Source organism: Micromys minutus (assembly GCF_963924665.1).
Source record: "Micromys minutus genome assembly, chromosome: 17".
Lineage (NCBI taxonomy): Eukaryota > Metazoa > Chordata > Mammalia > Rodentia > Muridae > Micromys > Micromys minutus.
Genome location: NC_137952.1, coordinates 13833727 through 13905815, shown reverse-complemented (window position 1 = coordinate 13905815; position 72089 = coordinate 13833727). Strand labels below are relative to the sequence as shown.

Here is a 72089-nt window from a genome sequence, read left to right as displayed (position 1 = left end):
TAGCCTGAGCTGCCTGTGTGGCCTAGGCAGGAACACCGTGAGTACTGTCCAAGCCGGGTTACACAGTTTCTCAAAATAGGAATGAGCACAAAAAGGAACTCAAATCACATGGTAGCCTCAATTAACTGAACACCACAGAAAAACTTCTCCAGTAGAGGATGACCTACTGAACACAGAACATCTTAGGCACAGCAGAACTGCTCTGTGAGGTTGGCACAACACAGCGGATCCCGCAGCAGCTTTGGAATCTGGCAAATTATTTAATCTCCTGGAGCTTCAACATTTCCCACAGCACTAAGCAAAGGAAAGACAGAGGATGGACCCCTGAAAAGGCTAAATTTGAGATAAAGTAGGCACTGTAGCAGGTGCTTCAGGGAGCATGCCCCCTAAACCAGAGCTATTAACCATTTGTCTTTTTACTCGGGAATCATTTTCTAGAGAAGAATTAGAGATCAGCATAGCATCAGGACTGAGTCCTTCTTGGACAGAAATGAAAGATTTATCTGTGCCCTTTCTGGCTTCTCACACTTACTGGCAGTCTTGGCATTTCTTGGCTTGTAGGTGTATCCTTTCTTTCTTTCTCCCTCTCCTTCCCTATCCTCCCCTCCTTCACACTTTTTTTCTTCTTATAAAATTACCAGTTGCAATGAGTTAAGTACACATCTCTTTGTATTATGGCATAATTTTAATTAACAGCATCTGAAATGGCCTATTCCCAAATAAAGATGCAATCCAACATCTCGGAAGACCGTGAATGGGAAATACTACCCAAACCAGTACAACAGTCCCCACTCCTCTTCAGAAACTAATTCCACTTATAATACTTGTCTCATTTGATCCATGAATAAAATCTTGTGTATTGTCACCATATAAAATGCACCTGAGATAAAGACTTTAGTACGTATTTTGAGAATTGTGGATTGATAAGCCCCAGAAGTCAAGAGGATAGATTCCATAGCCTTGAATATTATTGGTCATTATGCTAAAGATTCTACATATTCCCTCAAAGATTTTATGAAGCCATGGGCCAGTGAGTTAATTCACTGACTCTCATCTCTGAGTTCTTTCAGAACCTGTTTTGAATTATGAGACTGGACACTTCCAGCATTTCTTTACAGCTTGCAATGTTGTACTTTGTCAATAGAGGGAGCTAGAGAGAGCCCATGAGCTTTTGGTTAACTTCTGTCACTTTAGAGTCCTCCCTTTGTTTAAGTAGGGGTATCCAATTTCATAAGTAGGGGTGTCCACTGACCTTCTGTCCCATCCAACCTCCCAGACAGTAGAGGCACTGAGCATCCTCTCACAGCTGGCTGAAACCCAGAGCCCACATTGTCATGGCCTTACTGGTACACCAATACATTTTCAGGTGTGCAAGCGCACACAGGCACACACACATGCACACACACATGCACACACACATACACACACACACACACAAACACACACACAGACACACACACACACACACACACCAGCCTGACCTATCTGTGTTCTGGGACAGTGATTCCCACGATCCTATTTTTAATGTGTATATGTGCCTTCTCCCCCAACCTCTCTCCCTCCCCCTCTCCCTCTCCTTTATTGGCTTGAATCTTTCGAATTACACCAGAGGCCTAGACCTTTCCTGTGTCCTCAGTGCTGGGATTACAAGTGTATGTCATGACGCCCGATTTCTTCGAACACGGGGTCTGAACACAAACTCAAGTGGCCCTCATGCTTTCAAGCCAAGTACTTTATCAACTAACCTGTCTTCCCAGCTTTCCACAATGACCTTCACACCAGCACTGTGTGAATCTAGTCAGGGAGGAGATTCTCAGCATCCCCAACTTCTTGAACCCCCTCATTTCTGGCTGGCAGGACTGCTTCCTGTGCCCAGGAACTATGGGCTCTGGCCCAGACAACCCAGGAAGCCTCTCCATCAGGTGAGCTGTGACCATGCCTTTTCCAGTCCTTCCTGAACTCTAGCCTAAAGGGAGGCCTCCACATTCCAAGTTGTCCTTCTTGGGGCAAGTTATCTTCACATCCTATGGTTAATCGCTGGTGAAATTTTAATGTAGCTTAGGATCAAACCATCTCTGTTCCATCTCTGTGTGGCTTCTGTCTCCTGATTGGATCCAGATGGATCTATACAGATATTATTATTTCCTATTATTTCCGTTTTGGATGAGAATTCAAGAGGCTAAGTGACTTACAGAGAATCATGTGGGCGTGGCTGCGCTGGACACAAGGCAGGACTGCTGGGCTCTGAGCAATTTTCCCTTCATTCTTCTGTTACACAGTAACTGGGGAGTGAGTGTAAAGATGTCTCTGAAGACAGAGGAGTGAGCAACATGCCCCCATCACGCTTCCTTCCCCACACTTGAATGTGAGGAATGTTTTAGATTAAAATAAAGGCACACACGTACACGCGCGCGCACGCACACACACACACACACACACACACACACACACACACGAAGCCAGCCAGTACCTATAGGAAGACTTTTCAATGGTCAAGAATGTCAGAAGTCCTTAAGGCAATGGCCAAGATAAATACCTGGGAAAAGACAAAGAGAGAAAAATCACCCCATAAATTTTTTTCTGGTGTTTTTATATACTTTACATATGGTCAACACTGTGCTCCAAACACATTCATTTTGAGGCTATTTGATTTTTGCCAACTTCCCGGGTTTTGTCTTATCTGCTACAATGCTTCATTTCACTTTGGAGAGGCCTGAAATCCCAGCTCCGAGTCGAGTCTTGTCTATGTATTTGGCTCAAGACAAGGCTAGTTTTGAGCATGATGTATATCCCGCAGGCTCTGGGGGCTCTGGTCCCCTCGAGGCTGTGATGAAGGCAGCCTGCAGCAGCTTCCATGTTCCCAGAAACAAGCCCTGCCTCTCTCACAGCCACGCCCCTGGGACAACACAGCCTTGTGAACCCTGGTGTGAACCCTGGTTAGCTCCAAATGACCTCCTATTGCTAATGGCCTTTCCCAGGACTGGCTCCCCAGCTTTCCTAGGATGGAAAGGAGTCCAAAACAAAGAGTCCCCACTTCCTGCTGATCAGAACTTGAATTCTGCACTGAGCTCAGAATGTCAGGCTTGAGTCCTGGCTTTGCTACTAAAGAGCCTTAGTCTCTCTGCACTAGGAGACAGGGCTACAGGTTTTCTTACTCCCCAATCCTTTAACCCTCAGAATCTTTCCAGTTCTGCTTAGTTCTAGCTACTTTAAACAGTAGTGGTTACCCATTGCCAAGAGCTCACAACACCTTAAAGGCATCCCCCACAGAGATATAATGTCACCTCTCTTCCTGTCCACTGTTTTAAAATGCTCGGCACTCATAGAATCAGACAGTACAAGCCACTGTGTGAGTGCTCTCCTGGCATGGGTCACAAATGTTCTTGACATGGGATTCCACAAGGAAATGTAGGTGGTTGGTACAGTTTGAAGGTCCACACCATTCACACCCCACTAGAAGGATTTAGGAGGGTAGAAATTACTCTGGCTATAATATTTGTGTGGGGTTTGAGGGTTAAACGTGGGCGTAAGAACGAGGTCCTAATCAATGAAACTGTTACTGTGATGGTTAGTTTCTAATGTCAGCTTGTCACAACTTGGAATCATCTAAGTAGAGAGTCTCAAGTGAGAAAACGTGTACGTCAGACTGAACTGTGGGAAATTGTCTTAATTGCCTTAGTTGATAGGGATCACACCCTAAACGTGATGCTACCTTCTCATAGCAGCCCAGATTAAAAAAGACATGGAAGAAGATGATATGCCTTTTGCTTGGTTGCTCTTTTTTCTCCCTACTGAGTTAATCTGTCCTATTGCTGCTGCTGATGGTGATAGTGATGGCGGTGGTCATTCTTTTGCTGGTATCTTTTCTGGGCTTCCAACATGGGCTAAGGACGAATGGTCCTCTAAGAGCCCTCCAGGCCTTAAGCACTCAATTGGGCCTGTGGAGGTTCCCTTGCCTCTTAGACTGGAAGTAACTGCCTTGTTCTCTGCCTTTCAGATGTAAGGCAGCTGTCGTTGGACTAGTCTAACCTCATGGCATATATAACCAATCCTTTTTGTATATTTTCATTATTCTAGGCAACCCTGACTGGTATATCAGCTTTATGACGAGAGAGAATTATGTGGAAGGCTCTCAGTCCTGCAGTGTGAAACCCTATACCAGACAGGGATTCAGTCAAGTCCCAGCCAGCCAGCCAGTCCTCCCTAGGTCAACCTCAGAAGACCTTTATCTGTTATAAACTGCCCAGTCTGTGGCGTTTAGCTATGGCAACAGAAAACAGTCTGAAACACTAGGTCTGTGACTTTCTATTCAAGTCAACATCAGTCTCTGCAAGTACTGAGTGAGAATGTGGTCGGGTGTAGTTAGAGTAGAAAGAAAGGGGAAGTGAGCTTGACAAGAAAAGCCATACACCTCGCAAAAGGCCTCCTTAAGTCATAACAGGAATCACTCTCACCTCAACGGGTTTGCTAGTCCCATGGTATAGGATAAAAAATAAATAAACCTTTCTGGAGACAGTTAAGAGATGTGTCCCCTGACCACCACTGATCATCAACAGGACCAGAATTAAGCATCTTTGACTCCTGTCATACTGGATTGGCAAAACCGATTGCTTGTGGCCAGAGATTCCAAGACCTGGGACCCCCTCACATTGGCTAAGGACAAGGTTATATCGGGTTTCAGAGAAACAAGTGGTATCTCCAAATAGGTGAAAAACATTTCTTTGCCAAACTTTTTCTGTGTAGTAGTGGACCTGTCAAAGGAAACGTCTCATGGGTTGAACACCTAGGAGGGGTCAGGACGGCACATTAGAGGAAGCATAGGGGCACATGCTGTTAAGCTGAAGCACGGGCCCTGCTGAACACATCTTCAGAGACAGAAGGAATCGAACTTCCTCACCAACCACAGACACATGTCTCATTGGCTCTCTCTGTGAAGACTGTGCTTAAAAAAATACCCTTCCTGTCAGAGGGAACCGTTGACTCTGCTGAAATAGACTTGTTGGCCAGACGCTCAGGAATTGTCCACAGTACAGAAAGCATCCCCAAGATCAGGCTGCCCTGGTTCTGGGGTGTGGGTGGCTGTCAAACAAACAATCCCATTTTTAAGCACTGTATCAATAATTGTGTAAACATTCCTGATTTGAGTTGGCTAAATGGCCTTTCTTGGGCCAGTTGTTCCTGCTGAGTCATTTCCTGAGGCAGCTGTCAGCATAGGTAGCTTGCCTATTAGCAAGTGTATGGAAGGTGGTTTGGAAGACCCCTAGGGTGCTAGCCCTGAAAAAAACAAAACAAAAACTGGTGTCTTATAGGAACCATGGTTCTTGATCTAAGCAGATCAAGAAATCGCCTGTCCTTTTAATTTTTGTACTTCTCTCTTTCTTCCCTTTCTAAACAGTTCCTGTGCAGGAAACAAACAGAGTCAACTAACCTAGACCCTTGGGGGCTCTCAGAGCCTGAACCACCAATCATAGAGCGAGCATGGGTTGGACCTAGGCCCCTCCTCACATATGTAGTAGATGTGCAGCTGAGTCTTCGTGTGGGTCCCCCAACAATCGGAGGGAGGGCTATCCCAAAAGCACTTGCCTGTCTGGAATACGTATTACAGACAGGTAGGAATGGATGAGCCTAGCCCTGCAAAGACTTGGGATACCTGTTACCGTAAATATTAAAAAGGATCTGGTTTATCTCTTTATTGGCCCCCCGCTGTCTCACATCTCGGATGCCGCTCTAGTGTGGAGCCGTGCACGTGGACTCTGTCACTTGGTCCACGAGCTACACTCTCCACAAGATTCCCTTTCCAGGCCGTTCACTCCACCTGCCCTCCTGCCTCCATCCCGGGTGGAGTTACCTCCCCGGGCGTCCTGTTTCCTCCACCGCCCGTCAACAACATCACTTCAAACTTTTCAAACGGGTTTATGTAATAGATTCTCAATTCACAAACCCTCTACACAATAAGATTACATCCAATAGACAAAGATACAAACTGCCCTTCCATATGAGATAAAGACCTATAGAATCCCTTTAAATATTTATATCTACCTATGTCCGATTACAGCCACCAGGATCTAAGTCTCCTTCCCCCCCACCCCCACCCCCACTCCTTCTACAGACACCTTGGGTGGGAGGACCCAGGGGGTCCTCCACCCTTTCAGGGGAGAGGGGAGGAAAATGTGGGAGGGGCTGTCTAAGTGGGGGACCAGAAGGAGGCATCGATCAGAATGCAAAGTGAATAAATATTTTTTTAAAAGCTCCTGTGCATTTTTGAGATGCAAAAACTACCTGTTTAATGGATGAGATTGGAGCCCTCCCTGGTTTAAAGTTATGCAGTAAATATATCGCTCCCTGGCCTAGTTCAAATATCTATGTAAATATCAGTAAAGACTGTCTAATGATAAAATTGAGCGGAGCAGGCATAAGGTTATGTTTCTTCTCCAACTGTAGACTGCAGCTGATCCTTTCAGGGGTCAGAGCCCCCTCGGCCACTCTCAGTTCTGAAATCATGAAAAGGGAACGTCTGGGCACTGCCCTGGGTGTTGGCTTTATGACCACCCAACCATGTGGGAGAGGTGGATTTTATCACTAATACTTGGTCCACCGTTCCCCCGAAGCCTGAATCCTGTAGCCCTTGCTATGTAGGGCTGCAGGCAGAGAAAGGATCCTGAAGGGTGTCCCCTCAGGATCTGTGAAGAGAACTTGAGCATCAAAAGGACAGGAGGCAGAGCTGAGGACACAGTTTAGGGGTGGTACCTGCTTAGCAAGTACACAGCTCTGCTTTCAAGAACGTACTCTGATAGCTCCAACCTGCATGCACTCCAAAAGTAACCATGAATGTGGCCCAAGGTGGGGGGGAGATCATAAACTTATTTAAAACATTATGGGGGTGGGGGAACATGTTGCAAGGATTTTCTGTTTTGGTTTATTTTGGTTTGTTTGGGATTTTTTGGGGGTTTTTTTTGTTTGTTTTATTTTTTTGTTTTTGTTTTTGTTTGTTTGTTTGTTTTTGCAACTAGATTGTAAGGTTCTTCACCATGAACTTTATAGATAGTAATATAAGACTCTAGACCATCTGCCTCAACTGATGATTTCCAACCTGCAAGAGACTTAGCCCTGGAAGGGGTTCATGTTCCTCTCCTGATGTCTGCATTCCTTGCTGACCCTCTGGGGCAGAAGACAGCCACCCCACGCCATCCTGCATGCTCGGTACCATACCCCAAAGCCCCAGAGGTACTCCCAGTAGTCGACGAGGGGAAGGAGAATAGTGTGGGTGAGAGAGGCAGAGAACAAGGCGGCTGGACAGAGTGGTAATGGGCTCTGCATAAACAGGTGATAAAAGCTGATAACAGCAATGGCAAAATTCAGAAAATAAAAACACTGCTCAGAAGATTTATAGACGAGCTAACGTGGAGCTTCGTCGGCAATAACTCGAACTGATAAAAAGCAACAGGGTATCAGCCACATAAACACCCAGCCGCTTCTATGCTTCCATGTGTAGTATGACGACCCCAGTTGGTTGACACCATCCAGCCCCCGCCCCCGACCAGGCACCAGGAGCATCGCCCTATGCGTCAGGAAGAGGTTGTGTCGGGTCGAGGCTGCCGGGTAGTTTTTTTAGAAAGACAAGTTATGCTTGACTGGATGCAGATGGCCCAGTGAAAAATGGATTCTGCCAGCAGACCCTGCCTTTATCAGCTGCAGAAGTTCAGCAGGGATGAGACTTGCCCACCCCTGGCCCGACAGAGCGAGCCTCTGGTTTCAACGCCATATCACACAAGGCCTTAAAGAATTCCTCCAAGTGCTTGGAGCGGACACATATCTGCCTCTGGGAGTGCGTCCAGGGCTTGGGGGCACCGTACTGAGCATGCGGGGTGGGGCGGGGCGGTTGTCTTCTGCTCCATGGGGTCAGCAAGTAATGCAGACAGCAGGAAAGGGGAACATGAACCCCTCCCAGGGTTAAGTACCTGTCCCTCCCGAGCCATCGTGCCTTGGTCCCTTTTGCCTTCCAGCTATGGTGGAAGGTGCCCAAGAGAGGTCAAGAGGCTCCCACACGGCACCATAACGGATGACCCACATATGTGGAGTAATAGGAAAGTGCTGATGACTGCCTAACTTTTCCTTTATTGTCAAACACTATGAGAGGCACTTTGCCTCGTCTAAGCAGACACCTCAGACTCCAGCACTGTGCCTTTCGGGTGCTGCTGACCTGTAACCTCTCCAACTGTAAGCCAGAAGTCCTTCTTTTCTTAAATGGCTTTTGTGGGGGTATTTTATTATATCAATAAGAAAAAAAGAGCTAAGACAGTGAGGGAACTGGGCATGAGAGAGGTGGGGTTTGATACCCAGCTAACCAGGCTGGGGAGGACTATTCACTGGATGGTTAAGAAGGAAGTTAATTCATCAGGGACCTTGGAACTGACTTTGGTGGCTTTGTCAAGCTCCATGCAGGGCTGTGATCTTTGTGAAGTAGGAGAAGCTCCGGAACGACTTAAGCCAGAATGTCAATCAGGGCTCTAACACGCTAATGCCATGAAGAAGAAATGAGTCACACAAGGGGACCTGCCCAGGCCATGAAAAGGCACTTTTGGGTGTAGCTAGAGTTCTGAGGGAAAACACATGACGAGAAGCCAAAGTCAGTGCTTGGGAGATGCTTAAAGGTAGTGAAAGCTGACCAGCAAATCACCCGAAGTGTGCAAGCAGTGCTGGTAATGTCCACTGTACCTCTTTTACGGAGGGAGACACTCTCCTCAGTGAAAGCCACCTGAGCCACTTTCTTCCTAACTGGGTAATAATGGTTGCTTGCACGCAAGGGCTGTGCAGGATGCGGAAGCCCTACCAATTTATTTATCCCATGCTAACGTACAGGATATTTGATTCTAGTGTGTGTATGTGCTGGGTCCTGGCAGCCCCAGCAGCTTCAGAGACAAAGAGCATCAGCAGAGATGAGGATAGGATAGGGCAAGGGCTTGTCCCAGGATAGAGATAATCCTCCCAGAAAGTACACTCTACATCTGTCCCTGCTAGAAGTGCTGTGGAGGTTTGAATATGCTTAGCCCAGGGAGTAACACTATTAAGAGGTGTGGCCTTGCTAGAGGAAGAGTGTCTCTGTTGGGGTGGGCTTTGAGACCGTCCTCCTAGCTGCCTGAGGACAGTCTGTTCCTGGCTTCCTTTGGATGAAGATGTAGAACTCTCAGTTCCTCCAGCACCATGCCTACCTGGATGCCGCCACGCTTCCTGCCATGATGATAATGGACTGAACTTCAGAACCTTGGTCATGATGTCTCTTCATAGTCATGGAAACCCTAACTAAGACTGAGTGTAGAGATGGTTCACTCAGCCCAGGGCATCTTCAGCAGCCAGATGTACCCAATTGAGAGATGGTGGCTGCAGAGGAGTTTGAGAGCCTGTCAGATCCAGAGATTCAACTTGACCTAAGCATCATGTACACGAGAAAGCAAGGCCCTGTTTCCACTGGCCCTGGACTGGGCAAAGCAATGCAAGCCAGCCCGACCTAGCCATGAGGTGGGGAGATAGATGGTAGCCCCCAAAAAATCATTCCAGGATAGAAATCTAGATGGTTTGTGATTACTGATTATGGATCATAGAGCGCTGAATGAGTAGCTGGCATTACTGTTTAAAGAAATAATTGATACAAGTGGTGGGATCTTTTCATTTTGTTGACCTTTTTAACTTTTTAAAAAATTTGATGGTCTTGTTTTTATGGTTTTTGGTTTTTGTTATTTGTTTTTTTGTTTTTTGTTTTTTTGTTTTTTTTTTTTTACTTATTCACTTTACATACTTCTAGCTCATTGCTCTTCTCATGGTCACCCCTCCCACAATCCTTCCCCATCCCCCCCCTTCCCTTCTCCTGTGAGTGGGTTTTAAAAAGTATCTTTCTGGCTGCTAAAACCCCAAACCAATTGATATAGGCCTCCAGAGATCCTACCTACCTGCAAAGAGTTTCACTAACAATGCTACCCTCTGCTTGTCCAACAAATACAGAGACACACGCAGACAATGTGTGAGCGCACCTAAGGGAGCAGAGGGGAGGTCAGGGTGCACAGAGTGAAGAGCCAGGCACAATTGCAAAATCTTTGGGGATTTTATGGTTGGGCGAGGCATAGTATGATACTTAACAAAGTTATTGAGAAAAAAACAAAAAACAAAACGTACAACAGCCCACATCTTACATGTCACAACAGTGCTTAAGAGTTTAAGTAGACACAGCCTGCACAGAAGGAAAAAGATACCCCCAGAAGTCATAAGGTTATTGAATGAGAACTCTGTATCAAGAGTACGTTACCTCCCTATGATTGTGGGCCAGGAATGTCTCTAAAACCCCTGACACAATCAAAGCCAGCGCTGCAGCTGCTGGTTGCATGCCCGAACAAAATGCTAAGATCCTCTTACTTATCTCTGTTACTGAAGTCACCACATACTCTGGGTGGAGTGCATAAAGAAATACGGAACAGGATTCTCCCTTCCTGTCAAAGGGGTGACTTGGGCCACTGAAGAATATTCATTGAATGATAAAGACCATTAGCATAGTTTATTCTATCCTGTCCATCTGTAAAGATAACCTGTTAGTATCAACAGCATGCCAAGTAAGACATGTTCTCTGATGCAATAGTGCTGTGACTCTTATGGATACAGTTGTTTCCTAATTGCATTTAAGGCCCATGTCACAGAAAGGAACTCACATTTAGTGTTGTAAGACAAACAAAACTTTGTGGTCGGGAAGATCATGGGCACTAGTGGGGAAAATACTGCTTTCATTTTGTTAATTAGATATGATATGACTGTCAAGTGGCCTTCTAAATGCCTGTGTTTATGCCTATAGGTTGTTATGATATTGGCCTTTGCTTTAAAAAAAAAAAAGCTTCCTTTTGCAGTGGGTGGAGGTTACTTCAGACTCATATCTAGTCAAAGTACAAAAATAGCAATCCAATAACTGAAATGATAAGAACTTAAGTATAATCAATCATGTATCTTAGCACCCCTCCAAGCCTCAGGAAGCATCTTGAAAGAAGCAGCTAGAAGAATGTAAGAACCAGAGGAAGGGGCTAGGTGCCGTGAGACTCTGCCTAGGAAGCATAACTGTTTCTGTCACAGAAACAAAGCAGTTGTGAGTACCCACACCAGAGCTTCCTTCAGAAGGCCGGGGTCACTAATATTCACTGTGGAAGGAAGGACAGCTCACAGGGCCATCGAGGAAGATGATGAGGTGGCTCATGAGGCATGTGAGGCTTCTCCCCGAGGATATAGGAGTGGCTAACTATTGCAGGATGTAGGTAGCATTGGCTTAGTTGTCCAAGGTTCCAAGGCTTCTGTAAATAACCCTTCATTTGTGTTCCTATAACCCATTTAAAATTATTGATTCACTAGCTAGACTGGGTGAGATCAGTTTTTTGTTGTTGTTGTTGTTGTTTTTTTTTTTTTTTTTTTTTTTTTTTTTAATCTATCATCACTGCCTTACCCAGGGCAAACACATACCTGCTCCTATTTCCCCATACAAAGTTATTTCCCCAGTCACTAGAAAATACTGACAGCTCAAGAGAGAGAGAGGCAGAGCCTACTCTTTGGCAGGGCCAGCTTGTCAATGACTAACCCTGGCCTTTCCTATAAGACCACCACAGCCTGCTCACCACCCAGTGAACCCAGGGCATGTTTATCAGATGAGCATCCACAAAAAGCGGTCAGATCCTCCTCACAGCTGTCTCTGGGGTGGAGGCAAATGCTGATTCTTCTAGATCTGCTTGTTGTCATCTCTCTTGCTACGGCATTGTCGTGACATTTCACCAGATGAATCTCTGCTTCTCTCCCTTGCTAAGACAGAAGTTTGTTAGAGTCTGAGATAGAAGGAAGACTAGGCCCTCATTGAATGACAAAGGTCACTATAGGGTATTACATCTAGAGAGCTCAGAAGTTAGGGCAAGAGATTCCAGACCTTCATTATTTATGTGCATGTATTTATGTTCATGCATATATGCATGTGCATGGGGATGTGCATCTGTGCAGTTGTGTGTGAAGGCCAGAGGCCCACTTCAAATGTCTTCATAAGTCGTTCTCCAAACCTAACCTTCCTAATATGAATGGCAAGAAGTCAGATATAGGTTACAAAACTGAAGGATGCCTGCTCCTGCTAAAAGGGGGGGCGGCAATTCTATACTTGGGGACACGTCCAGATGATTCTACTACCAGCCCCATCATCGCTAGAAACCAGCAGCTTCCTCCCAGTCATCTCCTTCTGATGTAGAGCTCTTTGGGAAAACAAGATGCTGTTCTCTAAAAGTAATCACTGAGCCTGAACTTTTTAAATGTGTTTTTTAGCTTTCCTCTTTTCTCAGCACCTGGCTAAGAATACTCTCGTTAGTTTTTGAGGTCTGGTATGTGATATAAAATACTGAATGAGCCTGTTAAGCAAACAGGCCCCTACACCTGAATGTGCTAGTCACTCCTGTTGTCTCTGGGAACGTGCTAGTTGTCTCCAGTGTCCTAGATCGGGAGTGAGTAGGGCGGCTGTGCCATTCTCTGCAGAGGCCTACTGCTGTGGTAGGGGGTCCAGCAAGCCCTGAGATCAGGAAAAGGAAGATACAGAGCAATGTAAGAGTTAAGAGCCTGCCATGAGCCATTTAGGCTAATGTCCCACTGTGCCACATGCACAAGTCTAAAGACCCTGGGTGAGGATGAGGGGCTTCTTAAACCTCAGTCATTCATCTGCAAAATGGAAATCGCTCTCAGAGGAAGCGCACACATGTAGTGGTGCTGATGTGCAGAGGATGGACAGTAGATGTGCAGAATTGCTCTCCTTGTGTCCCTCGAGCACCCTGTATACAAGTCCCAGGGGTGGTGCTAACAGAGCAGGTTCAGGTTCACACAGGGGTCAGCCTTGTCAGGCCTCCCTGAAATCCACACTTCATTTCTCATCTGTCTCATCTCTCTTCCTGGTTGTGTCTTCCTCTTTCTTCCCCTCCATCTTTCCCCAGGAGTCTGCCTGTCCTCTCAGTGGACCTTGGAGTCCCTCTTGTCAGACGATCTTTCTCCACCACTGTCAGCATCAGTGACACTCCAGGGATGATACAAGAGAGGAAGCCCTCATGTCCCAGCCATCGCCCCCTGACATTAATCTCATCCCGGTCCCCTTGGGCCACCCTTCAACCCTCCCCTGCTCCATGAAAATCACTCAGTGTCTCTTCAACACATATTCGGAGTCTGGTCTGCTCTCCGTGCTTCTGTCTACAAGCTGTGCCCAAGGCTTCCGGATAATGGCCTGATTTTCAGCCTGTGCTTACTGGCCCTGCCTTGCAGAGCCCTAACTTCAGGGCGTCATTGTTTCCCACTCCCTAGCCCCTGCAACCCACCCCAACTATGGAAAGTCTGTGGAGAATCTGAGCACCAGAGCTGTGTGAGGAAGGCCTCCTGTGGGCTCTCCCGGGATCTCCAGCCTTCTGAGACTCCACCCTGCTTTCTTTTCTGCCTCACTTTCATGGAAATCCAAGAACTAACAGAATCAGGATTTTGATCTGAAACACAGAAAATCCCAGAGCCTTCCCACCAGGTTTGAGATCATCACCATAGAGATGTATTTTTGTTATGTGTGTTTGTGTGTGTCTTTTGTCATGCATGTGAGTATAGATGCATGTGCAGGCCACGGGTCAATGTTGAGTGTCTGTCTCCATGACTCTCCACCTTACTTTTTGAGAGATGGTCTCTTAATTAAACCCAGTGCTCACCAACTGGCCAGCCTAACCAGCCAGAGAGCTTTCTCTGAAAATCTGCTTGACTCTGCCCCTAGTACTCAGAGTTAAGAAGTGGGCTGCCTCTCCCGTCTTTTTATGTGAATGCAACAGACATTTTACTGACTGAGACATCTCCTCCTTAATTTGTTTTTATTCATTAACTTCTGCATGATTCTATCAAATACATATGTATCTAGATTTTAATCACTTGATAAGTGGTCACTAGAAGATAAGACATTATAGGAAAGAGCAAGAGGCCTTTAGATTGTTCTCGGGATTTGTTTTTTCTATAGTTTGTTTAGATTCATCTCAGCTTCTTCTACAAGCTACTCTGCCTGCTCAAACACTTCAAAGAAACATGTTTCCTCAGAGTGGCTAAGTCAGGTGGATTTAGATACCAATTCTAAAGTGCCCGTTCTCCTTTCTTAGATGGTGACAACTGTTTCTGGTAAAAGTGACTTTCTTCTTCTATACCAGGATCTCTCAGACCTGGGACCACTGACATTCAGGGATGGATAATGCTTTGTCAGGAAGGATGGGTATCCTGGGCTGTTTAGCTGTATCTCTGTGTAAGTCTACCATGCATCTCTGTCATGATTACTCAAGGCCTGACTAATGAGTTCCTAAAGAAGCAAAGCCACTCCTAGATTAAAAACCCTTGTGCTGGCTGGTCTTATGTCCATTTGGCACAAGCTAGAGTTATCGGAAAGGAGGGAATCTCGACTGAGAAGAGGCCTCTATAAGTCAATTTCTTTGTTAGTGATTGATGGGGTGGGGCAGTCCATTTTGGATGGTACCATTCCTGGGCAGGTGGTCCTAGGTTATATAAGTAAGTAAGATGAGAAAGCCATGTGAAAAAAGCCAGTAAGCAGCACCCCTCCAGGTTCTTGCCCTGTTTGAGTTCCTACTCAGACTTTCTTTGATGATAAACAGCAATGTAGAAGTGTAAGTCAATTAAACCCTTTCCTCCCTGACTTGCTTTTTGGTCAGGTTATTTTATTGCAATAGAAAAAAATACTAATTAAAACAGCTCTGGTTCTACACATGTGTGCACATGCATACATCCCCAAAGACACACTGGCCAGTCTGAGTTTGGTGACGGTGCCACTATGGTCACTTGAATGAGAACAGCCCCCATTCTTGAAGAGTTAGTCCTCAATTGGTTGAACTGTTAGGGAAGAATTAGGAGATATAGTCTCATTGGAGGAAGTGTGTCATGGGAAACACTTTGAAGTTTAAAGGCTTCCTACCATTCCTAGTGTATGTACTCTTTGCCTTCCATTTGCAGACTTTAATGTGAGCTTTTCGCTATCTCTGCCACTGTGGACTCTAACCCTCTGAAAACATAAACTATACTAAACACTTTTTTAATAAGTTGGCCTTGGTCATAATGTTTTATCACAGCAATAGAAAAGTGACTAACACAGAGGTTGGTACCAAGGAGCTGACTCCTGATGTGACGGACCTGACGTGTGAGTTTGGGTTGAGTGTGGGATATGCTGGGACTGTTGACTGGATAAAATGGAGTGACAGGGTCTGAAAGGTAAGTTCCCCATGGAGCATATTTCCTGGGCTAGTGCGCACAGTTCCTCCAGTACCTTCTGCATGATCCCCCTGACACTCGGTACCACAGTCTACCAAAGCACAATCCCAGGCCACCACCATGGCCATTATCCATAGTCAACTTGATTCGGTGCCATCTTATGATTGTCAAATGTCACCAATCACCTTTGAGTCTCTTTCAGCAAATACTTGTTGAGCCCACCCTATAGGTCCCTGTTACATGTCTGTTGTCCACAGCCTACCATGGAAGGAGTCATCTGGGAGCCAGTCACAATGCAGATGTTCAGGCTTTCTGCTGGGAGTTCTTCAACAGAGCCTGGACCTCAGCAAGCTCAATGGACATGAAAACTGGGTTTGAATCCTGGCATGAGTAACTCAGAGGTGGGAAAAGAGCACCCATTTAGTTCACATCATGGTTGGGAAGATATGACTAGGCATGAGTGTGGGCTTTCATCACCAAGTATGTTTTGGTGAGAAATAGATATTAATTGCTAAGTCATTCCTCACCTAAGCATGGTCACTGAGACTCAGTGTCTTCATTTATAAAACGGTGACATGTTTGCTGTCTACCTTATAGGATTATCCTACAGACTGAAACAGAATATGGAAAAGTACCACAATGGCAGAAGACACTGTTCAAGGATACATACTCTCGGTGCTAAAGAAATGCGTGAGAGAGCTCAGGAGACTAGGAATAGTGTGGAAAGATCCAGCCAAGGGGCGGGGAGGAGGGAGGCTGGACCTGTAGTAAAACACTGGAGAACTGCACACTTTGCCAGCCTCCAGTCCTGACCACAGAGATCACCTACTTACCACCACCCACCAGCTGCCTGTTGACAGCCTGCAGTGTCAGCACCACTGGTCTCAGAAACACAGTGTCAACCGGTGCTTTGTGAAAAACACAAGACACACAGATGTGGTCTTTGTGGTGAGGCTGGCAAGAAGCCCAGCTGTTGCAAATAATCACTGTGGTTCAAGGTACAGGGAAAAGGACGTTTTGTTATGTTGCAGGGCTGACTTGTGAGCAAGCCCAGACACTGCAGGCCAAGAATGGAAGATGTAGGAAAATCAACAGGTGAGTTTATGGACAAGAGTTCTAGAAGATTCCCATAAGTCTTTTGGTGCACTAGACTTTGCTTTCATTTAATTGCCCTGTGCTCATGTCAGGGAGGGACTATTCTCTCCTCATAGACGGAAAAAAAAAAAAAAAAAAAACGAAACAGAAGGCCACAGACACAGGATTTGAACCCAGACTGTTCTTTCTGAAGTCCATGTTCTTCCCTGTGAGCTACACTGCTGCCGTCTTTGAATCTCTGGCCCACCCTGAGCAGTGGGAACATTGTGGTTGGACTTTTGTTGTGCAACATGCTTCTCTGACTCATTGATGTCTGCCATGCTTGTCCTGAGCTTCTCCAGAGAAATGCTGTCTTTTGGCAGGAAAAGATAAAAAAAAAAAAAAAAAAAAAGTCCGATACCCATGAGTCACTCACTATAATTAACAGTGATACAAGAGCCAGAAGCAGCAGAAGAGCCTCCAGACCCCTTTTAGGCTGTTCGAACTTTGAGCTGCAAAGAGAGTCCCCTTCGGCTAAGCTCCTTTGTGCCCAAGAGACTTTTAAAAGAAGAAACAAAACCTGGAATGCATGCAAGCTCTAAGATAATGGAGCTGAGAGAGGCTGAACAAATTTCATGTCCTTATCAAAAACCTACAGGAGAACCAGGTCTACAGGTTGCCAAGAGTGTAGATCTTTGCTTTCAGACTCAGCTGCACTGGGAAGTCTAAGTACTTTTCCCACCTACTGAGAGGAATCACAGCAGCAACAGTCACAATACAGTTGAGCTAGGTGTTCAGCTTCTGCCCTTCTGATCCCCGGAAGACGTCAGTGAATTTTTCAAAAAGGCCAGACATCAGCAGAGCCTCTCTATTCTCCTCCGTTGCTCTAGACCTGAGGCGTGATCATTTGATTAAAATAAGCCTTGAACCACAATACTCACCACACCATGAGCAAACCACCCAAACGTCACACAAGGCAGCTGCTTCATGGTGAAGGGTGAAGGTGGCCCCTGCAACTCTGAAGACAAATCGTTCCCAGTCCAGCAAAAAGAAGTCAGCTATGGTTAGGGGACTGGATGGGCCATTTTTGGTAGCTATCAGTGTTAATGACATGATTACCTGCTTAAAAGAGGTCCAGCTGACCTTGAGATATGAACACAATACAACCAAAAGACTCCTGCATTTTCTTTTTGAATAGACTTTAATTGACAGCCAAGTGAAAAAAAAAATGCAGGTTACATTTTTAGTATTATCATCAATACACTGTAAGCCTGACATTCACAGTGATGTAGCTAATACCATACACCTCCTAATTTTAGTTGACAAAGAGCACATCATATATATACATATATATTTACACAGTATTTCAAGCTACAGTAAATAATTAACTCCCTCCCTTAAAAAAAAAAAAGAAACAACAACACACGCACACCTTTAAACAATGAATTTCCTCACAATAATATATCTTTTCCCCCCACATACTTGCAGATTCAGATACTTAAGTTACTTAAGAACAGTCTTACCAGTCAAGATCCTGGACCAGCCCCTAGTTTCTTTTAAAGTCATTTTAATTTTTACACCTTGAAGCCACATAGCCAGTGTGGTCTGTACACGCTAAAGACACCCCAGATGATAAAAATGAATCTTTCACTTCCTTCACAGGAGGATAAAAGCACATCTCTGAAGATGTACCTCATTACAACTAAAAAACAAATCAAAAAACATTAAAAAAAAAATCTCTGCCCTTAAAACACCATTTCTTAAGAGCACAGTGCTAATGTTAACAACAGTGAATAGCTGAGCAGGAAGCCCCTTCCTGATCTCACTAAACAGGGGTTCTAGTTAATTCTAATCCACTATGCGGTTAATCCGAAATCTATGTGCTTTAAAAATCGGCTGGTAGAATTACATCCGGCCTTCCAGGCTTCCGGGTTTGCAGCCTGACCTCTGGAATTCTGCACGATACTTGCCCCTGGTGCCTTTCTCTCTGATTTATTTCTTTCTAGGGCTGTTAGTAAATGGGAACCATGACAGGGTTTACATTAGCAGACACATACACATGCCCTGGCCTATAAATATCCCATGGAAGAAAATGGAACAATCTCTCTAATCCTAGCGAAATGATCACAAGGAGAAGAGGAAAGTCAGGGGACATTATCAGCAATGGTTCTTCTAACGGTAGAAAATTCATTCAACGGCAATGGGTTTTCTAAACACAGTGAGCCACTTTTTTCAGGCTGGTGAGTTAATCAAGAGTGGGCGGGGCACCGACTCTTTCGGGCAAACCTGATAGGACGCAGTCAAACAGGTGTGCTCATTTGAAAGTCGGACGAAGATCCACCGTTGCGTCCTTTTGTAGGTGAATGGGAGGAATTTCAAAATCAGATGTGGAATCGGATGCTGGACTGTCTCCGGGTCGGACCCCTCAAAGCGCCAGCTGGAGTTTGGTCATGTTTCTCTGGTGCATGTTGTGATGGCGGACCAATTCGTCTGACCGCGCAAACTTTTTCTGACAACTGTGCCACCGACAGCTGAAGGGCTTTTCACCTGTTGACACAATTGTCAGTCAGAGACACTTGCAAAAGAGTGACTGGGCACAGGTTCAACTATCAAAGGCCCGCCTTAAATCACCACAGCCCGCCCCGGACTTCCATGGGTCGTTCCCTAAGCTGGCTCTTCACTGGCAGCCTGCGATTAGCAATGCCTTTTGAGGGCTTGATAACCAGAAGCACTGTAAATAGAAAAAAACGGAAAACTTGGGAAATGAGAGAGAAGTCTAGTTTGTGGAAATCTCTAAGCAACTCATAAATTAAGGGGGTTGGGGAAACCTCTGTTTTATCTCTAAGGATGCTCTGTGCAAATGTTTCTCTGTTGCTGTCTAAGTAGGACCTGATCTGCAAGGGCCACTGAACCGTCACCCTGGATACTGTTGATTGATGGCCGGCCAGCATTAGATCTGGGACCAAAGCTTTATTCTTTTCATATAGATGTTTTAAAATAAATCGTGGATACCAATTTGTATCCCATTTCCTTCTTTTTAGTGCAGAGTCTGACTCAGAAACAAACTGTTAGAGCGGAGGTTCTGGTTGCTAACGATTAAGACTGTTCTGTCTTGGGAGCTCTCATTCTCAGTAAAAACAATGAATAGCTTGCATGTGATGCCTAACATACAGGCATCACTTAGAGGGGTGCCTTCCTTGCCTTTAAAGCAGCCTCACAAGAAGAAATGTTCACTCTGCAGGTGCAGGCAGGGTTTGATGTAGACATGCCTAATTCTGACGCCCACACACACATCGCATCCCCAGGGCTTGCTGAAGAAAAGGCAATGGGAAACAAGCCCTGAGCCATCTGGAGGATCTTCCCAGGGTTTGTTGGTGGCACGGGTCACAGAGAGAGGTGTGCAGGGACCAACTAAAAGACAATATGTCAAAACTACCCAAAGAAGGAGACTAAGACCTGTATGTCCCCATCACTGAGACACAGGCACTCTGACATATCTAAGATTTAATCTGTCTGTCCTGAAGAACAGGGACTTTTCTGGACACAAAGTGATGGCTTCCCCACCTCCTGCTCACTGGCCATCCACGTTTCCTAAACTGGCTCCTGCCTGGCACTCCCACCTCCTCAAGGGTTCTTCTCAGCTCCTTTTCATATTGGTCCTCTCAGCGGCACCCAGCTTGGCTGAGTCTGGCTCTTCCATTCCCTGCTTCTCGGGATGGCTGTCTGAACTCAAGCTCTTTCTCCAAGAACGACAGGGATGAGGGGAGGCAGCCACCACTGAGGTTGCCATCCAGTGGCTCTGTGGCTCTGGGCAAGCCATTTAATCACTCCTCACTACAGACCCATCTGTTCACTGAGGACTAAAACTGCCTACCCCACTCTTCTTCCGAGGATTCTGTAAAGAAGAAGAGCTTACCCAAGAGATGGCCCTGCTTCCTAAGAGAGCAAATGCACAAAATGGCTGGTGCTGTTTTCACGGTGAATCTCATCAGCCTTGTGGACAAGCACAGTGCTTCAGCAGCTAGTGGCTGTGAAAGTTCCCCATTGCCCTCCCTGTGCTAGTGCAGAGGAAATATATCTGTGCGTTTGTGTTAGTCTGGCAGAAACCAGACTAACTGGAGCTTTAAGTAAGGGGTTTATGCTCTCTGGGTAGGAAACTTAGGCTCTCGGCAGAATAGAATATCTTGAACCTCTTATCATGCTGTGAGGTTGATTGTTCAATAATTTATACAACAGACTGGGGACAGGGGAGCTGAGCTCATCTTTGCACCTTTGCTCTGAGTCCCCTAGACACTCTCTGCCCACCTCTTGCCTACTCAATGCTCTTTGACCCTTTCTCTCTGAAAAACATGATCATTTATCATATAAAGAATAGCCAGGCATAGCCACTCTCTAAATGGATTCTCAACTCTAGAACTTTTACAGGAGTCTCTCTCATTACAAACAGTTTCATTCAACGGTAGCTTAGAAAATAATGAAAAATAAATGTGAAGAAAAGTTTACGCACTTGTTTTACCTGTATGAGTCCTGGTGTGGGTCTTCAGGTGGTCGGACCGGGAAAACTTTCGCTGACAAGTTTTACACTGGAATGGTTTCACACCTAAACGGACAGAGAAGGTCTAGCCTCGGCCCTAGCAATGTGGGGCACAGTGAAACACATAAGGCCGTCTTTCTGGAAGCTGGAGAAGCTCCACATATCCTTTACATCAGCCAGGTCTGCGTCTACCTGGACCTCATATGTCCTTGATCCCCAGACCCAGCAGAAGCCACCTGATTCTGTACAGCAACCTCCAGGAGCTGCATCCGACTTGGGAAAAAAAAACCATTTCCTAATTACAAACATAAGGTTCTCACCAATAGACAAGTGCTAGAGACTGAGAAAGTAAACCAATGCAAACAGGATTTTCACCATTGCCACGTTTCCTGACAGACCATCGGTTTACCAGCTGGGGGCTCTGACAACTGCCATGGTTCTCAGGAAAAACGTGAGATGTTTCTTTTCTCTTTCTCCTTTGTAAAGAAAGACTTTATGGTATGTGTGTGTGTGTGTGAGAGAGAGAGAGAGAGAGAGAGAGAGAGAGAGAGAGAGAGAGAGAGAGAGAGCAAGTGTACGTCACGTGTGTGCATTGTCCTCAGAGAGTGTCCTGTGGCAGCAGGCAGTTGTGGGCCACCTGATGTGGATGCTGGAAACCGAACCTGAGTGCCCTGCAAGTACAAGTCCTTTTAATGGCTGAACCATCGTCTCTACAGCCTTTCGTTTTAAGAATAGTCTCCAGGCGAGGGAAAGAAAGTTGGAAAAATTAAACAGATAGATCACCATCACCCTCTGGTCTGTGTTCAACGGAGAAGATAGTCACATCAGCTCTAACCCAAGGGCCTGTGACTGCTGGCAATGAGAAGTGAACCTACAAACCTGTGTGTCTCCTTTGGTGTCTTTTGAGCTGGTCTGAGCGAGAAAACCTTCTCTCGCAGTCCTTGAAGTCGCACTGGTATGGTTTCTCACCTTGGGGAAAACACATGTCATTCTGAGTACAGTGCTGGAAGGAAAACTTGTCACAGGGAAACCCTCCTAAATGCAGATGAAGAAATCTCAAAATGCCCAAAGCACTAAGGGGAACTTCTTAGGGTAGTGCTGTAGATTCCTGGGAAAATAAAATCCCACTTACACGCATGCCCATGGACACAGGAAGGAGTGAAGGCAGATACCCTGGCACAGTTCCCTCACTATGAAATGGAGCCAGTAATCTGACAACATCAAAGGGTCCATGAGCAGATTAGACCAGACTGTCCAAGTAAAAGGAGCAGACTAGTGCCTAGCACTGAGGCAATGCTCAGGAAAAAATTATATATATATATATATATACACATATATATGTATATGTATATATATATGCATATAATATGTATATACATATGCATGATTTTCTAATATATATTTGGAGAAGCCAAAAAGCCACAAAGGTTTGTTTCAAAGTCCATGTGTGATTCAGAGATAGAATGTCGGATAGATGCGCCCTGAGGTTGGCCTTGTGAATGAACTGTTCTGTGTTTTATGACCTGAAGATTTGGTGTTCTCTGCTACTGACTTCTTGTTCCTGGGTCCAACATAAATGACTCCATGGTTGTGAGATTCCCCAATTAAACCAGAAGCCGAAGCATTTAGCAAGATTGTCGTCCTTTAATTCGAACCAAGTCAGCAATAGGATTGCGCAACCCTGGACTCGGAAAGAAGCCCCACCCGTGTCCACAGGAAATGTTCAGCCAGACACTGGGAGAAGAGCCCCCAAGAGTGCACTGAGCTTCTGCAAGTGTTCCCACCTCCTGGAATTCTGGGATGGAGAGCTAGCTACTTCGTGGTCAGTAGGGTCTTACCATTGATGGACAGCTCCAAGTTTCCTTTCCTGTCTCAAGACCTCTGGTGCTTTCCTGGTCTTCTGTGTGTCTCCTGTAGCTGACCTCACTACTCTGAGCCCTTCTCACCCTTCATCTTTCTGTCCCCATTCCTACCCATCAAAATGTTAAGCACACACCCTTCACAAATGCTGCTTGCTCTGCAATCCTATCTTATGGTTTGAGTATGGAACGTCTCCCACAGACTCGTGCATCTGACCCCTTGGTCTCAGGCTCCTAGTGCTTGAGACATTGTAGAACATTTTAGGAGGTGAAAGCCAACAGGAAACAGTGGGCTGCTGTAGGCGTGACCCTGGAGGCTTATAACCTGGTGCTCTTCTGGCTCACATCTCCTGTCTTCTGTCTCTGCTTCTTCATCCAGAGATGCGATCAGCCTCCTGCTCCCATTGACACAGCTTTAAGGGTGTTCCCACCATTGCCCTTCCCAGCCATGATAACAGTGAGCCAAAATGAGTCCATTTGTCAGGTGTTCGGAGACCGTGGGGCAGCCAGCTTGGAAGCATGATCTTCTTTATCAAAGACCTGACTCCAGAACACCTGTGTGTGTCTTTTAACCTACCCTTCAAAGTTCATGGTGACCTTGCCTGTCAATCTCTGAATCATCTGATTGTCCTATGCCAGGCTTGCCTTCCCGGCTAACAGTCCTTGGGGACTATTACCATTTATTCAGTCCTGGAGACACGGATCCTATGCTAGGTGTGTTCTAGCTACACCTCCTTTAGTACAGTCTGAATTAAAGCACAAGGCTTGCGAATTGTATAGTGTTATACAATGCGGTGCATGGCATTATCATCTTCATTGTCCTTACAAAGCACTTGGAGTTCAGAGGGAGATTGAGCAATGATGGCTCAAGGTCTCAGCAGTTGGCAGTGAATGCAACGTTCAAACAGATGTCACTTTTACTCTATGGCATTTGCTTTTCAGCACCCTGTTCTCTTTCCAGGACATGCATTACTGGTTTTTTTAACCTGAGCTTTCAAAGTGCAACCTTTCCGTCCCACAAGTCACCTGTGTCCCACAAGCAGTGTCAGAGTCTAGAATGGGAGCTCAGGAACCATCACTGCTCCAGTCTGTACAGTGCGCACACTTACCAGTGTGCTTCCGGCTGTGCATCTGTAGGTGGGACAGCTTAAAATATCTCTTATTGCAGCCTGGGTATGCACACATAAAAGGGCGTTTCTCACTGGTTTCCGATGCTGACCGGACAAGAGTTGGGGTCACTCCAGATACACGCCGCACATCCTGAAGGCGAAATATAAGAGGAATGGACACTTGTGCCATATGTGAACATTAGTGTCATCCCATGGGAAACTGAACATTGAAATGTGCCAAAAGTAGGCGGGTATGGTATGAGACCAAAGTGTGTGTGTGTGTGTGTGTGTGTGTGTGTGTGTGTGAGAGAGAGAGAGAGAGAGAGAGAGAGAGAGAGAGAGAGTTCACCTCCATACCCTAGACACCTATGGCAAACATCAATCTCTCACGTGAAGTCTAGAATTTCAGAGCCCCAGATGGTATGTATCCCCCCATTGGAAACATGAATGTATGGTTATGGACTCAACCAGAAAATAGATGAGGAAGTTCTTACTGGAGAAAGATATGAGACACTGAGTGAGGCCAAAACTGGCCCGATCTTCACATATAAATAGATGATGAAGAAGTCTTTGGATCTGGGGCCTCTGAATCCACCAGAATCCTGTAACATAATCACACGATCCTTAACAGTACCACAAGAAAACACTGGGAACTGTCTGCCATCTGTGACTTTGCAAGTTTTTTCCATAAGACCTACTGGTTCCTGTCATTTAGCAGGGAAGACAAATCTTTCTTGCCCTCAGGCTGTGATTCCTTGATATTAGGAGTGATTGCTTCTTGTTCAACTACAGATGTGCCCATCAAGGCCAAAGACAAGGTCAGCTGACAGAGGATCACATCTGTGATGATATGAAGATATGGTACAACCTCTAAACCAGTGGTTCTCAGCCCTCTTAATACCCTTAATACTATTCCTCATGTCGTAGTGACCCACAACCCTAAAATTATTTCATTGGTGCTTTATAACTGTAATTCTGCTCTGTTATGATCTTAATGTAAATATCTGATATTCAGGATATCTGACATGTGACTCCCAAGGGGGTCGTGACCCACAGGTTGAGAACCACTGCTATACTTAGTAACTCCCTGTTCTATGTGCTTTCTAATCTGCCCACTCACACACTCACTTTCTTGTTAGTTTATTTGCTTTACCCTGAGAGGGCACTTTTTAAAGAAGTTCTGTAATGTTATGTAATACTGTATTGGTAGGTCATAGTGTATGTCAACATTTGCCTTTCTCCGAGGGCTAATGGTGGTACACAAGTGAATCATAGATCAGTAGTTTGTTTAGCATATTCTAGAAGAAAACGGATACGTGGGGAAATAACACCTGTACAGCAAGCATAGTTCCTACGAAAGGCTCTGACAGTAGATCTGATAAACGGAGTCTGGTAGGAAGGAAGGCACAATAAGCCTTCTTTGTCTCTTTTCATCCAAGATGAAGACCATGTAGGAATAAGACTAAAAGTGGCCATTGCTGTCAGTCTACAGTCTGCTAAAGGACACTCAGATAACTTCTTCTGTCACATCTCTGCATTTATGAGACTTGTGTATTTCTTACCGGAGAGTTTTGTGATGACAGAGAACACTTCACTGATTCCACGAAGTAGAGTTCCTTGCCCACACCACATAGGGCTTGGCCCACATGCAACTTATTTCCAGGGCCTTGGCTTCCCTCCAAAGAACACCCAAACTACTTCTCTTGTGGCAGCCACTGAGTTGTGTTTGTAAATAACAGGTGTGCATCTTTGGTAATTGTGGTTCTGATTATCCAAAAGAGGCTCCGGGTCAGTAGGGCCTTCCCTTAATTAATCTATATCCTCTGAGATTCTTCACTTGCCCTGGATACGTCTCCCTCCTGTTTCCACTGATGAACAACATCATTTCATTTCTACCAATAAGCAATATTAACCAGTCAAACACGGGTTACGGAGTCTGATAAAATGTGTGTTGCACACCTCAGCTCCCACTTACTAGCTATGTGGTTTCAGACAAGTCTCTTGTCTTCTCTCTTGAGTGTGCAGTGAGAGTCACACAAGAGAACAAATGCCTGCACAGACATGAAGGAATCATAAACGCAAGTTGCTAAGTCAAAGAAGTTAACCTGAAAATGCAACACAGAGTATCCAAGAACATTCTGAGAAAGGGCCGATGATTGTCGGGGAGAAAGGAATGGGTAAGGGGCATAACGTGCTGGTGGTATGAACACCTTTGAAACAGAAAACTATGCTGGATGATAGATAGATAGATAATAGATTAATAGATAGATAGATAGATAGATAGATAGATAGATAGATAGATAGATGATGGCTAGATGGATGGATGGGTGGGTGGATAGGTGGGTAGGTGAGTGGATGGATGGATGTGTGGATGATGGACAGATGGATGGATAGATAGATAGATAGATAGATAGGGAATGGATGGATGGATAGGTGAGTGGATAGATAGATAGATAGATAGATAGATAGGACACATATGACAAATCAATTCAGTTACAAATAATATTCTTTTTGTTTTGTTATTATTGTTTTTTTTTTTTTGAGACAGTTTCTCTGTGTAGCCTTGACTGTCGTGGAACTCACTTTGTAGACTAGACTTTCTCTGAACTCACAGAGATCTGCCTATTTCTGCCTCCTGGGTAATGGGATTAAAGGCATGTGCTAGCACTTCCTGGCTAGTTACAAAAAATATAACAACATTCATTGTAACAGGGACATTATACCAGGGACATTATGTGAATGTAGGGGCAGGAGGACACAGGAATTCTATAATTTCTGTGAATATTCTGCATGAACCTAGAAGCTAGATCAAGTCCATGTTAGTCTGTGTCTAAATCCCAGCACATAGAACATGTCTAGCCACAGGTAGTGTTAGTGTTATTATCAGTAATAGGCAAAACATTCTACCTTTGAGCACTTCACTAAAAAGTTCAAGTGCAGATGACCCACACATAAGAACTCTACCATCCACCATGGAGAAGCAGAAAATAGTAAAGGCAGAAATGTGAGATTCTGAAGAAGGTATCTTTGTGGCAGTCAGACAGGGCAACATCTCTGGGGAGTCATGAGCTCTTTTCTACACACTTGCCAGGGCCAGAAGGTCCCTCGGCTGAGTGCGGCAAGGCATGCAAGCAGAGGAAGCAGTGGCCTTTGACTGGGCATCTTACACTCACCTGAATACCTCGGAAGACACCGTGGGTATGTATTCTGTACTGGGCACCACAGAGAATGGGCGTTGTGTGGTTCTCACTCTCGTACCCTGTGCCGTGGCTGCAAACAAAAGGTTGACGTTGGTTCAGAGCCACCTTTTGGAAATACAGTCTTACCTCCCTCCTTGGGCTCACTCTGGAAGAGGGCTCTGTGAAATATGAGGTCATTTCATCTACAGTTACAGCCTCCCCCGCCCCAAAATTCACCTCAGACTCAAATTGTCTGGTGCTGTGTGCCTCATTCAGATAAGCCCAAAAAAAAAAAAAAAAAGAAAGAAAGAAAGGAAAAAAGGAAGAAAGAAAGAAAGAGAGAGAAAGAAAGAAAGAAAGGAAGGAAGGGAGGGAGGGAGGGAGGGAGGGAGGGAGGGAGAGAGAGAGAGAGAGAGAGAGAGAGAGAGAGAAAGAAAAAAAGAAAGAAAGAAAGAAAGAAAGAAAGAAAGAAAGAAAGAAAGAAAGAAAGAAAAGGATACAGTGGCAGGATCTCATCCCAGGCAAGTTGTTTACCATCTGAGCAGCGGGCTGACAGCAGGAACAGCTCAGGAATGAGCAGAATGCTTCAGGCTTTGTGTGAAGTACACTGGGGTTTTGTCGGCACCTCATGACTCAGTTCTTACCAGATAGCACCAAGAAAGTGATGACACTTACAAGAAGAGATGTCACATCCTCAGAAGGGAGGTGGGGGGTGGGTGCATGTCTGTAGCTCCACTCAGCCCTCTGATCAGTTTTCCAGACCAAGTTAACTCTGTGTGTGCTTGTGTGTGTGTGTGTGTGTGTGTGTGTGTGTGTGTGTGTGTGTGAATGTGTGCATTTGTGTGTGTTAGTGAGTGTGTGTGTGTATATGAGTGTGTATGTGAGTGTATGTGTGTGGGTGTGTTTGTGTGTTAGTGAGCGTGCATGCACACAGCTGCATGTGCATATGTGTGAATGTTCATAAGGAACCCTAAGTAGACATTCAATGTCTTCCTTGGTTTCTCTTCCCTCCATTTTTTGTAACTGAGTTTTCTAGATCTCACCAATTCAGCTAGGCTGGCTTCCCAGAAACTTCCAGAGATTCCCTGTCTCCACTTCTCCAGTGCTAAGACTACAAACACACCTGGATTTTTTTTAGATTGGTTCTGAGGTCCTTGTGTTCCCTTAGCAAGAACTTACCGACTGTGCCATCCTCCTGACCCCAAATAGCCTGGGAGTGCTCAGGTTGCTCTGTTTGAAGCTCCACATCCCTCCAGCCTTACTTGTAGTTCCAAGATAGCCCCAAGCATTGAATTTCCTAGGAGTTGAGTCAGCCTGCCATGAAGGACAATTGTCCAGCACTCACTGACGACCACTTGACCCTGTGAGTATTCTGCTCTGAAAAGACTCTCTCCTCTAGGTACAGTCTTGGAATCTTTTCTGTGGTGATCTTATTTCCAATCCAGCCAACACAAAAATTCTGGCCCACATTTGCAATACATCAGAATTATACTGAGGGTTACTGCGGGGATGGTAGATGAGCATGCACATCTCTGTGAAAGAAAGTTGCTACTTCAAAAATACCATAGAGCCCCACCAAATATAACTAAGAAGTGACCATGTCATCCAGAAGTCCTAGGTGTATTCCTAAGAGAAATAAAAGTAGATGTCCAGAAAAAAACCCTTGTTTATATCCTTTGCTAGCATTCTTTGTTCTCGCAAGCCAGAAATGAGAATCAACTCACCAATCAACTGATAAAGAACTAATCAATGAAGTATATCTACACTATGAAATATTAAATGGCAAGAAAAAGTGAAGTATCAATATGCTATAGTGAGTTGAAGAATTAAGGCACAAAAGACCATATACTGCAGAATTCCATTTATACAAGATGTCCAGGATAAGTGGTTGGTTGCCTGGGACAAATCAAGTTGGGATAACATGGGAGTAATTACTGAAAATGTTCTAGCTATGTAGGAATGGTTACACAGTCTTACACAGTCTGTAACTTTATGAGAAACTGTTGCCCTGTACACTCTAAGTGGGGTAACTATACCACACATAAAAGCAATAAAGCTTCTTTGAAATGCCTTAAAGCAATCTGACTGAGCTTGGCAGTGCACACCTATAATCCTAGCACTTGGGAGGTGGAGATAGAAGAATCAGGAGTTTGAGGCTAGCCTAGGCTATATGAGAACTTTTCTCTAACAACCCAAAATACAAAATAATAACAATGATAATACACTTTGTAGTAGCATCATTTAAAAGCTTCCAATTCCCTCTACCTCTGCTGCTCCAGCATCATGGATACAGGTGACTTGGTGGATCAGCCCACTGTCTGATGGACTTGGGTAAGGGCTAGGGCTGACTCATTCCTAACTCCCCAGGGGAAAGAATTCCTGGAAAAGAGAAGTGTCTGCCAAGATAGCTGTAGTGTCCACACAGCCCAGTGTCACACCAGCTGTGGGGTTTCACATTGAGAATGGTTCGTGCATTTCAGAAAGAAAGAGTTTTTGGACAGCTTGTGGAAGGAGGTGGCTGGTTTGTCCCCAAGCCTGTGTATTCTGCATCAAGTGATCTGATGCATCTTGCCAAGAGAGAGAGAGAACTTTGGAGAACTAGACCAGGGTCAAACATACAAAAGTTGGGAAGGAAGACCCGAGTCAGACAGCATCTGCCTTTCTGACCCTCAGAATGTGCTCATTCTGAGAATGTGAGAATGTGATGCCTTCTTAACATACACTTCCTAGCACAGAAGCAGTGACTCTTGTAGCAGTACAAAGAAGAAATGGTCAGAGTAAGCTCCAGGACACTGTGCCTCAACAGCTGAGAGACTCTGGTTTTACTTGATTCACCATCTGCACAAAGCCAAATTGTGACTTGCACATTTTCTTGGGGGATAATTAACAATCTGTATTCACAGTCATTCTTCCCACATTAGCTGACTTCTTCAATGGTGGATACAGGGAGCATGGAAAACAGATTTTCATCAAGATGTTCATCCAGTGACAGAAAATATCTTGTCACTCAAGGGACAAACATTGAGCATTGACCCTCAGAATCTCATGCAAGCCAGTAAACAAAAGAAGCCACTAGAAACACAACCATGCCTGCCTCATCACTCAATTAATTCTTCTACCAAAATAAGGAGAGCAAGCTAGCAATCTTAAACTGTAGATCAAAAGCAGTAAAAAGCACCTAGGAAGGCCATCTGCTTCTTCCTCACTTAAAGGAAAACTCTCTTCCAGTTCATGCCCATGCCTGTTAACTAATTGTAAAATGACCATTTAATTTGTGGTCAGTTGGCTGAACCTTCCCTCACCACTGCCTCTTGGTAAATCACAGAGTAAGTGTTATTAAGTTTGAGCCATATCTCCTCTGCTCAACACTAAACTTGATTTTTGACTCTGCTCTCCTTTCTGCATGCTGAACTCCAGGATCGCCTGAATAGAAAATCTTTCTTCCACATGATAATCCTTTAGTTTTGAGAAAATTGGTCTTCCAGAGTTGTGTCAACACTAACAAGTGAGATGGGGTATGAAGAACTTTAGAATCAGGACTGTGACATGAATACAAGAGGCTAAAGATGTGGACCTCATGAACTATATCCAAATCAAGTCACTCAGAATCCATATGTTAGGCAGGTGTCTATCACTGTGGCTGTGGTCCACAGACTGCCAGTGCTCAAGCTTTGGGCAGTAGTTTGGGCTGCTCAGCTTAGTATGAACATAAGACTATTTCTATCAGGACTAAAAATAAATAGTTTAGTGGCACTACAGTGTTCTTCCTAGGTCTAATAAAATGTCCAATTCTCCCTTATCTCATCTCTAACTAGCATGAACTGAGGACAGTATCCATAGCCTGAACTTAAAGATGTAATGTTTTAGGGAGGAGCTGTACACTACACATTGGTGTTTCATATTCTGTCTGACTTGTCTCAGGGAGTCATTCCAACTGCTGAAATTTTTCACGCTCTGGATTTTGGTTTCCAAGACATTTATTTTTCATCCCCATATCATCTCTTCATTTGGAAAGCACCTACCCAAGTCTGGGGAGATAACTCATCCAGTAAAGTGTATGCCATGCAAGCATGAGAAACTCAGTTCAATCTCCAGAAGCAATGTAAAAATCTAGCATGATGACGTGTGCTTGTAAGACTAGACCTGGGAAAATAAAGACAGGCAGATCTCTGGTGCTCATTGGCCAGCCAGTCTAGCCTAGTTAGCTAACTCCAAGCCAATGAAGAGACACTGTCTCAAGAAAACAAAGTAGATGGTTCTAATAATAACTCTAAGGTCCTCCAGCCTCTGTGAGTGTATACATACCCCCAGATGCATATTCATAGACATACATAAACACAAAAGATGCCCTCACTAGCTGTTGATACATATTACATGTTATACAATATATGACAATTATTTCTCTGAGATTTTGAGTTCATGGGATTCCAGAAGCTCTCTCCATGGAACAATTTAAAGAGTGACATTATATAAAAATAAGTCTTGTAATTAGGGTCCAGTCGGTCAGGGCAGAAGTTACCCTGAGACAAAAAGACTTGGGAAGATGCTGATGTTCAACACAACCACAGAAGACCCACCTGATGGCCTACATAAACAAGTGAAGCCAAGCTTTATACAAGAGCAACTCTCCCTGCCACAGCCCACAACTCTGCTCTGGATGAACCAAACCAAGTCCAAATGAGTGTAGGATTCACAATGGCCTGGAGCTACAAAAGCCTGCCAAGAACGACAAGAAGTGCAGCAGCCATGGTAAACATTTTTCTGATGGCAAGGATGCACATTTCAAATAAAAGAACCACAGGACAACCCAGAGACAAGAAGTGTTATTTACAGAGCTGAAACTAGAAAGGGTGTTCTAGAGCAGAGTGTGAACCCCAGCATGACAAATAAACAAGGGGTTTCTTTTTCAGGGTACAAGTGCATGCGATGGCTTCTCTACCATTCGTTCTGGATAACAGGGAAGATAAAGGGAAAGTGAGATGTACACATAGCCAAGCATATGAACCCAGAATGGGTAAGCCTGCCTTTCTGAGGCTAAGAAATCGTTGCTTTATTAAATAGTGCTCCTATTTTGCTACCTCTTTATCTTCCTCTTAAGAATAAGATTTTGATTCAACTGAATGACAGAGGAAAGGGGTCGAATGACTCTACAGCTAACATCATTAGAAGGCCACAGAGGTTTGCAGTAAGACATGATTGGCAGCTGTGGGTTCAAGTGGAAAAGGGTGGTGTCCTCGGTACAGACAGGTGAGGATATAAAAGAGGAAACTAAGGTAATGTGGTTACTTTTCCCAGCCTGTAAGATGCTCTGTTCTAGAAATCACACACTAGGTTGACAAAAACACTTTAAACCATCTTTGGTACTACGTAGGAAGCACTTATCCCCCCTCTGTGATGCCCGCAGAACTCATAAAAGAACTATCAAAATAGCTCACAATACAGATTCACCATGGCAGTTATTTTCTCCTCTCAGAATAGTAATCCTAAAAGGAACAGACTTGGGCTTATGCCTGAGCAACTTTGGTTCTTACTGATGTTTTCTTCCCCAAATTCCCTGAAAGAGCCAGCCAGCTTAGTAAACTTTGCCTTACTGCTCCTGGGTTTCCAGAGTGCGGTGGCTTTATTTATTTATTTTTTTACTTGATATTCCAGGCACTTATTGGTCTTAACTCCTCCATCATTTCTCATTCTCCACTAATTTCAGAGAGGATTGGGCAAGTGGACAATTGTTTGAAAACAAAATGTGGGCTTGCTTCTTTTTTGCTTAAAGCAGAACCACAAACTCAAACACCCCAATAGGTCCAAGTAAATTAGAAATAATGAAGACTCCAAGGAACTAATAGTATCTCAGCTGAGAGTGACCCAGCCCCGTGGCCTATGTGTCACGTCTCTGCTGACCTCTCACTGTCTGTCTTGTGAACTTAGCGCTGACATCGGTTCCCATTCTTGAAGGACTTCAAGATTTCCTGAATTTTGCATTCATACAAATAACTTTCCTTTTAAAACCTTTTTCAATTCTAAGAGCTACCAATGCGCACCCCCTGCTTCCAAGGCCAATCAGTGAAACATACGCTATCAACCAAAAACTCTCCATCTTGGCTCTGCTGTACCATCATATCTCCTTGCATGCTACTTAAAGGGAGAGACTGGTCCTTTGAAAATTGGGTGCTAGCCTCTTCTAGTCCCTGAAACCTTGAAAGAATGTCATACTTCTCTGCCTGTGTGTGTAAGCGCCTGACTGAATGAATGTATATGCACTCTATGCATGCCTGGTGCCCATGGAGGCAAGAACAGGGGACAGGACCCCTGGAACTGGAGTTGCAAATGTCTGTGAGCAATGTGTAGGTGTTGAAAACCAAACCCAAGTTCTCTGCAAGAGCAAGTGCTCTTACCTACGAAGCCATCTCTCCAGGGATGCTATATGTACACAGGAGGAATAACCATTGCTGTTAGCATAGCATCTAGTTTTCAACTGTTGGCGTCGGCTCTTAGCTTTGCAGCTTCACTGGCCCATTAACCAATACCATTAAAGACTGACATTACCAACAGAAAGCTGCCATACTACTGGTTCAAGAAGATAGTTTCTCATGATTGCTGTAATAAGGTAGCATCAATTGGAGTGGTTTAAATCAAAGCCAATTTACCCTCTCACAGCCCCAGGTCACAGAATCCCATAGTTTGGGAGGGTAAAGCAGGAGGGTTGCTGCAACTTTCAGGCCATCCTGGGCTGCACAGTGAGTACAAAGCCAGACAGGGACAGAGGGTGAATCCCTGTCTCAAAAAAGGGGGGGGGTTCGAAATCAACCTAAACCCCAAGGGACTGGGTGGACATCTTTTTTCCAGTGACTCCAGGGAAAGTTTCTTCCCCTTTCCAGTTCTGGCACTTGTCCACATGTCTTGATCCCACCCGCCCCCCAACCTTTTTTTCACACTGTACCCTCTCTCTGCCTCCTGCTACTTTTCTTTAGTCCAGTTTCCCACTGTCTCCCTCATCTGAGAACACTGTGCTTGCATGTAGACAATTAAGCCCTCCCCCAGCTCCAGCTAATCCTGGCTCATTCCACTATGAGCACCTCAAGACCTTAGCTGAACTGTTTTACCTGTTACCATGGAAGTCTACATGCACAGCCTCAGAAATCAGTATCTGGAACTCCCTAGGTGTTTAGCCAATCAAACTGAGGAAACCAGTGTGCTTTAGTTCTTGCAGATGCACTTGAAAAAGCTAAATTTATCTGGCTTCTACATCTCCAGATTACTCTGAGGACACACTGTTCTAGAATCCAAAAGTCTGAGTCCCAAGCCTACATTAACCACTAATTTTCCCCCATGGCTAGTGAGTCAACTCATTGTTTCTGTATCCAGAATTCATCATTTGCAGGATGAAGCTAATAGCCTATTTTGAAGTTCTTTTTGAAGATTAAAGAGGTGAACTCTTCAGGGAGCAAAAGTTAAATATCACCGAGTAACCATATCCTAGCAATATCTACAAGGTCTGTGGTTGTGACCCATACCCATAAAAATTATTTACTCCACGTTTCATATGAGTCTGGTGGAGAACGATAAAACTTGTATTCTTGATCTTGAATACAACCTAGTTCTAGAAACTATAAAAGATGCACCCATCACCTTAATCCAATGCGTAGTCTTCCCAGCTCCTGCTCTGTGTAAAGTGAGAATAACAACACCAGTCCTATATGCCTGCTTGAAACCCAAACCAGGTCAGGGAAGCATTGTGCAACACTTGGAACAGGATAGACATTAAATAAATGTTCACTGTTGCTTACATAGTTACCAATTTCACTTCACTACAAAGTATTTTGGGTTTTAAGGAGAAGATGAGTTATAGGTTCAATGTCAGAGAAGGGGCCAATGGCAGAGCTGAGATATGAGTCCAGCCCAGTGCATCTCTGCTCCTTTTACAATAAACAGGGCAAATTTTGTGGTATAATTTCATCTTCTATCATCATGACACTTGAATGACCTCCAGCTGTTTCCTCCAGGGTCTGACTCAAGTCAGATGTTTTGATGTTTTAACATTGTAGCCAGAGGAAGGGGCAGGGAGAAGAAGGGAATGGTTATAACAAGTCCATTACAGCTCATTGGGGCTTCTACTGTGAGGCTTCTACTGTATTTAGCTGGGTATAAAAATAAGCCCAATCCTGGAGGAAGAGAGGTAGTCAGTAAAGTGCTTACCCCAGCAGCATGGAGAACTGAGTTTAGATCCCCAGCACCAATGTAAAAAATGTAAATCCAACATGGCAAACTGTAACTGTAATCCCAGTTCTTAGGAAAGCATAGACAGGAGGGCCCTTGGGACTCTGGCCAGCCAGCCTAGCTGAATCAGGGAGCTCCACGTTCAGTGAGAGAGCAGTTCTCAAAATGTAAGAGGGTAGCGATTGAAGAAGATGCATGACATTGGATTCTGGCCGACACATGCATGTGCACATATGCACAAGTGCACTCACACACACACACACACACACACACACACACACACACACACACGAGAGAGAGAGAGAGAGAGAGAGAGAGAGAGAGAGAGAGAGAGAGAGAGAACATAATTCTAACTGATAGAAATGCACACTTACAGCTGACTAAGAAGTCCAAACTATACAATTCTTATCACACCAATCCCTTTCTTTCTGTGGCACCGCACAGAGACAGTTACCAGCCCAGCACACACCTCTAGCCTCTATTTCCAGTAGCAGCATAGACAGCAGCACAGCAGCTTTCATGGGCATAAAATGTGTCCTGAGACAGTCTGCTTTTCCTACACAGCTTTTAAAAATGCATCAATGCACATCCTTGGAAAGCTTACAGAGAGAGGAAAATGTCCATCACAGAACACAAATTATAAACCCTCTTCTTTCTAAAAATGTGTACGTTGTGGTCTGGCTCAGAAAAGACACAAAACATTCAAAGAGAAGCTTCTTAAGAAATGATTAATTCTGATATTTCACAGGCACAAGAAGATTAATAAAAAGGAATTGAGGTTTTACAGATGAAGAAAACCAGAGCTTCCCTGAAATCTCTTATCAGCAGAAGAAGTTTTAAAAAAAGAAAGGAAGGAAGGAAGAAGAGAAAATGAACTTTTTGAAAGCAATTAGTATTTAATATAAGTATAAAAGCAGGGACTGTGGCCTGTGATTTTTCTCCCCCACCTCTAGTTATTGACCAGGTGTGCAAGACCCTACACTCACACACCATCATCACCTTTGCCTTCTCACCTCTACAGAGCTCATCAGGGAACTGTGCAGACAACCTCTATCTCTTATGTATCAGACCATGAAATTTACCCAGAAGGCTCTCTGCACTCTCCGTCCCCAACACCCAGGGCTTAGCCATGAGACGTGCTAATAAGTGCCTGTCTTCTTTTGGTGTTAACAATAAACTTTGCTGCAAGCCTTGAGGCCCATCACTCCCTTGTCTAACATGCAATCTAGCGGGGAAAGGAGCCACAGTAAGAAACCGTAGACTTCCTTGAAGGTTGCAAACTGAGCTGAGACTGAGCTCTGCCTCAGTTACCAAAACCTCCTTGTTTGAAGATAAAGAAGCCCACAGCTAGCCAAGTCTCAAGCTGTAATTATCTGATTGTAGAAGTGCAGGGCTTCAAGGTCTGGGACTGCAAGTCTGACAGAGGCAGCAGCCTGCCAAACAACTACCAAGCACCTGGCCTGCTATCTTCCACATCAACAGAGACAAAGGCTTCAAGAGAGAACACTCAACAGAGTCAAACAACACAAGCCTCCTAAGGAATGCTCACCCCAAAGCAGAATGAACCATAGTCAGCTCAAACTGATCAACCCCAAAGCACTTCAAACCAAAAGGCCCAGGAACCAGTGCTGGTAGTCCTGGTAGTGGCCACAGAATGCTTAAGACTAGATCATCACCAAATTAAAATCCAGATTTTCTGTAGCCAGAGGAACTTTCAAAACTCTCTTTTATGAATACAGACAAGATCTTAGTGGGGAAATGAAGGGCTTCCTGATTATCCACATTCAAAGCTAGTGACAGCCTGTCATAGAAGCCTGTAGATCAATATGAGTATTATTTCATTTTGTCTGACTGTGGTCACATGAGAGCAAGGTAGAACCAACCAATACATAGGTGTTAAGAGAAAAGCCATATAACCATACTCACCTCTTTGTGCAATTCGATTCAGTTTTTCTAGTGACTATAACACATTGCTGTATAATATGCTGGACACACCGGTGGTATATCCCAACCCCAATTGCTACATCTACAACACAACCCCTATGCCAAATGCTCAAGGAACATCTTGGGAGAAGGGGCAGAAAGATTGTAAGAGCCAGTGGACCAAAACTTCTGCTGCAAGATGCTGTCTTTTATTGTGACAGAGAAGCTGTCACACATGAAGTCTCAATAACTTGATTTCATAGACAGGACTCCAAAATGACACCCATTAACAGGTTTTTAATGGTTGCTGAGAGAGGGATAATCAGTCTTCACCAGAAACAAGCCCCTGAAGCGTCAGCTGTAAATACACATACGTGTGAACATATGAGCAACACACAGTTATCTGAGCAGTGTGTGTATGTGTGTGTGTGTGTGTGTGTGTGTGTGTGTGTGTGTGTGTAAATAATGAAAGAATAAGACCACAAATTTAGAAAAGAAAAGAATGTGTGGAAGGGCATGGGTGAATTCGGATGGAGGAAAGGGAGGGTAAACATAGTGCACATGTAGAAAAAACAAAAAGGATTATTCTTTGCTATACATATAAGGAAGAAGCCAGAGAGATGCGCCTGCCTTAACTAAACAGCACAGAACTAAAGAACTTAAAATAAAACAACCAAGCTAATCCAACTGAATTTACACACACACACACACACACACACACACACACTTATTATCTGATCATTCAAAAACAGAGAATTTCCTCAAAAAAAAAATAGCCTTAGAAAAAAACCAGCTATTATTTTAACTTGAGAAATGTTGATTCCATTTAGAGATTAAAGAAATTATTATTATTATTATTATTTTGCTTTTCATGAAAACAATGTATTGGTTCATTAGTTTGTTTGTGTATATACATGCCCATGAGTGTGGCAAGGCCCGTGGATGGAGGTCAGAGGAAAGTTTGTGGAAATTAGTTCTTTTGAGTCCTTGGGCTTGACAGAAAGCACCTTTACCTACTGAGCCATCTTATGTACCACATGTGTACCCTGTTCAGAGGAGAGAATCAGATCCCAAGGAACTGGAGGTATGGATAGTTTCAGTCCACCATGTGGGTGCTGAAAACCAAACCCACAGCCTCTGCAAAAGCAGCAAGTGCTCTAAACTGTTGAGCTATCTCTAGCCTCTTGTTTAATATTTATCTAATTATAATATAATTTTATTATTTTCTCCTTCACTTTCCTCCCCTCACCTCCTCCTTTCAAATTCATGGCCTCTTTTTTCATTAATTGTTGTTACATACACGAACGTGTAATTATATACATATGCATTACTAAATAAATCAATAGGCTCTCTTCAGTCTGTATTTTGTAACTTGTATGCAGACTTTCAGTGCTGACTGACCATGTGACACTGCATAGCCAATTGGTGTGCTCTTCTCTAGAGAAGACCATTTCTCCTGCTTTCAGTATTCCTCAGTTGCCTGTGGCTTTTGTGTGTAGGCTTGAATACATATTTTTGTGTAGCCCTGGCTGTCTTGGAACTTGTTCTGTAGACCAGGCTGGCCTCAAACTCAGAGATCCGCTTGCCTCTGCCTCCCGAGTGCTGTCATGTGCCACCACTCCCAGCCTTGAGCAGTCTTGTTTACTTAATATGTATGACTTAATTTAATAATAACTTACCAACAGTCCTTTCCCTGAGAGACTGAGGAAGCATTCTCTGCCACCCATCCCCCACACCTACTGCATCCTGGCTTACACATCCCTGGGTGTGCCCAGCTCCACATCTGGAGAGCAAGTGCACTCACTCCACCACTACCAACTCTGGACTCTAAAACTTCTTCCTCGGATGCCTCTTGTTTTACTGCCCACAGATCTCTCTCCTCGGCCCTGCCCTGCCCTCGGATAACAGAGTCTTCTGTTCCCTTCCCAGAGCCTCCTCTTCTAATCACACTCTCAGAGAGAGAGAATACATGGCAGAGATCTCACCAACCAGACCACTGCAGGCCTAGACACAAGACCCTTTCCTGAGTCTTTTTGTTAATGGGTTGAAAGCCATCCTCCGTAGTAAGCTATAGTTGCCAGAATCCAAAACGTTTTTTGCCACAGTGGAAAAGGCCTGCCTGAGAAGGCAGCCAGTACAGACAGGCGAAAGACAGAATCCACGCGAGCCTTTTAAAATACTTTTAAAAAACTGGGACTGGAGAAACGGCTCAGTGGTTAAGATAAGCAGTTTTCTGCTCCCTGCTCCCATGTAAATCAGTTCATGACTGCCTATAACTCCGGATGAAGGGGACCCAGCATCTTCTTCTAGATGCTGCAGGCACCTGCACTAATATACATATGTACTCATAATTAAAGAATAACAAAAACCGGTATTCACTGCATTAAAAATACAACCTATGCAAAAGGGCATCATCTGTCATCTGAAGGTAACTGGAGTGTGGATCCAGTTTGCTCCATCCACACTTCCTCACTAAACCCTGCCCATACTCCTCTTTGGGAAGTTTATAAATACGGCTTATACATATGTAGCAGAGGATGGCCTTATCGGGCGTCAGTGGGAGGAGAGGCCCTTGGTCCTGTGAAGGCCTGATGCCCCAGTGTAGGGGAACGCCAGGTTGGGGAGGTGGGAGGGAGTAGGTGGGTGAGAGACCACCCTCATAGAGACAGGGGGAGGAAATGGGGATTCTAGAGGGGAAACCAGGAAAAGGGATAACATTTGATATGTAAGTAAAGAAAGTATTCAATCTTTAAAAAGAAAAAAAAATAAATAAGTATGGCTTATTTGTCTCCATTTGCTACTAAGCCTAGTCCTGAACCACTGTTTAATAAGGGACACTGACTCAGTGGTTCGTAGGCAGCTCCTCCCACTATAGAAATCAGCCTTAAAAGCCATCAAAATCCTCACCACGTGAACTCAACCTCTCCCAGCTGATCTCATCACAGTGCACACTCAGAACAGAGCTAAGAGAAACTCTGCTACCCAGTTTCCACTGGCCCCGCTGCTCAGCAGAACATTTTTGGAACTTTTAGGAACTTCCTACACGAACACTTAGACTCAGGAACTCATAGTCTCACGAACCATCACATCAGAACACATAAGAAAAATTGAGACTCTCCTGATACATCACTGACAATGGGGTGCTAATTTACCAGAATCCCTGGTTCGTCTAAGTTGCTGGGTTCTTCTGTATTCTTCATGGTTTGGCTCTATGGCCAGATGCTTCTACTGGCTCTACCAAAAGAGCAGTGCCTTAAACCTAACTACAGGTGAAGCCATGTGCTCCTGCACCTGAGAAAAGCTATTCCAACTATATGAAAACTTCTAGAAAAGAAACAGTGGTTCTCAAAACTCGGGTTCTGGATCAGCACGGGGTTCTGGAAACTCTTGCGTTTCCGGCTGCAATAAAAGCACTTGGGAGATGAAAACATTAAAAAAAAAAATCACTTCCAAATCACCCTTCAAGATGACCTTGATGGGCTGGAGAGGTGGCTCAGTGGCTAAGAGCACTGACTGCTCTTCCAGAGGTCCTGAGTTCAATTCCCAGAAACCACATGGTGGCTCCCAACCATCTGTGATGGGATCTGGTGCCCTCTTCTGGTGTGCAGACATACATGTAGGCAAAATGACTTTGAATCGCACTGTCATGAGGAAGGCCTGGATTCCAGCTCCAGGACAGAAAAAAAAAACCAAACAAAACAAAACAAAAAAAAAAAAAAAAAAAAAAAAAAAAAATCAAGGCAAAGAAACAAAGGAAATCCCACATAACAAATTCAAGTGAATCATGCTCTTAAGCAGATTATGATTTGTACTTTTTCTGCCCAAGACAAAGCTTCTCTGTGTAGCCCTGGCTGTCCTGAAACTCACTCTGTAAACCAGGCTGGCTTTGAACCCAGAGATCCACCTGCCTCTCCCTTCCTAGTGCTGGAATTAAAGGCATGCACCACCAATGCCTGACTAATAAAAAAATTTATATGGGAAAAAAAATAGCCATTGACAAGAGTTAAAACACAAAAGAGAAAACATTTACAGTACATGTGACAAAAAAGAAAAAAGAAAAAAGAAAAGAAAGAGAGAGAGACCCTGTATAAACGAAGAGCATAGGCAAAGCAAGACCATTACCAGATAACATCCCAGCTTCTAACTACACCTCTCAGCAGGCCCTAAAGGGCCTCTCCCCCGACCTACATTGCTCCACCATCCCCTTCCAACATCCATCTGGTCTTTTTTTGGTCATTTCCATCAGCAAACAAATATGCTATACTTCCTGTTACCTAAAAGTAAAAAGAAAGGAAGGAAGGAAGGAAGGAAGGAAGAAAGGAAGGAGGAAGGATGGAAGGAAGGAAGGATGGATGGAAGGAAGATCACCCTCTCCTGACCTGCTTCCCCAGCCAGCCAGAGCCCTTGTCTTTGGGTGTACAGCCTCTTTTCTGTAGACTTGACTGGAGAAGTCTTTATGGGTTACCTACACTCATCTCCTCCCATTAGCCCTTGGTTGTTTTAGGCAAGCACACCATCCTTGAATCTCTTAAACCCATCTATCAGTCCCACCCCACCCCTTCACTCTAAAAGCCATCCAGGGATAATTGCTGTTAATAGAGATGTGTCTCCAGCATTTTCTTCCTGAAGATACACACACAACAAATGTTGCTTAAAAACAAAAACAACAACAACAACAACAAAAACCAAATGTTGCTTTTTAAAAATTATCTATGCGGTGAGATGACAGGAGAGTTCTCTGTAATGTTTTACCGCTGCCTGAATCAGTCTTAATGAGAAACTTGTGTTGTTTTCTAATCAAGGGGGGGGGACCCGATTTCATCCTAGATAGAGTGAGCATCTTTGCTTTATGGGGCACTCCATATGTGCCTCATTTCAAAGGTGAGGCACTGAGAAGAAAGCTAAAGCGAATGTGTTTGTTTTCGGTAGAGACACACGTTTCGGAGGCGCATTTGGATGACTTTTTAGTACTGTACATTCTAAGTCTGTATTTCATTTCTCTAGCTGCAGATTATTATCTTGTCTTGGGCAGATGACAAAGAGAAGGATAATGGAAGGGGTGCGGGGGTCTCAGAAAGGCAAGAAGAGCCAGATCTGAAACACGCCTCAAGTCATAAGATATCCTTCCCTCGTGTGCCGTGTTCTGAGAACACATAGTTTGTTCTTTCACCACACCCACCAGAACCCTCGCTAACCTCAGTTCATCTCCAAGGGTGGAAGCCACCACCATCCTCAGTTTCAAGTTGGCCCCTTAGTACCACTTTCCTTTGCCATCTCTCCTGTCTTATATTGATCTAAACAAACCTGTCATTTCCCTCTCTGGCCTTAAAACTAAACAGTTATAAACATAGTTCTGAGGCAAAAAAAAAAAAAAAAAAAAAAAAAAAACAAGCAAAAACAAAAACCTACAGTGCTCAGAACTATTTTTAAACTAGAAATAATCTCAAGATAACTTTAAGGGACTATAGTCCAATAATCAACACTCTCGTGAGGCCTGAAACTCTAATTTGTCAATATGAACTTACTGGCCTCAATAGGTGGAGTCAATGATTTCTTAAGAGGGGAAAATGGCAGGGATAAATGTCAACAGTGCTCCCCTGGACCACTCCTGGGGTGGAGGTGGGGACAGTTACCTTCCCACATCACTGCTTTTTTTTTTTTTTTTTTTTTTTTTTTTTTGAATACTCTGATTTTCACAGCTACTTAAAGAATTTAAGAGCTGGAGAGATGGCTCAGCAGTTAAGTTCTTCCAGAGGTTCTGAGTTCAATTCCCAGAAACTATATGGTGGCTCACAACTATCTGTAATGGGATCTGATGCCCTCTTCTGATGTGTCCGAAGACACCTACAGTGTACTTATATACATAAAATAAATAAATCTTTTTAAACAAAGAATTTAAAAATTAAATGCACTAACCGATAAACACTCAAAGAGAAAGGGATGGGGGAGTGTAAAACCAAGAAAGCAGAACAATTCTTCCTGTCTAGCTAGAGGAACTACCAGGGTACTACCCTGAAGACTCCATCTCAAGCAAACTCGGGAGTCCATTCTTCAAATAGAGGATCGATCCGACCTCTGCCAGGTCCAAGGCAAGGCAAAAACAAGGAAGTATGGCAGGGGACGTACTTAGCATGTGTAAGTTAGGCATTTCATCCCAGCAACCCCAAAGCGAGGGAAGGCTTTCAGCAGCATAAATTGAGCCATTTGGAAGAGGGAAACGAATAGCTTGGGAGTAGGGGATAAACAAACAAGCTCAGGAATGTTCTATTCACGGAGCTGCTTGTTTTCCGAAAATTATGTCTTCCCACCTTCCCTTTGGCATCGGAAGTGCCAGGAACTACGTGAGAGGTGTTGGTCCGTTTTCAAGAAGTAAATCTCTGGGACAGGTATCGTGTGCGCAGGCGCAGAGCGAAGGGGCAGGGCTGTGCCGGAGCTCCCAGCCAGAGCCTCAGCTATCTCTTTTGGCAGAGGTTCTCAGAGATGAGACCATGTCTAGTGGGGATTTTCTCCAGCTTTGACAGCCTTGGCCTCACCAAAACACACAGCGCTGCTTCCCCATACATCATTCCTTGAGAGTCTTCTGGGTTTTCCTTTCCAGCATCCACTGGTCAAATACTGTGTGTTCCCAACAGTCTGTGAACTTCTTGGACCAGCAAAGGGACATTGATTTTGCTCAGCACTCCTTTTGAGTTGCTATTGTGTTGGATTTCCCACTCCCCCTACCCAGTCCCCAGAGAGTAACTTCCTCCTTGTTCTAATAACTTGGACCACAGTCAAGGTTGATGTGTTTCTCCATTTTGTAGGCTATTTTCTTCAGAAAAGACAAAACAGAGGCCAGCAGGGTAGCTGAGGTTTGTCAGCAGCCGTAGGAAGTCAGCAGCGGTTAAGAATACACAAAGAACATGTTTTCAAACAAATACAAAGTAGACAGACCAAGATGTCCGTCGGAAATAGAAGTGTTCGAAAATGGAGACTTCATGCTCGGCGAGGACTCCTAAGAAATGACTTGTCCTAAAAAACACTTTTTAAAAAAGTCTTGCTTCGAGAGATGTTATAGTAGCTAAGGGCACTTGCTCTGCAAGCATGAGGACCTGAGTTCAAGTCCCTAGTAACCAACACAAAAATTCAGGCATGGTATCATGTGCCTGTAACCCCAGCAATGGGGTCTAGAGGCAGGCAGAGCCTGAGAGCTCAGGTCTCTTGCGATGAGCTTTCTCAGTCAGTGAGAGAACCTCTCTCTAAATACTAGTGTGGAAAGTGAGAGAAGAAGGTGTCCAATGTCCTGCTTTGGCTTCCTGTGCATTCATGTGCATGCAACACACACGTACACACACATGCATGCACACACACACACACACACACACACACACACACTGAATTCTGTTTGTCTAGGGGAGAAGAAAGGAAAGGGGCTTCACAAAGTGCCTTCTCACCTAATGAAACTGAAATACAGGACTCTCCCCTTCAAGGTGATCAAAGCAATGTGACCTCAAGGGACATGAGGAAACTCAAAAATAGGTAATGACAAGCTTCAGAGATGGCTCAGCAACGAAGAGCATTAGCTGTTCTTCCCAGAGGGCATGGGTTCAATTCCCACCACCGATGTGGTGACTCACAACCATCTATAACACCAATTCCAGGAACTCAAATGCCATCTTTTGGCCTCTGTGGGCACCACAAGCATATGGCACATAGACATATATGCAGGCAGAGCAGACATAAAATTAAATATTTTCTGTTGTGGGTCGGGTGGGGTGGGTGAGACAGGGTCTCTCTACATAGACCTGGCTGTCCTGGAACTCACTTTGTAGACCAGACTGGCCTCAAACTCACAGAGATCCATCTGCCTCTGCCTCCTGAGTCCTGGGATTAAAGGTGTACATTACCAGACAGACCAATAAAATAAATCTAAAATAAATAAATGAATGAATGAATATATAAATAAATAAAAGAAATAAAAAGTAATCTCTTCCTGGGCGGAAAACAAGGGTTCAACTGGAGGCCCATGGTATTTTAATGAAAAAAAAACTGATATTTTTATGAGTTACATGTGAATAGCCAACTTCTTTCTTAAAATTATGAGTCCAGCTGTCAGTGTTTCTCATCACGGAGAAACCAGTCTTTTCACACAGCACTCCAAATAAAGTCAGTATCCAAGAAATCTGATTTTATGTCGGAACTGGTTTTTCCAAGATGAAAGTGATGAACCCACGCAAGCTCTACACTTTTTATACGTATGTAAAAGTAACCTAAGCACACTTGGCTGTATCCTAAAGAAACACCTTCCAACTCCTGCCAAGTGACACATTTTACACAGATAAGTCAGTCCTTTCAGATACCCAATCTAGTCCAGCCATGGTGTGGGAGCCAAAGCAGGTAGATTTCTGTAAGTTCCTAGCTAGCCTGGTCTACACAGAGAATCCCAGGCTAGCCAGGGTTACAAAGTGAGACTCCATCTCAAAAAAAAATAACCAGCTAAATGAAAAGATGCCAACACTGTCTCAATTACAGAAAAACTCAAAACAAATGAGTACCAAGATTCTTTATCCCTAATACTTGGGATCAAACAAATCATGAAACCTGCATTTTGGCATGAAGACTATTTTGTAGTTAAAACACACTGTTTACTTTAAAATCACACACTGGCATTTCATCTGGGGAGAATTACTAAATTCTGTGTAGTGGAGGGTAGAACCCCAAAATTAAGAAAAGTGAATGGAAATGGAGAAAAAAAACTAGAGGTTTTTGTTTGCCTTGTGTCTCCCACAGAATACTTGGATAAAGTAGCAGAGAGTTTGAAGGACAGAGTAAGGTCTCAAAGGACAAAAAGCGACTAGGCTGAAAGATATCCAGTAAGGAGAGAACCAACAAAGGAAGGAAGATGAAGGTAGTCCTGGTGTGTAAGCAAAAAAACAAAATCAAAAGACATAGCTCCAGAAACGTCCCAGAGCGCAGCTATAGGGCCAGTGACACCCGGAGGCTTCAGGAGTAGGGATTGGAGTCTTTGCGAACACTGCCCTGAGTCATGGAAAATGTAAATCTTTGGAGAAACACAAGGTTCAAAGACCTATCTGAGCTACAAAGAGCACATTTGATGTCACAAACACGGTGCTCTGTGAAACAAGGGAACGAGTGTGCTTCCTGATGGGTGGGTTAAAAACAAAACTGTTTTACACGCTGTTGATGAGAAAAAACATCACTGTGTGATGAGTCTACAGTAAACAAGGAAAGGGCGGAAGTTGGGGTAGACACTTTCCTATGGCCACCGACTACTCTTAACCCCGTGTCAGGCCTAACTCCTGTGTTGCCCCAGATGTCAGTAAACAAAGTCATTGTCCACTCACTTGCTCTGCCCTTCTGTCCATTTCACTGAGCTGGAGCTCCCAGCAGCCATTCTAGAAGAGAAGAAAAGTGGGAATGGAGGACGGAGGGTGCACTGTGAGGGCACAGTGTCCCGGCAAGGCCCTGGCGCTCAGAACCCACTCAGAAGTTCTGAAGCGAATGGCCAAGAGCGCTGAAATATATCCCCATCACATTGGTTGGGGTCAAAGGAACCCACAGAAAGACTAGACAGAGACCGAGTTTTGGAATCAGACATGGCCGTGGAACCCAAGCTCTCCCACTGACTGGATGGAAACTCGAGAAGTGGTTTGACTCTCTAGAATGTATCGATTCATCTTCGACACTAGTGACAGCGCCTAGATTCCAGAAGTGGATTTGGAAGTCAATGGGGGGTAGTCTAGAAGAGCACCTGACTTGTCAGAAACCAGCCCCACCTGCCTTCCTTGCCTCTGTTTCTAGGCACAAAGAGAAGCTCTGGATACGTTTGGCAGCAGCTCTTCCCTACAGTGCTTGTATATCTTGTGTGAATACTGACTCCCAGTCAGTGCAACCAGGAGTGGACACATCTAACTTCAGACCATCCAAATCAACGCCGCAACAATACAGTTCAGATCGGAAACTTTGTACAGGCAAAGCATTTCTTGGTAAGATAGTGCAATGGTTAGCATCTGCGACAGTGCCAGCAGAAAGTAAACATTCGATGAAACTTCACGGGCACAATGCCTTTGAAGAATTCTAAAACATTCAACAAAGAAAGGCCACACTAAGGGTTCCCAATATTCTGTGTTCCCTTGATCCAGACAAAAACATCCCATTTACATCTTTGAAAATTTACTGTTAAGCATGCCCCTCCCACTGGGAGAGGGAGGACAGTCTCCACATGCCACTGTGAGGTAGGCCTCACTTTCTAAGCCTGTTCTCCCTTCAGAAGCTATAAATACCCTGAAAACAATTTAAGCAGGTATGCATTCCTTACCCCTTCAAGGTAGCTCCTAGGTTCATCTGATTCCAGGTCATGCATTCGAGCTGCGAGGTCATTTGGTATAAATTGTCACTGTGAAAAACACCCATAGTTAGAAACACAGCCTCATATACAGGGACAGAACTGTTTTTTTAACTGAAATGAAGTTTTTACTTTATAGCACATGCCTTCAAAAATGATGAGTATGTATGTGAATCTGAAATGACTTTCATCTCATACCATTGATCTCTTCACTTAGACGCACAGAGATAACGCACACACACACACACACACACTCACACACACACACACATTCACACACACAAACACACACACAGCAGGAAAACAATGAAAGTAATTTAGTTATTTTTAAAAGGCCTCAATATCATGAACTTTGGAGTTTCTAGAGAGATAGTAAACCTTGGAAGGAAGAGGGAGTAAGGCTTTGAAAGGTAACAGGCTGGACAGCTCAACAGTAAAGTTAAAAGCCTGAAGCTGAGTAAACCAACAGCAGATTAATTATTCGTGAAAGGGCCATTACATTTGTTTAATCAGAAGGATAAGTATCATGTGGATTATGAGAGTCCAAAAGGTCAGAGTGACGGGTGACAAATGAGCTAATACCCACAAATGTGATGACAAAAAGAAAAGGGGTAATAATCTCAGCTCACAGCTAAGAAATTATTCTGAATATATTTTATAATCCTAGTGCAAGTGAGGTTTTAAGGAAAAATGTTTAACAGCTCACTGTTTGCATTAATACTTCAAAGGGGGGAAATATACCTCCATATAAACCAATCAAGAGTTATTCTCTTTCCTTTCTGTCTCTCACTACTAATACATAAATCAATGGCCAGATATCTACAATGACCAAGCCCTTTTAGGAACGCATTTAGGGCAGAACAGAAAGGGTTAATTATGAAATCTGTGGCCCAAGAGATTAATAGTTTGTCTGGAAACCCTCGGTCTAAATGTATTACAGAAGAAAAATCTCACCCTACCTTTACTGCAGAAGTGACCAGAGATAAGAAACACTCGCTACCTAATGCGTGATACCAGATCACAAATCTTGGACAGTCTTCTGTCTTGTCCCAGCATTCCTTTCTGTTGCTTCATCTGGCACAGGCAATCAGAGTTCTTTAACTCAGAGTTTTCTGGGCCAACTGAACAGGGCTGAGAACTTGTAGCAAGGTGACAGAAATCGCAGTGCTCTGAGTCACTGAATACTGTCCCTGCTCCCTCCCAACCTTGCTTGAGAAATAACAGAAGAGCCGATCTGACTCTCCTCTAATCTCTCTGCAGAGTATTTAGAACTCCTTAAGGCCAGAACATGGGTGGAGGAGGAAATCGGCTTCCAGGAGGAAATTTTTGCATATGAAAAATAAACCAGCTTCAAACTGCAAGTACGGGAGCTTCATTAGTCAGCTCTATCTGGGCCCATTGTTCATCCCTGGGTCTGACTGGTTATTATGCTACCACAGATCCTGCCTATCAATGGAGGGAAAAAAAAGATTAGTCTCTCCTGGAGCTGCTCCGTTTGCAGCAGCAGCCCGTGCTGGTCTGTGCCACTGTGTTTCGCAATTCCGCGAATTCCTTCTGTAAGGCTGATGTAATTAATTCCTGAAAGACCCCAACTTTTATTAGAAGTGCCAGCCCTGCTGCATTTACCACAGCAGAGTTTCGTGAACTTTCTTTGGGCTGACAGTCCATTAATAAGTGGCCTCCTCCACAATCTCTCCGCTGGTTTTTGTTCTCCTGTGCCTTTTCATCAAGTAATTCGTTATTAATCTTGCCATTAATCTCAGCCAACGGGCCCTGTATTCCCCGGGAAGCTCTATATTTTTTGTCATTGATTTTTAAAAAAGTGTTCACCGACTAAAAATCACTGAGCTGCAGCTGACAGTTTTCCTGGGTCCCGTTGGGATGTGGGGTGTCTCTGGACTGTTTGAATCCTTATGTAAGAGTCAGAATATGGTCATTTTCAGGGGTGACAGGTTGATGTATACAGATGGATGAATTATTTGCAAATAAAGGCTGAAAGAATGATTCCCAAATCTTTTACCTTACACTTGGAGATTGTCTAGGACTGAATCACAACCCTACTGATCCCTAGTTTCATCAATACAAAAGGAGCTCAAAGACAAATATCTTTAAATGCATTTTCTCAAATACAGAATATATATCTCATACATGTGTTCCTACAAAGCATTTAATAAAAAACGCTGTATTACATTGTTTAAAATGGCAACCACTGGCTGTGTGGGTCTATTGAACATTATTGGAAAATAGAGCTTCATTGAGAGGAAGCTTGGGCTATATTGGGTTAAGTATGGTGTTTTAAAACAACCTTCTTATTTTCTTATTTTAATTGGTTATTAGCACATTCCAAATTCACATACGGTTTACACTGCGCTTCTATTAGACAGTGGTATTTATGAGTGGAACTTGATACGTCCTTCTCCTTTCGAAGCATTTGGCACCTAAGCCTAGTTCTCACTGTCATTTACTTAATAACCATGGTTCCACAATATCATAATAATTTATAAACTATACTACTTATTTTTCTCCTTGTGAGCTTTCCCTGTAGAGATATATAGGCATCAATGGGATTATGGTTTGAATCTGTGAAAATCTAAACAAATTACTGCTCAGCTCTCTATACCTCCGATTTCACATCCGTCAGATGACAAAATTAATCTTGGTCTCATTTTCTAGGGATATTGTAAGGCGCAAATAGGTTGATGCTCACGGAGGGTGTGGAGAGCACACAGCTTTCTAGCCTGTCAAATTTTGTCTGGCACATTTGCACATTCTGGGTATCACTCCCAACAAATTCATGAAGTTGTCACCCCCATTTGTCAGACCAGGACTGAGACTGAATGGATACCTGGTGCCAGAATGACGGAATGACCAATGACCCTCTGCCCTGCCCTATTAGAGGTTCCTGAGCATGAACCTATGCTATTATTTAAACAATAACAGTACAGGATGGAAGACAATAAACCCAAAGGGACATCAGGACCAGAGACTCCTGGAAGCTGCCAGAATGCCTGTTGTATCCTCTCCTACTCGCTCAGGATAGTGTATCCTCCCCTGACAGGTGACTGGCCTCCTAAGGCTTTGGTTGTTCTAATATCTCAGCTGTAGAGCTTCAGAAGAGAGAGGGTAGAGAGTCTGGTTGGGAGAGAAGAGATTGCAGACAATCTCCAAGCTACTAGTGGGTTTCTTTTGCCTTCTTCTGGCTGGGGCTCCACAGTGGCTTCAGTGGGCTGGCTGCATGGAACAGCTCTTCCTCTAAAGCCAACAGAAGCAATGACAATAGCCGTACAGAGGGCAGAATGTCAGTGTGAACTAAAAATACTGGGTCACCCCATCGTCAGATTCTGATCTCTTTGGGCAATCATTCAACGCTCAGCTCTCATCATGGAAGCCTGCGGAAAGAGGCAGCGTTGCTCAGGGAATATTGACCCCTGGCAAACGAAGCATTTACTTATTAAACGACACGGTGTCGGTATCCCCACCTCATCCCCAGAAGGGATCAGATAAGCAGGTGGTTTGGCTCAAGACAGCCCCGGTGGTCACGTAGACATTTCAGCTCCAACCATTAAGCTCAGCCTGGTCGGAAGTAGACTCTGAAGCTTACAGGCTGCCAAAATATAGTCCCAAAGTCATGATGGCCATTATATTTATAAGTGGGGTTTTAAAGTCACTTGTTTCCTATGTAAGAAATGTTTGAAGTCAGAGGCAAGCCAGAGAAGAAAGCAACTTCTATAGCTGGGATTAATGCAAGTTGGAGTTAAATAAAAGGAAGTCAATCCTAGCAAAGGGGGAACTTGAAAGGAAATCAGTAGTAGATCATATAGTTTGTTTTGGCTTGGATTTCAGAATTACTGTGTTCTTGACCTCTACACAAAAGAAAGGAAGGGGGGAAAAACTCCACTATTATCTAGACCAGAACTCCTCCACTCTTCAAATGCAGTGAACTCCAGCACGTTTTCATCTTTAAACGTGTTTGCTTCATTCGGCAGAACAAAGAAGAAAGGCTCTTGTCAGCATCCTCTAACCAACTTGTTAAAGATCAAGGTTTCTTCCAGCACCATGTCTGTGGCTGGACAACAAGAATCTCAGCAGAGGCAAAGCTTCCCTATGGGAGTGAAAGACAGTTTTTCTTTTCTTTTCTTTCTTTTTTTTTTTTTTTTTTTTTTAAAGTGGAGATACCCAGCATCATTGGAGGTAAGACATTGAGACAAGAACTTTTGCTACAATGGCTCAACCCTGGACCAAGGGAGAGGGCTCCACGGCCTTGCCTCTACCCCTTAAACAAAGCCCATGTGGAGAGACTTCCACAGAGCCCCTTTACTGCACAGATCCTCCCTCCATGGCGCCATAAAGGCTGACTGCCCTGAACTTTCTGCCCAGCAGGCTACAGTGAATAATTATTTCATAGTCACTCTCTTGGTATTGTATTTGCTCTCAAGCTCACCAGCTAGCCAAAGGAAAACCCACTGGGGATTCTATTTCTAATAACAAACACTTGGTCAGCATACAAGTTACAGGAATATTTGGGACTAGATTTTTCCCCCTCCCTGGATACGGGTTCAGTTCAAGCCTGTGGCTTTGATAACATGGCCCACCACCCTGGATACCACTTCAGACCTTCCACCTCTGCCTGCTCTGTGGGAAATGAACAGAAGTATGTATTATATAAAAATATATACTGTACAAAGTACATGATTTCCCAAAGGAAGACAGGTGAAATGAATGGAAATTTTATTTTGAGTATACCTGCCATCTGATTTATGACTTAATTGAAGGCCAGTCCACTTGGTAAATCAGTTGATATGCTTTTGACCTACATTATCCAAAATTCCACATAAATTTTAAGGTGGTTGGTCTCCTATAAAATCTACAGGTCAGAAGCTCTACTAAACACATCAGTATTAGAGATTCCTCAGCATTCCATTAAAATATTTGAAGCATAAGGGTTTTTTTGTTTGTTTGTTTGTTTGTTTTTGTCTGTTAGAATTGGAGTAGTGCTACCTGCTAAAGAGCAAACATGGAGCAAAAGGAAATTTTCTCATTTAAGCCTGCAGCACAGATAAAGAAAGCCAAGACAAGGGCTTCTCAATCTGTGGGTCTGCAGCGCAGATATTTACATCACAATGGATAACAGTAGCAAAATTACAGTTACAAAACAGCAGCGGAATAATGTTATGGCGGGCGGAGGGGTCACTATAGCATGAGGAACTGTACCAAAGGGTCGCAGCATCAGAAAGGTTGGGAGCCACTGGGCCGTAGTAATAGCTTGGCCTGTTAAAAACACTGGCTGCTCTTCTGAAGACCAGGGTTCAATTTCCAGAACCCACCAGAAGTTTGAAACCTCTCTACTTCCAGGGAATCTAATACTCTCTTTTAATCACTGTATACTCATGGTACAGAATCATATATGCAGACAAAATACCATATACCTAAAACAAATAAATATAACAAAGAAAGACATACAAAGCTAATAGAGAAGTGAAGGATGGGTTAAAAAAATTCAATGTAAAAAAAAAAAAAAGTACAAACATGAATATGTTTCAAACACAGTGCCCAGCACTTTTCAAAGTAGCTGTGAGGCCCACCCCAGGCCATAGGGAGTGGCAACTCCCACAGTGGAAGTAGGTTAGGAGGCAGAAGAGCCAAACAGTGAGGCCTGGAAACCACGCCCAGCTAGCTGTTTGGGAAGAAACAGCAATGGTTTCTGCTGAGTGAGGTTGAACTTCATTAAGCCTCACTCCGGGAGATCACGTGGTTCCCTTTTCCCTGAGACCTTGCTTCTGAGCAAGCAAAAAAAAAAAAAAAAAAAAAAAAAAAAAAAAAAAAAAAGCATAAGCCTGGAAGTCCTCACCAAACTCCACAGATGAGAAGAAAGGTCAGTTCTCTAGAAGCCTTTAGGGGGCTTCTACTGTGCTGAGCATCATCCTGATGCTAGATGCCCGATGGTAGAGGTGAAACTGGAGGAGCCTGGAGATACTGATTATGACAAAGCCCACTAGGGAAAACACTGCCCATAACTCTCAATGGGAGGTATGAGTAAAATGACTTCTACCACTATGGGAGGTAATTAGTGCAGTGGCACATGCCATCCCCAGAGAGGGAGGGGTGCAGAGAGTCAAAGAATGGATTGGATCCTCACTATCTGAATTTTAATCCAAAATTTTATTTCTTATCATGTCCCATGGGGGGTGGAAGATTCCCTCTCAGTTTCTTTCTTTGTAAAATGGAGCTCATAACCCCTTGCCCACCTCAAAGAATAGTGATGTGGATTAAATACATCGATATAAGGTATTTTATGCTGACACCTGGCACATAAGAGGTCTATCCAAGGATTTGCACTTACTATTTATCCATGAAAGAGCATGGCACAGAAGGGGACATAGTCCAACCAAGCCATCCAGAATCATTCGTGTTCAGAGTACAAATGGGTTTTTGGTCTCTTGCCAGCAAGGTTCCAAGCTTAGCTCCTCATCAGTAAGATGGGAATTATAGCATTTATTTCATAGATAGTAAGACTAGCGGACGAGCTGGGTGTGCGACTGGAGACAGAAGATGGAGAGGACAAAAGAGCTGACACTTGGAGGCTTTCTTCAAAGCTGAATCACATTAATACTCTGCTTATTTGGTTCTGAAGGTGCATCACTTCTTGTGTCACAGACTAGAAAGTGACACTAGACCCCAAGCCCAGGAGAGAAGCAGAAGAAGGGTGTCAAGTGCAGCAAGGTAGACAAAATAGTGGACGTCTTTCTCCCCCAGGTGCTCCCAGTTTTATAAGGAAAGGGGTCAAACGTAAACCAAGGGTCAGTACGTAGCCAAACCACTGACCATCTAAATCTAGAAGCTACGCCATGTAGCAATTAAAGTTTGTTCCCATTTTTCTCTGCTACTTAAACATTACATTCATGTAAGTGATTAAACACACTTCGGGTGCTTTTAGAAATAGAAAACGTACACTTGCCCTCATGGTTCCTGTGGCAAGTTGTGTGTGTTTGGAAAAGGGATTACCAATCCTGTGAATCTAAGGCAAGCAGAGGATCAAAGACACAAGCAAATGTGTCAAGGGAGCAATCTCTCTTCCTACTGAAGTCAGAACTGCTTTTGCTGTGTTTCTACTTAGGAAATGTGTGTGTTTTTAGGAGATCGGTGTTAAAAACAAGATCAAGGCACATTTCAGAATATCACAGAAAGAAGGATAAGCAAATGTGTCTGCAAAGTGAATCTGACAAAATTGCTTACAATGACTAGTCAGAAGCTGGGCCACAAAAATATGTGTGCTTTGTATATGAGATATAATCTTGGTATAGGGTAATACAGTTCAGTGGTACAGGAGATGCTTAGCATGCAAAAGGTCCCTGGGACAAAATCTGTAACAATCAGAAATGACTTTTCCCATCTCAAAAGTATAGATTCATCCGAAAGTCACATCCCATCAGAGAACCTCCCCAAATCAAAAAATCCATAATGGCAACTTTGTTTAGGAAAATGATACTAAATCATAGATTGTGATCACCTTACCTAAGATACCTTTATGTGGCAGTTCAGCCTTTCTAATAGCCCACCTTCTCAGAGTCCCTCAGTATGGGGTCAAGATTTGGGAGAAAGAAAATACACACACACACACACACACACACACACACAAAGGGGGGGGGGATGAATTACATCTTGCCAGTCCCCAGCTCCCAATAAGGTACAGGCCCCATCTCAACAATGCCCACTCCTACACCATGCTCTTCCTGACTGAGGGGACCAAGGTCTTCACACCAGGAAGGGTTCCAGAGCCCCCCCCCCCCCATGGCTTCTAGAATAACAGCAATAGACAGGAAGGATGTCTGCAGCTGTTACCACCACTCCCCATAAGGGAAGAGGCTCCCAGCCGCCAGCGCATGCCACTCTTGAACTCGGTCTGGTGATCTGGACTCCGGCAGCACGCTGGCTCTGTGCTCTCTCAGGGCCACCTTCTAGACAGGGAGAGGAAAAATGAATGTGTCCCTCTCTGCTCCTTGTGCATGTTTCTCTCCCTCCTGCCCGAAGGTGGAATTCAAGATTCGATTAGATAGGATGAATTTTTCACGCTAAATAGAAACGTTTTCGAAGTCAGAGCACTCCAGAGGGCAGAATTATAAGAGTCCGGGCTTTATGCCTCGATTCCGGGATGGGAGAGACAGACTAGCCTCAGGGGTCAATGCACCTGAGCCCCTAGGTTTCACAGCTACTATACAGACTTCAGAGTCTACAGCAAGGACGTTCCCCTCCTCCACCTTAGGGACTGGAGGTCCCCAGGCGCGGCCATTCCCCCACCCAATCTCCCACGACAGACGCTTTTCCTTCCTTCATTACCTCACTACCTCCTTCCCTTGACGTCAGCCTCCCGGAGTTGAGGGGCGGGAGGATGGGAATGGGTTTGGGGCAGTCGGTGTCAGGATCCCCATAGTACCGAGCGGGGGCGGGGAGGAGGAGGGGGCGGTGAGGTAATGTGCACCCAATCCTCTGCGGTCAAGACGAGGCGCATAGCACCTTCCAGCCTGTCATGGACCGGTGTGTGTGTGTGCATCGCAGTTGCTAAGCAACGCTATCTACGACGCGGGATGCCAGCCAAGTTCACCCAAAGTTGAAGAATAAATTTGGGGAAGAAGAGGTGGAGAGTAGAACTAGAGTCCAGAGAAGGGGGAGGAAAGAGAGTTTAAATGAAGGAAAAAGCCGAACTTCCTTCTTTCTCCCCGGAGCAAGAAGGGTTTGCGTGGCTGCGCAGAGATCTCAGTGATCATCATCTTGAGCAAAGGCTAAGGGTCTAGCCCCAGAGCGCACACAGGGCAGCCACAAAACAAGTCCACAAAACACTGCCACGGGCCAAAGCTCTAGAGGGCAAGGGTGAGCGGCAGGATGTGGCCCACTGTTTAAGTAGTTTGGCCTGTGTTGTCAGTTGACGCGGCAACTAGAACAGGCTTTTAACTAGAACAGAGTTGGAGTGGACTTGGTCCTTAATTTCCACCACCTCCCCCCCCCCCGGGGTTGGGGGTAGTTAAAGGGCTCCCAGCAAAGACCTTTAAGAAATAACTCATGACCCGGCTTGGTGGTGCGTGCCTTTAATCTCAGCACTCGGGAGAGACAAGCGGATCCCTCCGTTTGAGACCAGACGGAGCTACAGAACATCTAAGACGGAGAAGGAAAAAAAATATCTTGTCTCAAAAAAAAAAAAAAAAAAAACAAGAAATAAACAAGAAATAAACCTTTAAGTCAGAAGTTCCCTTTTTATCTCCAAACACAATGGCCTTCATTTATATGCAAAGCAATAACCCAAGGCACCTGCTGTAATTTGAGAGTCTGGGTCTAAGGAAGACTTCTTTAGTCTCCCGTAGTCAGTGATGCCCCGAGCCAGGCGTTCCCTGGCCGCCGCAGGCTCACCTGCGCCTCCCGGATCTCCAGGACGTAGTCGCGGTGCTCCGCTCCTTCTTACCTGCTGTAGGGTGTCCTCAGGAGCAAGGCCTGGCTGCCCGTGCAACTGTCAGTAGGGGTGTGGCAGCCATATACCGGAGGTGGTACCGAGTACTGCTGCTCGCCTGCGGGAAAGCCAAGGGCAGCAGTGAGCGGGACTCGGGAGAGTGAGGCTCAGGCAGGGGTTCTGGTGGGGGAGGGGGAGCGTGCTGAGCCTGGGACAGTGAGGTCTGGCGCCAGCTGTGTGACAGCGAGGCCGCTCTGGACTCCAGGACTACCTCCTCTCTTTAGGTTGCATCGCAGTCACTCAGGCGTCGGTAGCCTCGCCTGAGGGGCGTTTTTTCCTTAGGGTACTTTGAACAGTAGGAGATTCCATCTTTCAAATAGGGTAAAACAAGCTAATATTCCTAAGGTCCCTTTCGATGTCTCTACTCGCTTCCCCAGTTTGCTAGGGATTGAAAATTCGGATAAGATGCGGTAATAAGGATGGAGGCACCGGGTAAAGACCGGTATCTTTCCCACCCACTTACCCAGCGAGCCCTGCTGGCCCATAGGGTCCTCATGTTTGAAGGAATGGTTGGGAAACTGCGCCGCATGGTGCGAGGGCGTGTGGCCATAGCTGGGTGCCCCGTCGAAAGTGACCGTGCTGTATCCTGAAGAAGTGGCAGAGAGAGCAGAAAGTCAATTCGGTTCCTGTAAAGGTAGGGACATTGGCAGGACTCGAACCCGGGAGGCAGCAGGTACCCGATCTCCGAATTCATGCCACCACAGCCAACACCACCCCTGCTCTCTAGGACTTTAGGCTTGAAGCAAGGGGGGGGGGGGTATCAAACTCTGTGGTGGGAACTAATCCCATTCTTCTTCCCAGATAAAAATCCCAAACTCCCCGCTATTCCCCAGTTCGTCAGTGCCTGTCTTCCATTGCTGAATAGAGCCTCCAACAAGTTGGGTGTAAAAACCGCCGCCAGCCTGACGGAGAAACCGCCTTTCTTAAAAACAAACAACACCGTGGCTCTCGCGCTGGGGCGGCTTGGTCCAGAGGACTGGGTTTCCTCCGCTGACCCTGCTTTGACTCGGGGCTGTAAATCAAGTGCCGGCGCACCAACTTTCATTAATTACTTTGAGCCAGTTCAACGGTCTGCGCTTTAAATGGAGAGAGTAATTACCAGGGCATGTTACCTCTCTGGGCTGCACAGCCTGACACCAAGATACCCAAAGCCTTTAGGAACACTTGTAGGGGCAGGGGGTGGGAAAAGGGCACATCCTTCAGAGGGCTCCGTTCTGCCCACTACTGTGGTGACCAAACTTCTAGCCCTAAGGGCCAGGACACTCTCCCTACCTGTTCCTGTGTAGCAGTGCCTTGGTCCCTCCCTTGTCTCAGTTTCCCCCCTGTGTCTCAGATGGATGAAAATTAGCGTGGAGTCTTGAAAATCTTATTCTTTCATGATATTGTTACTAAGTTTCTATAAACACATTCCCCACCTGTTTTGGCAAAGTTCAAGTTGGCGTGGCAGCCATCTTAAGGATCTTCCTAGGGACTTAATTGGGGTGGGGTCTCCTCCTCCCCTCTTGGAGAAATTTGGAAGAGGGAGCCAGGGCTTGCAAGATATGATGCAAATGACAGCTGATCCTCACAGTGTGACTACTTCTACTCCCTTCTCCCCATCTCAGTAGGTCCAGGCTTTCTACAGCGCAGTCTCTAAATCCCAATAAATTCTAGGGGCCACGGGAGAACAAAGAGTGACCACCTGAAGTGAAATTTTCTGGTTTCTTTGGAGACTCAGTTATGACCTGTGATGTTTTTAACCACCAGTTGATCGAGGTCCTTCAATAAGAGGTCGCTGAGACCATTCATTCAGTACAGAGACAGCAGGCCAGCTATCTCCAATTTCAAAATACAGAGGGGATACCCACTGCCTAAACAAAACCCCGACCCTCTGTCCTATCGGGGTTACTACGGAGCAGTCAATGTACTATACGGATAGTGGTGTTTTACAGAGAGGGGGAGGAATGGGGTACCACAGGAATTACCAAATTGTACCCTTGGAAGGCTTGGGTGCCCTGGAGAACTCTGGTCCGTGTCTGAGGAATCAGCCAGTTTCTCAACAAGTTTCGTTTGCTTCTGAAGTGTTGAAAGAAAACTCCCAACCCTAATACCTCTTGGGTGTGTATTAATAAATACATATAGCCTTCCAAGGTCTTCCTTTTGAGAAACAAAGCCCGGCCATGCGTGAGGCCTACCGCTTACAAACAAAACATGGGTCCAGGCACCCGAAACACGGGGTTTGTGGGAGAGTCCTAAAACAGAAGGGGGGAGGCGATAAAGAAATTTTCTCTAAACGAACCCTTTTCCATTCCTGAGTAGCCAATGATCTCAGGCCACGCACAATCCCAGGCTGCTCAACCGCTGGCCACAAAGCTGCTGGTGCCAGGGCTGCAGCTCCCAAGCCAGGGACCTCGGCTCCGCGGTCCGGAACTCAGGCTTGAGGAAGCGGGCGTCGGGCAAGGCTTCCTACCCGCCTTCTCATAGATGAGACCCGCAAACCTCGGCGGGCAGCGACAACCTTGAGCCCCTCCCTCGGGTCTCCCGGGAGGGGCAGCGTGAAAGCGTCGGGATCGGAGGGAGAGCTCTTTTAATTAGAAGCTTATCAGAGCTCGGGCTGATTAGGAACCCGCTGTACCCGGGGACTGAGCTGAGCCCATCTCAAAGAGGGCGGGAGTGGGGGCCGGCGGAGAGATTGCTGACTTCGCGAGTGTTCAAAGGCTTCTTGTCCAGGCCCCGATGGGAGAGGCCCTCGCGGCCAAGGTAGCCTCTTTCCCACGGTTGATCTGGACGGGGGAGCGGAGAGCAACCTTGACATTGCGGGAAGGAGAATAAGGCTCTGAGCTTTCCTCCCATGCCTTCACTGCGGAGGAGCCCGGAACAGGCTGCCCCAGCCTGGCCCCGGAGAGCTGAGTGGGAGACCCAGGCTAAGCCTGGAAGGTGTTCCGGAAAACCCAGCTGCCCGGGGGTGGAGTCCTCACTCCCACCCAACTACTGTCTTTGATATGACCGGAGGGGGGCGCCTTTGGCCCCAACACAGCTGGTCTCCCCTCATGGACCAGCAGGGCAGAGATCCCAAGGGCCTAGGCTATCATTGATAGATGCACTACAGGGTTGTAGCGGGCGCGGATGTCAAGAAGCTGCCTGGCAAGCCCTTCATTGGGTCCTGTCTAGGAAAATCCACTCACAAGTTCATCTGGACAGAGAAAAATGTGAGTTCAAGTCCTACCTCTGCCATGAACTAAGAGGACTAATGGAAACCTAATGGATTCAGGCGCCCAGTATTGAGGCTCCTTAGATCTCAGTGCTTCTTGGAAAGGTTCTAGAAGCCATTAGCTGTCTTAACAGGTGATATACAGCCCCTCTGACTCCATCAATTTTTTTGTTAAATTCATGTTTAAAAGATTATGGTATCGGCTATATAAGGAACGGGGAAGGGACGAATGTCCTTAAGAAACTGAGGAAGGGAAGAATGAGTGTCATAGTTGTTGTCCCAGGCTTGCAAACAGGGAACCAGAGAGCTTGAATCCCTCTGACAGCAGAGTCCAGAGAAAGCTAGTGGCCATTTTCACATTTTCCAGGGACAGCTGACAATTTCTCCTAATCAAAACAAAACAAAAAACAAAACAAAACAAAACAAAAAACTATATTCTACATTGTTGAAAGAATCCATAGGAATCCCTAAAGTAAAAGAAATTGCCTTGGTGTGTGTGTATATATGTGTGTGTGGTATGTAGTGTGTGTATGTGTATGTGTATGTGTGTGTGTGTGTGCAGCTTCACACTTCTCATTTCAGCTCCCAGGAGACTCTACCACACAACCCACTTGCTTTAACTAGGAGAGAAAAGGTAAGTTTAACAGGAACCGGCTTTCAGAGTATGTCCCCACACTGGAGACATCTCCCCATTGGCCTTCTCTTGATTTGAGAAAAGCTGGTGTGGTGGGAAGCCTTAGCCTGTGAGGCCCAGTCCTTACTTCCCAAGCTTTCTTCAGTAGTAGCCCAACCTGTCTACTCCAGAAGAATCTGGACGCTACACACACACACACACACACACACACACACACACACACACACACCTCAAGTGTATTGGCAATGCCCTCTGGCTTTAAATTCTCAGCCCCACCCACCTTCAACAATGGGTTTCTTCTACTAGATACGCAGTGCAGGATGCTCAGGTTCACACTGAGCCCAGAAAAACTCAAAAGGATGGTGGCCCATTTGTACTTGCTGGTTATAGGTCAATGAGCCTCTCCAAATGGTAGGCATGCTCACTCCAAGCACACAGAGGCTTGACAGTGGCTCCTTTTCTGACCCAGGGAGGTTTAGGTGGGCTGTGTGTTCTGTATTTAGACTCTGGTCAGATTTCCTCCTGTCTGGCCTATAACTTCTGGCCTAACCCAAACTCCCGGTTGACCATCTCAGTTCTCCTTTCAGGGCCAGCAAACTGACCTGGAGGCTTGCCAAAGGTAACACCTGCCTACTAGAAAGGGATGGCAGGATCGAGGGCCCCTGCAAAGGCACTGAGCTCGCCCCCCAGCATCTTTTGTTCAAAACTCTAATTTCATTTATCTAAGACCTAAACCGGAGGGACCCCCTGAGTCCGCTCCAAGCTTCTGAAGACCAGGAGTTCCATTCTTTGGTGGTTTCGGTTTCGCTAGGGTTTCGGGTGGTCCAGGCGCTTCAGGCTGGGTTCAAAGGGCCCTGGGGAGACAGACCTTCTGCACCTCCTGCACCTTCCCCAAAAGGCGCCGACCCTCCTTCCCCTTTCCCACACATTTCAGTAACACCCAGACCAAGGACATCAGTATTTTTGGTCCAAGAAAAGCGTCTGCGTCAGAAAAGATTATCCTAAAACATCAACTCAAACGAAATTAGATTCTCAACGGCAGAGAAATCAAATGAGAACAGACCAAGAAAGCGATAGCGGCTCAGGAACCACGGTTCCGTCCTGGTGCTAACGAAAGAGAGGTGTCAGGGCTCGTGCGAGAGTTAAAAAATAGATTCGGACATTGGCTGAAGACCCGCCAATACACTTGTTCTTATTTCTACATCCCGAGCCTTAAGAAATCGTTCCCCAGCCTAACTTCGGTGTACGTGACTAGGAAACATCCAAGAGCGCGGAAAGGAAGGTCACCTTTTCCCAGCCAGTGATTTGGTTCCGTATCAGTTGGAGTGGGACCAGCCAGGCTGTTTTTCCCATCCCAGCGGCCTTCGAACCCCGGACTCCAGGAAAGATCCCAACAGTACTACCTCTTCCGCAAGGTACACGCGAACACGGACTGGATCCCCCAAAGTTTTAATCCCTCATCCCAAAGCTCTCTACGCTTATGGTGGGCCTGGAGTGAGCCAGAGCCTGTAGAGGGTTGGAAGGTCTTCGGGTCAGCTCTTCGGGCTTCTCAGAGGTGGCAGAGGAGGAGGTCCCTAAACGCCACTCGGAGTCCTCTACTTAGTCCGTCTACCCTAGACATCTTAAGAATCAACGTCTGGTGAGGCCTTACGCATCAGATTTTCCCCGGTGTCGAGTCACACACCACAACCAGTCCACTCTTCCTCCTCCCGTGGAGTCCCAAAATGTCTAGTACACCCCGGGGGGCCCCAGAGGTCCTCCCGCGTCCTGCGAACTATCTGGGGGTCGTGCTCGGCAGTGTGTTAAGGAGTGGTGATGGTGCGGTGTCACTCGCATTTGACAGAGCCCACTCAGACCGCTTGGGAAGGCAGCTGGACAAGAACTGGCGTCAGGAAGGAACAGGGGAGGGGAGGCGGGGGACCAAGTCGAGGAGCTACTACGGGGCGCTGTGCGGAATCCTTACCTTGGTTGCGGATGGTGGGTTGGCTCTCCAGGCAGCTGGGCAGGTAGGGCGCATTGGGGAACATCCTGGCCTGGCCCGAGGACGCCTGGCTGGGCGGAGGAGGACCGAAGGGTCCGTAGCGACAGGCCCCGGCTGTACCGGTGAACTGGCCGGAGAAGTGCAAGGTGAAGGCGCTCAGGCACTGCTCCTCGTGAGGCTCGGCGCCGCCCCAGCTTGGCTCCTGTTTGATGAAGGAGTGGGGTGGCGGCGGAGGCGGCGGCGGAGCGGGAGGAGGCGCGGGACCGCCCAGCGAGCCGTAAGCCGAGGCGCCCGGGGGCGCGAAGTCCAGCACGGGCGCCCACTGCGCCGCGCCGCTCACTGGGAGCCCGCAGCCGCCGCCGCCGCCCAGCGAGGACACGGCGGGCAGCAGCGCGTTCAGGTCCCGCACGTCGGAACCCATGAGCTGCGGTTCGGATGCGGACGGCTCTCCGCTCCTGCGATCCTGCGGGCTCCCGGCGCTAGGCTTGGCCCAGGAGCTGCGGGGGCCTCGGTCCCCAGGCTGCTCCGGCTGCTGAACGCACCCGGGCTCCCGGCGGAGCGAGTGCTGAGACGCCGGCTCCGGGACACACGTGGAAGCCGGCTCCTGCGACAGGAGGAAGTCCAGGATCGCGGCGAGGAGGCGGCGGGCCCGGGTTCCTGGGCTGCCGTCCTCTCTCTGGGTGGGTCGGTGAATGAGTAGGTGGGAGGGAGGGCGGGAAAGGAAAAGGGGGAGCGGGCAGGCGCTGGGGTTGCGGAGAGCCCCGGGTGTGGGCGCTGCCTTGAACTCCTTACCCCAGCTGCCTGGCTGCCCCCAGCTTCCCAAAGCTCAAATAAGAGGGGCAGGCAGCAGGGAAGGAGGAGGAGCCAGGATGCTCGGCCGCTCCATTCACACAGCAGCCTCTGCTCTGCAAAGCGCGCTGCTCGTCCGGGTTACTCGCACTGGGGGTGTGGGGCGGGCCCGAGGGAGCGATCTTCTCGGAGACACCCTCCTCTCTGGCCCGCCACGTGCTCTCAGCTGGCCCGTACGGCAAGCCTCCCCCTGCTTCCCTAGTTGGGCTCCCCGAGTGTAGGCGACTTGAGGCAAGGCCCTCTAGGTAAGTAGTGAGTCCCCTGGGCGTCGGACCGAGGTGGGAGAGGAGTCGGGGTTGTTAATCAGAGAGGGTGGGGTGGAGGGAGGAGCAGGTGGGCTCCAAGAGGGCGGGAACCAGAGAGCCCGGAGGACTCTTCTCGGTTCTGAGGCAGAGAGCTAACTTTGAGGCTTATCCCCTCCCATATTCAGAGCCTAACCGCGGGGTCACTTTCGGAGGTTGGTCCCTCTGGGTTCATAGGTTAAGATTCAAGGTGAAATTGCTCGGGATGGGTAGTTACGAAGTGTGACGTCAGTTGTGACAAGCCGGACCTTTTCGGGTTTTCTGGTTCTTATGGTTGGAACCCAGAGGGCAGTTGCTGCCTACAGTATAGACAACACTTACTGGCCTTTTTTTGGCAAGGAGTATTTAAACCTTATGTTAACTGGGGGAAATTGCAGCTGTTTTGGGGGAGTGCAGTGGGCAGATAAGCCCAGAACCTGCTTTGAGTGTGGTGGGAACGTTCAGGGCGCCTGTTGAGAAGAAACGGGAATGAAGAAGCAAAGCTGCTTCTCCAAGCTCCGCTTTCCTCTAGTGATGAGGACCTGCGGTGATTGATCAGGAGATGCAAACTAGTTACGCTAACCTAGAAAGGAGCCGAGGAGAGGCTCCACTGGTCCTTGGCTAGAGGCTTGTGCGCATTGCTAGCCGAGAGTGGCTCAAAAACAGTTCCTCTCTCCACCTTGTTTGGGAATCCCTCGTCTTAGGACAGGCGTTTGGGGATTGGGTTGTATTGGTTTGGGTGTCTGTCCTAAAGCAGTGGAATCCAGGGAGGGAGGAAAGAACCTGTAAGGAGAAGACTACGGAGTGCAGGAGTGCGATGGCTTTCGCAGGGCAGACGCTGGGACTCTTGGAGGCAGCAGCGACCGAGCAGCCTGAGACTGTCAGGCGCTCCGGCCGGAAAGCCGCGGGTTGCATCCCCAGCCGGGAAGGGACTCGAAACTTTCCAATTAAACCTGCAGGAAGCGACAGTCAAGGATGTTGACAGTGAACGCGAAGAAACCTAGCGTTTCAGTGGCCTTAGTGCATTCTCCAGTTGCTGCACATTGGTTTAAACTCACACGGATTCGTGAATCCAGAATCGTCTGAATTTAATTTGGGACCCAAGGCGCCTTCGGACTCAGAAAGTATTTATTGCCTTGAGCAATTACCCATTCCTCTTGGGGCTACACAATCTATATAGGTAAAGAATACCCCAAGGAAGGTTCACAGCGCCACATTATCCTTTTACCCCGTGGGTGCTGCTTTGGGGTTTTGACTGATTTGTAAGGTACTGGAAGCTTTCCCCCCCACCTCCTTGTCTTTTTTTTTTTTTTTTTCTTTTAAAAAAGAATACAGAACCCTCGTGGCAAGCTTCTCAGTACACCCTGCCGGCACTCCCCTGTTTTCTATCTCTAAACCTGAAATAGGGCCCAGGACCATTGGACTTCTTGGGGAAGAAGACCCTTTGGAACACAACTTCCTGAAAGCCCCACGCTCCTGTCCCTCCTTCCCTCTTCCTGATCTCTTATTCTACGCAAAATTGTTTTCCTTGACTTAGGGAAAGAAGAGCCAGGGTTTCAATACCAAAGGAAAATGGAAATAGTTGTTTTATTTTGTTTTTGTTTTTTTGTTTGTTTGTTTGTTTGTTTTTGGTTGTTGTTTTATGTTTGGAAGGGAGATGTGGATGGAAGTGATGTGTGGAGAGGTTTGATTTGATCTGCTGAAAGTATTTATTTCAAGAATGGAAAAGGACAGACCTCTGTCTTCACGTTTAAATTTTTCGGGTTTGCCCCGGGGGTGGATTTATGAGGTGGGCTAGCATGAGAGGAAAGGGGCTCTCGGAATTGAAACTTCTCTGTCATTATTTTTCTCAGAATTTTTGAGGGAAAACCTAGGAAGCATATGTTTGACGCCCCATTTCAATTCCGCGATCCATTTTCTTTCCAGCTTCTCTAAACTTAAAAGTAGCAAGAAGTTCCTATCAGGGTGGAGAAACAAGTTCGGGGGTGGGGGACTCGGGAGGAGGAAGCTGGAGTTGGAGGACCCCTGTCAGACTTGAAGTTCCCGCGATTCCCCCTCACCCATCTCACGTCTAAAAGTCCAAGTGTCAGTAAGCCAGTGCTCTGGGACCCACAGACCCTTGGGGTCACAGGATATCCAATTCCTTCCACGTCCCATTTTTCACCTCTGGGCACCCCAGCAGACGCCTAGCTACACTGACTTGGGTACCCTGAACTGTACAAGAGAAACATTCAACCTGGCCAGGGGGTGTCGCACCTGCCGCCCACCCTAAACCTTCATTTGAAGCCCCCCCCCAGGTTCCAGAAGGTAGGAGCTTCCTACAGGCTTCCTTTTTTCCACCACTGTGGCGCAGCCTCGGGTCTCGAAAGGATCAAGTCCCAAATTGTCCGTAGGCAAAGCCGGCGATTAAACTCAAGCCAGCGGGGGAAACTGAGGCCCAACAGAAATAGGCAAAGCAAATGATACAGCCCTGTAGTTAAAAGCAAGGTGGCTTCATTTCACTTGGCAACCAACAGCTGTATGACCCCTGATGCGTTCCCACAGTGTTTTTGAGCCTTAGCTTCCACGTTGTAGGTCAAAGGAGAAAATATGACAGCGTTCCACCTTCGGGTTTGTTGATCACTCACACAGGAAGGCAGTGTTCTGTTTACAACAAAACCACTCGATTTTGACGCTATTATTGTTCAAAGACAGATCTGAAAGAATTTTGCCCAGCTCAATCAAAACCCACAACTTTCGACATCCAATTCGTTCTGGGGTGGTTTAAACCATCTCCGCTTCTTTGGTACTGATGGAACTGGGGGCGGGGGGGAGAGACACTGGCAGTCTAGGTGACTTCAATACGTGTCTTAGAGGCGTATAATTATTACAAGATGAAAACATCGCATCTAGACTGAGGGGGAAGCGAAGATCTCAACCGGGTCTTTCTTTCATGCGGTGACTGTCAACTTCATCTGGCCGAGCACAGCCTGCCGGCTACAGCCTTGGCCCCAGGGACCAGCGCACACGCCAGGGCCGTGCTCTGGCGGGTCACCCCGAGGCTGTTGACAATTGAATAAACATGCTGAAGCCCTGCGATCTGTCAGTGGCTGAGGCCGCCAGCCGGCGCCCACAGCCAGGGGATGGCGCGAAGAGTGACCCGACCTCCAAGCCACCAGTCACCGGGTTAGCCGCTGCCTTGAGCCTTAAGAGCAGGACTCATGCGCCAGCACTGTTCCTCTTTCCCAGCGTTTCCAAGTAAGCAATCTGCCCGGGGCTGCGGGGAAAACGCGCAAAGGGCTCAGTTTCCAGACTGGCGCAGTTGGAAAATAAGATCACAGATTCATTTTTGCAAAATAAAAGAAAAATTGTAAACATCGGAGGGCCTTTTGTGATACAACTCACTCCTTGGCTTCTTTCATTTGAAAATTGTCTCGATCCTTTATTTAATTCTTTTCTTCTTCTTTTTTTTTTTTTTATTTTTTTATTTTTTAAAACCAACCTACTATGTGGGCTTCAGATTATACTCCCTGGGCTGGTTAAGGAGCTAGAGCCACCTAGCGCTGCCTGGTGCAAGACGCAAAATTTGCCCTTTTCCCCCAGATCCTGGTGCCTGGAACCGCAGTGTTTTGAAGCCACACCACGGGTTCCCCAGCTCCCCAAAAGCCCCCAACGAAAGGATTCAGCAGCGCTGCTTCTATTATTATCCCGTAAATCTTTTTAAATTCTGGAACTAATTATATAGAGGATATGTCTCAATTTGTTCTGCATTAATGCCACAGTGGGGATGGAGACCAGGCCGTGGCCAGAGCAGATATGGAAGCCCATGAAATTGATGAACTGAGAGTTGCTTCCAGTCCAGAGCGCACCATCTGGAATTCCAGTCTGAGGTTACAATTAGAACTCCTGACCCCAGATTCAACTTTGCAAACAAGGGACGGGGTGGAAAAAAGGAAGAAGAAGAAGAAGAGGAAGAAGAAGGAGAAGAAGAAGAGGAAGAAGAGGAGGAGGAGGAAGACTTAGTCTACACCTGTGAAAGAGAGTTGAATCTCTTCATCTTAGAAAATTCTTTCAGCATATTTGTGTTTCTATGTTTCTAACCTGGACTAGATACTATCCTTCATAGGCAGGGTTTCCTCTCACTCCCTTCACTCCTGGTTACACTCAGTGTCACTTTTCTGTCGGCATCGGATTTAATTAAATATGAATAAATTATTCCTCAGAAAACCAGCTAAATCTAAATATTGCTTTGTGATTTCCCCTTTGATAAGTAGTATAATTGCAGAACTGAATATGGTCTAGAAACTCCCCCTCCTTTCCCCCTCCCCCCTCCTTTCCCCTTCCCCTCCCTCCCCTTTCTTTAGTTTAACTTTAATCAAAGATTGTATTTGTGTTGTAATTGTATTTGGGTTCAAATTCAGCAGAGCAGTTTCTTCCTTCCTCTAATATTATGCTCTTTTATTTTTATTTTTTCCTCTCACCTCCGACTCCCAGAAGAAATGAAGGACCAGGCAGAACTGGGGAATCTGTTAAATTTATTAGCATACATGCCTAGACAAAACGAGTTATAAATCATTTGGACGTATTAAGCCTGAAGTCAGCCTCTTGCCAGGGTACTGGTGTATAAACGTTCGTATAAAGCACAGAATTCCTTCTCACACTCACCCTAAATAAAAATGTAAGAATATCCAAATGTTGAACTAGGAACAAGGAAGATAGTCTCAGGGCAGGAGGTAAATATTTGAGCTTCCAGTCTGTGACAAGGACAGAAACTCTGAACAGTCCCCATTTTGGTCTTCAGCAGAGTTGTTTTTATCATAACCATCATTATTATTATTTTAGCAATAGCAGTATTTGCTGGGGAGTTGTAGAAAAGTCTACAAGATATGTTTGGTGGAGTGGGGTTCAGAGGAAGGAAATCAATGCCTAAGACTAGCCAGCTACATAAAAATCTAGTTAGAAAGGCCCCTGGTGTTTTCTGCAGACAGCAGATTAGCTTTAGTGAGGAGCCACCTGGGTCTCTGTCAGTACCCAGCAAATCCTCAGGGGCATATGTATGCACCAGAGGTAGCTAAGGAGGACTGTGGGAGAGTCAGGAAGAAAGACTGACAGAATTCCTAGCAGAAGTTACCAAGACAGAAATCAGAAAAGCTCAGCCAGTGAGAGAGGGCTTGGTGGGAGGAGGGGCTTAATGCCAAGCTTGACACCCTGACTTCTGTGCCTGCAATGGGACCAGAAAACCAACTCTGGGGAAGTTGTCTAACTTCCACGCACGGGTGCTGTGACACGCACCCCACACCCCACACAAATACCCTCAAATCATCTTCTACGAAACAAACAGCTCATAAATATGACTATCAACCTTGGCAAATTAGGGCATCTTTAACTTCTAGAAACAAGTGTCCTCAAGATTTTCAAGACGCTCCTCTCTCTATCCTCAAAGGTGTGTGTGTGTGTGTGTGTGTGTGTGTGTGTGTGTGTGTGTGTTCATCTGCTCAGTGCTACTCACTCAAGCACCTCATAGTGACAACACAGTGGCACAGCTCACCTGCCAGTGGAAATAGGAAGTCAGTAGTGACAGGAGAGAGTCCTCCTTTGCCCTTGGGGACCATCCATTCCGGGAAGCACCCAGGGCTCTCTAAGAAACAAGTCAAATACTTCCATATAGTCAATTTAAGTACTGCAAAACAAAAAACAAACCTGGGGTGCTACAGGACTGGGCAGCTGATGAAGTAGCTTGGGAGAGGATCTAGAGCCCTGTCACCTTCTGCTCTGTTGGAATGCATTTGAGAGTGTTCTAACCTAGGCACAAAAAGAGCTAGTTGGAAGGATTTGGAAAACACAGTCTAGAAATTTCCCTGAGTAGCCTTTACAGCCTTGTAGAGTTAGTTACAGTTGTTGGGGCAAATCAGCACTGCCACCAGCAAGTAACTCTGAAAAATCACTTACACATGAAAAAACATAGTTGTCCTGTCTTCAAGGTAAAAAAATGAGACCACTACCTATTGCTGTTGTGAAAAGCCTCCACCAGCACTCCCAAAGACTGGCTGGGTACTCTTCCCATTGACATATTATAATTTGCCCTGCGTTGCTTGTTATTAACTGGCAAGTTCTAAGCTTAGAACTGTGACTTAAAGCAGAGAAAAGGGCAGGAAGTAAAAACTTTGTTAAAAGAGTTTAACCTTAAACAAAAGTCTTGGCATCTCAAAAGAAACTGAAATAGTTTGTCCTAAAGCAGGAAATAGAGAGATTTTGTTTTTAAATCAAGTGGAGATTTTTTAAGACTAGAAGTTCACAGGCTTGTAAGTAGGGGCTGCACTGACTGTGAATGGTATGTCCATAATAATGAAGAATTCAGAGGCAGGTATAAAACCAGGAAGCCCTCTCATCTTTCAGTACTGCTATCTGTAAGTGAGAACCACAATAGAAACCCAAGTGCTAACTAGGCAGTGCAGAGGACCAGCATCTTCTGTTTGTGGGCACAAGGAAAAGAAGATGCTTGGAGAAAAGCACATATTATATTGTGTGTGGATTGTGAGAGTGTGTGTGCGTATAATTATGAGTGTGTGCACACACGTATTTGTGTGTAATTATGAGTGTGTATGTGTACATGTGTGTGTGCAGGTGTGGGTGTGTGTGTGTGCATGACTCTGTGTGTGTGCAGGTGTGCTCACCTGCATGTTCCTGGACTCAAGAGGTCAATACTGGTGTCTTCTTTGACCAATTTCCACTTTATTTTTTTGAAACGGGGTCTCTTGAATGAGACATTCAGAGATTTAGCTAGAATGGCAACCTGGCTATTTTACATGGGTGATGGGGACCAAACTCCTATGCTTTCCCAGTAAGGACTTTACCCATTGAGCCATCTTTCCAGACTCTGCTGTTGCATTTTGTGAGCAGAGCACCTTCCTCGTGGGACAAGTGAATGAGAGCGCTTGCATAAACCTTTAGAACACTACCTAGGACAGACCGGGTCCACTGCCCCGGGATAGATTCCTCTTCTCTACCCATCTTCTTTCTGGAGCTTAGAGGTGCCCCTCCCCCATGGACCCTTCCTGAAGCTTAGATCCCTCCCTCCTGGACTTTTACTATGCAAACACCTATTCTGCAGAATGAGCTGGTGTGTCAGGTCAGGCTGCTGAGGTTTGAGTCCTCCTACAGTTTTAGTTCTTGATTTTGGGTAACTTCTGTCTTCTCTGAATCATCATTTTTCTAACTGAACTGGAGTGGATTTGTTCTGAGAACAAATTGATACGGCTATGGAAAAAGGCATTATAACTTGTTAATACTTGTACATTTTACACAAGGCTTGGCAAAGGAGAAAGGATCAATATACGTTAATTGAATCACAGAACAAATGAGTGAGTGAAAAAAAAAAATCAGGCAATAGTCCTAAAATTCCAGGACATTAAATATCATACATTTATCATAAAGAGCTTGTGTGGTACCTAGCATATAATAGAACTTTAATAACCAACAGTTATGAAACTTTCAGTTTGGCTAATTAGATAGTAACCTTGACCAAAAACCTAAGCCGGCCTGCCGCACCTTGAATTACAGCATTCACAGAACGGCGTGTTTTGTGCACATAAGCACACATTCTACGAACACACAGAAGTGCATCTCCACCTTGTGTATGCTTTCAGTCCACGTAGCAATCTCATTCTTTCACGTATAAAGCACTGTGCAGTCGGGTCACCACACTGACTGCGTCCTGTTATTGATTCCCCGTTACTTTTACTGCTTACAACACCCAAAGAATACCCAGCATGTCTCAAGGACTCTGGCAATCCCACGTTTTCCCAAAGAAGCAGGAAAGTGTTTTCAACAAACACCGAGAAAAAGCAGTTTGACCCTCTTCCTGGAACTACCACGTAGCATTTATTAATAGTTTTGTAAACAAGTTTAAGCATAGAATCAGTTTGCTGCTCGAGAATTACAAACATTTATGAGAAGTCACTCAGGAAAAACAAGACAGACTCACTGGAAATCTAACGCTATGCCATAGTTTACCCAGGACCCGATACACCACAGGGCCCCTAATGTGATCAGTCTTCCAGATCTGAGACAGCCCCCATTGATAGAGAAATAACAGCCAAAGCACTCCATGGTTTGTTTCCTCTACTGATATGGAGGGTAATTATAAAAGTTCCCAAGAGATAATAA

General features: G+C 45.6%; 1 protein-coding gene across 3 annotated transcripts; it reads right to left on the bottom strand.

Annotated features, from left to right (window-relative positions):
• Nucleotides 1-18775: 18775 nt before the first annotated feature.
• WT1 (WT1 transcription factor) lies at nt 18776-63235 on the bottom strand (the record flags this gene model as incomplete). 3 transcript variants are annotated; one of them, XM_080931061.1, is made up of 10 exons in its annotated part: nt 18776-18897; nt 20858-20950; nt 21764-21853; nt 23853-24003; nt 27026-27122; nt 46513-46563; nt 47487-47564; nt 56965-57067; nt 57473-57595; nt 62797-63235. In XM_080931061.1, the coding sequence occupies 10 exons, from the start codon at nt 63233-63235 to the stop codon at nt 18776-18778; spliced, it is 1347 nt and encodes a 448-aa protein (XP_080787187.1). The 3 variants fall into 3 exon arrangements, with proteins under 3 accessions (XP_080787187.1, XP_080787188.1, XP_080787189.1); XM_080931062.1 differs by having other exon boundaries at nt 20867-20950; XM_080931063.1 differs by lacking the exon at nt 46513-46563.
• Nucleotides 63236-72089: the final 8854 nt, after the last annotated feature.